Raw genomic sequence first — 72,089 nt, 5'->3', positions numbered from 1 at the left:
AATTTCAGCAAGTGCTGCAACAGCATTAGCTACAACCATTGGATTATTATCGGATATCAAATCCTTCAGAGAATCCAAAAATCCCCTGTCCTCAACTAATTCTGCATTTATGTCATAAAGCTTTGCAACGCAAATGGCTGCTGTCTTGCGAACATATGGATCATCATCCTGCCAATAAATATCATGCATAAGGGTTAAAGATGAGTAGCCTAAGAAAAACAGCCGCAGTTATCAACACAATCAGAAATCAAATTTCAGAGAACTATGTAAATACCTTTAGGCATCTTTGAAGGGGGTCACATAGATACTCAGTAATTTTATCAACTCGAATACAGCCCATTGTCCGCACAGCTAAGGCTCGAATTAAAGGATTTGGATCTTGTGAATCCTACACACCATTTTATATATTAAATAAAAATAATCGCATCAGTCAACACTCAACACCAGAAATTCAGAATCACTTACAACAGAGAGTGTACGGAAATGATTCCAAATCAATATGGCTTCAATCTTGAGATAAAATTTTCTGTTTTTCTTAATTAGAAAAATAAAATAAAAAACCACCCAGAACCAGGGGAGTAGTTTCTGAATGAATAACTCATGCTAAATATAAGGTGTGGTATAAATTGGCAACACACTATGGGGAGCATCAGAGTGAGCAGGGTATACATAATCAAGATAAACTACAAATCCAAGTAGTTAATGATCGCAAAGAGTACTAGGGGGCAGAAAACAAATGAACAAAATAATTGTCATTCTAGCTTTCTTACCTTAACAAATGTATTCACTGCAAGTATGGCAAGATCAGGCTGGCTCTTTGCATAATTTATGAGATATAAGTAGACCAACTTCTTCAGCTCCAAATTTTCAGTTTGCATGCAATTCACCACGTCTGTAAACAAGGATGAGACATCCTTCCCAACAGTCATTGCAGCAATCACCTTTTTCACAGCATCTTTTCTTTTATCCTACAAAACATGGGAGGAAAAAGTAAGAAAAAGAAGTAAGTTTCACATTTTTATTTAAAATTCAATGAAATTTTTATTCAACCAAGTGAACAAAAAGAAAGACCACCAAAAAGGAAGGGCAACGATGTCAAACACATAAATGTAGAGCGATTCAGCATCAAAAATAACAAAACAGCAATCACCATATGATCAGTTTTCAATCTGAACATACAAAAATTACATATGTAACCGACAAAATTGACAAAAGCAAATCAGGTACACAGCAGTGAGTTTCACAGTTTAAGGCACTAAATCTTCGGACTAATGTAAAACACAAATCAAAACAAGAAACTCAATCAACATTGGTATAAATCAGAATCTTCTCACTCATTCAATCGTTATCCTTTCCAGTTGCCAACTTCCGTGATGCTTATCCAGAGAACCAAGCTCTACCTACGACTTCGAAAAACCTAAGGGAAACCTAAATTGCGCGGGAAGCACACAAATGCACTAATATCAAGCATCCAACTCGGATCCAGAATCAATACAGGAATCTATAAATTCGAAGACATGGCAAAACTACAAATTGAAGGAAAATCCCTACAGATCTACGGCGCGCGTCGCAAGAAATGAAATTACGGTGAACGGAATAAGATCGGAAATGAAAGGATCGTAGAAAATGGAAGGAGTGAAGAGAAGACCTACCTTGTACTGAGAATTGAGCTCCTCTTTGAGCTCAGGGATCTCACCCTTCTTTGTTGTAGAGAAGTACTTGGAATCGTTCCGACTCATCCTCTTCTTCTTCTCCTTCTCCTCCTCCTCCTTCTTTCCTCAGCTTGCGTCTTCTTCCCCTTCGGAACAATGAAATGGAAGCAAAGGAAGAAAAGTAAAACGGATCCGATTTTTGTAAACGTTTTATTCAGCCGAGTCCAGCAGAGAGGGAGGTACCAGGAACGACGTCGTCTTAGCCATAGCACCCAGTGCATAAAAAGGATTGATGCTTTGTCTTGTCATTTGATTTATTTTGAAAAAACAAAATGATAGATGAAGATATTATGGTGCATAGTAATTTTAAAATAATTTTGTTAGAAACTAATTTTTTCTACTAAAAAAAAATGAATAAATAAGATTAAATGAGAAAGAGGAATTTAAAAGAAAAAAAATGAGGCCAAAAAATGACCGTTAGCTAATTGTTGGTTAAAAAATTTGTTCTTAATTTTTTCATTTAAAAAATATCTATGCTCAAGTGAATTAATTGTATTGAGAAAAGATAGGAGTTTCAATTTTAGTGGAAAAATAATAAACGGAGTAAATTTCTTTAAAAAAAATGAAAACTTATATTCAAATTTCACCAACTAAAACTATGTTAACATTTTAATCTAGTGATTTCTTAAATTTTCAAAGTAAATCACTAAATTGCATTTCGCGAATAATTTTTTCTATTAACTGACAAAGTGAACTTTAACATAACTCTCCTACATGTTCATATATCATCTTGCAGCCTACTTATATCAATTAATTCTTTATTCAAACTTTTCGATGCTTTAATATCTTTTTTCCCTCTAGCCAATGAAAATTGCTCAATTTTAATCAAATGCAAAAATGCTCTTATCATTGATTTCAGAAATTGTTATCTGTTATAAGTTGATCATATTAATTGATTCAATTCAAAATCAAGTATAACTAAACTAAATCAAATTATCTAAGGATAATAGGAAACATAAAATCAAGATTGCAAGTACGTCAAATATCAATGCATGCTACCATGCTAGGGCAGCCTACCTCTAACCACATAATGAATTAACAATATATATATATATATATATATATATATATTGGTCAGAGAATAAGCGATGAGACTACGAGTGAAATAGTGAATGATTATTAGTGGGCCTTTGGGCCCATTTCCTACCAAAGTTGGTCGACGCAATTCCCTCCAACCACAACTGGTATAACTTAAAAAAAGAAAAACCCAATGCATTATTCACTTTTAGATTCAACCCAAAAGAAATAATAAAAAGGGTTTGACCGTTTGAGATACACCTACCTTCCAGCCCAATGTGTTTTACTTTTTGCTTGTTAATTATACGATATATTTTTTGTCAAGATCAATAATGTTGAAAGTATATTCTTTATACATAATAGAGAAAAACAGGTGCCATTTTTTATCCTCATTTTTTAGTGTGTTCAAAATTAGTTGGTGAACAATACAATTCGCGAGTTCGTTAAAGACTTAGCTGTTATCTTAAAGGGGGTGAAGAAAACCCTGAAGTTTCTTTTTAAAAAAATTGCCAGGTGTAAGGTGTGAGTTTATTGAGTATTGGGCTGAAAAATTTTATACCGTATATACAATTTTCAACCATGTCATGTGTGTGTTAAAAATTAGTTATTAAATTATTTATTTGTATAATATATATTAAAATATAAAATATATTTAAAATTAGTTAATAATATATATTGAGTGATACTATTAGTATAAGTGTTTTTTTAGTTAAGTCTAATTGAGTTGACACAAGCCTAACAAGTAAAAAATATATGTACATACGATATTATTTTTCTTTTTCCATATTTGTTAATTATTGAAAAACACACAAACTTATTTGCATAGTACATAAATTTTTATGTATAACATAAAAATTTTGCACATAGTGAAACTTTTATTAATATAGTATAAAATTTTTTATACATAGCACATAAATTTTTGTATATAACATATAAATTTTTGGCGTGAATATAATTTGTTAGTTGAATAAGCCAATATTCTGACTTCTAATTTTGTTTGTTGTGTATCAAAATTTTATATGTTATACTTAAAAAAATTTTATGATATACACTAAAATTTTTATATTGTATGTATATTATTAGTCAGGTATCAATATTTTGAATATGTAGCTTTTCAAAAAAATTTGTGTTGTGTATCAAAATTTTGTTACTATATATATTTTGTTAGTTGAATATCAATATTCTGAATATGTGATTATTTAATAATTTTTGTATTATAAGTTAAAATTTTTGTGATGTAAATTAAAATTTATGTGCTCTAATTTTTTAAATGTATAAAAAAAAAAAAAGATGACTACAATAATAAAGAGAGAAGAAAAAAAAAGACAAAATAACAATATTATTATTGAAGAAGAAAAAACAACGTATATATATATAATATATGTTTAAAAAAGTGCGTTATGACTTAGTTGAAGAAGAAAAAACAACGTATATATATGTTTAAAAAAGTGCGTAATGACTTAGTTAAATATTTAATTTAAAAGATGCCTAATTTTATTGATATATTTATATAAATATACAATAACTTATTATATAACTAATTTTCAATGTGTATACCATTTTTATTCTTTAACATCTTTTTTAATCATTTACTAAATATCGAAATACATATAATATAACTATAATTCTCTATCTAGAACGTGAAAGTCCTATTCACAAAGATTCTTCATAGCTAAAAGAATGCTTGTTAGTTAATTGGTGTTTATAGATTAAAAATATATTTTTAAAAGGGTAAGGTGGTGGAGTTGTGGTACGGTGTGTGCGTTTCTAGCTTTTGTGCATCAGGGAGCACAGCAGAGCATTACAGTTGGACTTAGCGGGCGCCAGCTGGCATTGTCACTGTACGGATTCTAAAACGCAGCTACGGTCGCCGTTCCTGTCTTTTTCCTTGCCTTTTTCATTGGTAAAAATTTACATATATTTATCTTTATATAAAATTATTAATTAAAAATTATTAAATAATTTAATATATTTAATTAAATTATTATTTAATATCTATTAACTATTAAATTTATATGACAATAATTATATATAAATATCTATTTTTTAATTTATTTCCCATTAAATAGAAAATGAAAAAAAAAAAAAAACGCAACGTGATGTCTCTGAAAAATGGTACTCCTATTATATTATGAAACTAATTAATTATTCCGTCTTTTCCACTTTGGAAATAAATCATGAGGAGCCATATTAATAAGGGAGGAAAAATTGAAGTAACAAACTTGATTCCTTTGAAAGCTCTTTCATGTCACTGTCACCACTTTAGGTTAATCTTGCATTAGCAATGAGCAATTACAAATTAACAATTAATAATATGCAACAATAATAAAACCCATAATGTGCTCGAAAGTTGGTGACAACTGACAAGAGTGTGGTGAGTCTGGGACCAAAAGACCCTCGAAGGTATAATGAATTTGCGGTCTTGCCATTTGTCACTCTTTCACTTGTTTGGAACATTGGGTGGCGATCATTTTTTGATCTGAATCTTGGTCTGCGTGCATCTAAATCAGTCTAATAAGTGTGAGATTACTAAAATGCCTTCGTCGTTCGGTTGTGCACCTCTATGCCATCTAAGTAAATAGACCAAAATTCGTTGGATCAATTTGATTAACATTATTAAAAATTTAAATTATCCTACATCTACATTAAAATCAGTTATTAATTTAATTAGTTATTAGTATAAAATATATATTAAAATATAAATATAAATATTAAAAATAAATTAAATTATATATATATTTATTTATAAATATATTAGTGACTAATTTTAATAACTAAATTTAGTATATAAATAATATGTTTGTAAAAATTTAGACTGTCAAAACAAAATATTTTTTAAATCCTTTTCATCAGGGGTTGTTTGAATTTATGAAAAATAAGAGAAAAAATGAAAAGAAAAAAAAAGTCAAACAGTAAATTTTTTGTTATCTGGATAGAAAATAAAAATTAAGTGAAATAAAAAGATATAATGTGGGTTCTATGAAAAAAAATTTATAGATGAGATGAAAATAAATAAAAAATAGATAAAAATTAGTGAAATTATAAATTTATTTTTAATTAATAAAAAAAATTATTTTTTATCCAAATAATTCTATTTTTTTTTCTTATATCCAAATGAAATGTTAATGCACGGAATTCAATTCCATTAGGAATCAATTAGGGTGTAATCAACATAAAATTAGCTAATTAAAAAATAAATTTATTATAAAAGAAAATTTGTTACTATTTTAATTTTTTAAATTTAAAAATTAAAAATAAAAATTATTTTTTAATTAATTAGCTCTAAATTAATTATATCCTAATTAATTTCCTAAATTTTTTCCACGAAAATTTGATGACCGGAACAGGTTGTGATTGTCATTTTCTTTGAGAGGGGGATATAATATATATATATATATATATATATATAATTTTAGAGGCCATTAATTTTAGTATTTTTATTTATTATTTAATTGATATAAATATTAAATTATTTTTAATAAATAAATTGTGTTAATTTATATATATAAATTTTGAAAAATAATAATATAAATTATATTGATTAATATATACAAAATTTTCATAGATATATGTATAAATTATATATTTTTATATATAAAATTTTTATAAATATAAATATAAATTATTATTTGCTAAGTATTAATAAAAAATTATAATATATATATATGGTCATGTAGTATTGCTTATATATATATATATATATATATATATATATATATATTAGTTTTGGTTATCATTTAGTTAGTATAGTTATTAAATTGTTTTTAATAAATAAATTTTATTAGTTCATGTATGTAAATTCTAAAAAATATAGGTACAATTATATTAATTTATATGTACAAATTTTAATAAATATATGTATAAATTATATGTTTTTATATACAAACACATGCAAATATCGATTCAAATTATTATTGATCAAGTATTAGTCTAAAATAATAATATTTATTGATATTTGTTTTGGACTTTTGGTACGATTATTAATATATACATACTGGTATGATATAGAAAGTGGACAAATAAAAATTTTTCATATAGATTATATTTATCCACATTAACATTTATTTTATATTTATTTTTTAAAACATATTATGTTACTATATATACAAAAATATCTTCATTAATAGTTTATAAAAAGGTAAATATATTATTTTAATTATTTTTTTTAAATAACTAAATAATCGTTTTTATTTCTATCACAGAAATACTCTTTTTCAATAACAATTAAAATAAAAATTAAATTATTTTAAAAAAGAAAAAAATAAATTAATCTTAAAAATAATTTCAATTTCAAAAAAATATATTATTTGTGTTTATTCTTGTTCTTTACCTAATTCATTGTTCTTGTTCTTTACCCTACCCAACCCAAAAAGGGTATTGTTTGATTGTAATTTTTTTTTTTTGTTTTCCTAATAAGAATGCTTTTGCAAAAATATTTTCAATGTTAAAAGTGTTATCTTTTTTTAGGTTTGAACATTGCAAGACCCAAGCATAGAAAATATACTATTCTTATTAGAACAGAATCAACTCAGTACAAAATTTATAAGAACGTCATTAATGTGAAAGGTTTATCTTCCTATCACTTCTATATTCATTGATTTTCACAAACACAAAATTTAGATTTTGTGTTTACAAAGAAGTTAATATACCTCGTGAATCGATAACAAAAAAAACATAATATACCTTAGATGGCGCGAGGTAGGGGGCAACAACCCGACGGCATGAGGCAAGACAGCAAAAGCACAACAGTGCGATGCAGGACAGCGAAGACGGGATAAGGCGAGGCACAGGTGATAACAGAACGACGCGAAGTAGGAGAGCATGCAGTAGAGACAGGTTGGGAAGCAACAAGCGAGCAAGATGAGGGAGAAGAGGACTGGGAAAATTGATTTTTTTTAGGTAGCTAGGTTAGGGTAAAGAACAAGAATAATGGGTTAGGGTAAAGAACAAGAACAAACACAAATAATTTTTTTTAAATTAAAATTATTTTTAATGTTAATTGAATTTTTTTTAAATAATTTAATGATTTAATTTTTTATTTTAATTGTTATTGAAAAATGGTATTTCTGTGATAGAAATAAAAAAGATTATTTAGTAATTTAACAAAAATAATTAAAAGGATATATTTATCTTTTTATAATTATTTATGAGGATATTTTCGTATATAACTATATATACTAACATAATATATTTTAAAAAGTAAATAAAAAATAATAAATACTGACGTGGATAAATATACTTCACGTGAAAAATTTTTATTGATCTATTTTTTATATTGTACTGATATGTTTAAATTAGTAATCGTACTAAAATAATCACCATATTTATGAATTTTGTAGTAGTGCTCTTTTTATATACATATATAAAAGCTACAAATATTAAGTATTTTTATGACTTTGAAATTATTTTCTTTGTGAACTAATACTTTTATATTTTTTATGATTAATTAATTATTAAGTTATGAATTTTATTTTGTATTTTAATTCATTTGTTAATAATTATTTTTTCAAAATTTTATAAGATAAAAAAATAAAAAATTTTATTATGACAAGTTAGTCCCTCAAAAATGAATTGGAATAAAATTTTCAAATTGCTTTCTTACATAGATAGGTTTGGTATCATTTGTCAAGTTAAATTTTAAAGTAGTCTCTGAGATTCACGAATTACACTAATTTAATCCTTGACTTACCAATTATATTATTTACGTCTCCGAAATTGTAAAAAATGTATATAGTTGGTCCCTCACCTCATTTCCGACTATTTAATCTTGCCGCCGATAGTGACGCGACAACGTTGGAGCTTGCTTACCTCCACCGCTCCTGGGCTCTAAACCCGTTGGAGCTTGCCTCCGCCATTGCTCAAATAAGAGCCATCTTCGCCAAATGCAGGCCTTACCGCAGGTTGTGTTGAAGATGACATGCTCCTCTCGCAATTCATATACGTCTTTTAGGGGTGCACAAGATCCGGTCCGGCCCGAAGACCCGGACCGGACCCGATGACTTCGGGGCTAATTTGGTCCGGCTTCATTATGGCCCGGTCAGACCCGAAGTTTCAATAGATGGTTCCGGTTATTTATTAAATCGGGTCCGGGCCAAGCCTCGGGTCACCCGGCCCGGCCCGTTGGACCTGTGTAGTTGTTTGCTACTTAATATTTTGTTGTTATAGGTTGGTATGACACTATAAATTATTATTATTATTATGTTAATCTTGTGTTGGTTGTTAACTTTGTTTTAATTGTCTTTTTTGAATTTTGAATGTTTAATGTGTAATTGATATAATTATTATTATGAAACTTTAAATTATTATTATTAGATTCTAAATTATTATTATGCGAATGTTGCTTTGTTATGGAATAATTATTTTTCAAAATTTAGAGGTTCAAAAGATGTAGAATCTAATTTTTGGTGATGCCGTGATAAAGTTGATCAAGACCCGAGCTTCACCCGGTTTAGACCCGGCTTAAGTGTGGCCCGAAAGTAACACGATTTTATCGGGTTAGGGTCGGGTAAGGGTCTCATAGATAGACCCGGTCATTATTTAGGGTCGGGTTCGGGTCACAGCGAACCCGGCTTCACCCGACCCCATGTGCACCCGGTCGCCTCTGCATCACTTGATTTTTCCTCTTATGCCTACTCTGTATTTTTCATTACCCACACGCACTGCCCCAGCATCTTTGTCTAAAATAACATTATATAGGCTATCTCTTCCTCCAATCTCTCTCTTGGCCGGTGGAGCTCCTGAATCGGCCTTTTCGGCAGTGCCATCGATCTTCTAGAACTTCCTAGAATCAAGCCGGAGCCATCTCGATCCGGCTCTAATTCCTCATCGATAAACGCTGTGACGTCGAGCTCAAGCAAGGTGGTGCGGTTGTCGAGTTAGAAATTGCTAGAGGAGAAGGTTTAGGAGGCGTCGCCGCGAATTGCAGAGATGGTGAGACGGTGTCGTGTGAAGCGCGGTTGACGTTGAGAAGAGTCTGGAAGGGCTCCGGAGAGATACTGAAGGCGGAGGCAAGCTCTAACGGGATCAGGGCCCAAGAGTGGCGAAAGCTAACTAGCAGCATGGTACTCATTTTTCACGTCGTTGCCGGCGACATAGTTAAATGGTCAATAATAAGGTGAAGGACCAATTAAATGCATTTTTTATAATCTTAGATACGCAAATAATACAATTGATAAGTTAAAAACTAAATTAGTGTATTTTGTAAATCTCAAAAATCACTTTACAATTTAACTCATTATTTGCCACTCCAATTAATACAAATTAAAACTAGTTGATACGGACATCCTCAAAATTAAGAGTCAAAATTCCCTTAAGAGAAAATTCAAAACAAAAAGTCACAAATTTATTTGTGAGATGAAGCTTTATAGTTTTATGTATTTGTGTAATGTGCATAATTTAGAGCTTTTCCGGATAATAATTTAATTTGATTCTTTAGATTTTACCTATTAATCAATTTGGTTATTGAGCTTTTAAATTGGTTAATTTAGTTTCAGAATTTTATAATTATTAAACAAGATAGTTTTTTATCAATGAGTTATAATTTAAATAGTATAATCTCCCTATACTCACCTAAAAAATGTGGATTCGAATTTTCCTATATTTTGTAAAAAAAAAAAAAAATCTTTATTCGTATTCCGTTTTGATATTATTAGTGGAATGAGTATTCAGCATCATGTGACATATTAACTTCATGTAATAATTATACATTCTATATTTTGTTATTTTATACATTGTATAAAATTAAATTGGTTACGAAATTTTAATACATAAATTATTTTGGCCATTGTAATTAAAAAAATAATATGTTTATTTTATAAAGTACGGAGTAATTAATTTCTGATTTTCAGGTAATAAGATTGGAAAGAAAATGAAGTAACTCATAGATTAATATTATGATGCAAGATATTATGTCCTTATTTTGTTTCTCATACATTAAGTGGAAATAAATCTTTTGATAAATTTTACTAATAAGTATTATATATATACTATTGGAAACATTTCAAGTGCACCGGGAGTATTGGTGCTCCAATTGTTTTCACTGTTGATCTAAATTATAAAAAAATATATATAATATATATTAATTGAAATCAACAATTAAAATAACTGATGCACCGGTATTCTCTGGTACACTTAAAATGTTTCTTATATTATTTAAACATACAATACGTATAAATTTGAATGAAAAATATAAACTTATTTTTTAAATCTTTTACACATTGAATGTATTAGGAAAAGAAACTGGAACCTTTTACATACATTCTCTTAGCTAATGTGCTTATGATGTCTTTTACTACATCATATTTTTATTTAGATACATAACCTCTCTTATAAGGATCACATATTTTATTTAAAAATAAAAAGGTGCTTATCAATTTAATACCCGATATATAAGAAGTGTAAATAATATACAGACACACTAGTAGTTATATATAGATTAGACAGATAGTATCTTGGAACTTTATGACATGTTCCATCGTATAATTTGAACAAAGAAAACATCGGTTGAAAAGAGTGTTTCTTGATATTGACGTTTGCACTAAAATTATTTTTAAAATTTTAATAGTATTAATTATGTTTTTGAAATTAAAAAAAAAATCTGTCATGTTAGTTTTTATTATTATTTTTTGTTAATAGTATTAGAGATATAATCATTAATTGTTGTCTTTTTCTATCAGCTTAATTTTTTGCGATGAATGGTATTAGATATCTATGTCCAAAAGGTCAAAAGATATGTCACTTATCATAATACTATTTGGTATGTGTCAACTCATGTCACATGTTACAATATTATTCGTCTACATATATATCATCTAGGAGTGGAGTTAGGATAAAATTTAGGGAGAGGCCAAAGTTTAATTTTTTTAATATAGAAAGACTAAAATCAAAATTTCAAGGGGCTAAATCAAAATTTACACATAATTTATAAGAAAAAAAATTAAAATTTAGGGGGGCCACTACCCCTTTTTGTCTAAGTAGCTCCGCCCTTGATATCATCACTGTAAATACACCAAATTAATTTATAACTTTACATTAAATAACTCATTTTAGTCTTTAAAATTAAATGTTGCACACTAAATTAATTTTTTTACTAATTTTTTTTATGAATTTAAAATCTCAATATCTTTAAATGCATTTATTTTAGTTTTTTTTTATATATTTTTAAAATTTTAATTTTAATCATACAATTTTTTTCATAATAATTTTAAAAACATTTTATAAAGATATTAAGCTCTACGAGCTTCTGACGCGGCGGCGTCTTGGTTGTGGAAGTGCATTTCCATCCATCTCACCATGTCCATGTTTTTCCTGAAAGCTTCATCTGTTGACATTTTGCTTACGAATGAGGATTTAGATTAGCTTATAAATTTTAGAGAAAAGGACAAATAGGTCCCTGATTTTTTGCCCCGCGGATATTTTCATCTTTAACCATTGAAAAATACTTTTAAGTTCATGACCTTCACAAAACTTGGACGAATCAGTCCCTGACAGAGGCATTTGGACGGATCAATCCCTGACGGAGGCATTTGGACGGAGGGACTGATCCGTCCAAGTTTTGTGAAGGTCAGGGACTTAAAAGTATTTTTCAATGGTCAAGGACAAAAATATCCGCAGAACAAAATGTCAAGTATCTATTTATCTTTTTCTCTAAATTTTAACATTGTTGTGTTCGCATTACATCTCAAATCAATATCCTAAAACGAAAAGAATCATCGGAATAACATAAATCAATTACGATTATTAGCAACTATTTTAATTTTCGAACTCAAATTTAACTTCAATCTAGATTCTCTAAAAAATTTGAGACAACCTTTATCAAAATTTTGACCGACTTAAGCTTTTTTTATTTAATTTCTTATTCATTATTATAAATTACGGACTAAACACTGTCAAATAGGAAAGTAATACTCAAACTTTTACAGGATTCTGTTGAGTTGTGTGTTAAAGTGTTTTCATAAATACATTCATTCCTATTCCTTACATTGTTTATACCCTAGACAAACGAAAAGCGATTAATTCCTTCTCGGGTTCGTCTTTAAACCATGATTAAAATAAAATATGTGTATAAAATATCTATATTTTTGTTCATACCCTGACCCAACGATAAGACCCAGGCACAAATAAAAGGTCCAATCCGAAGGGTTGAGCCTCACCTAGCACCGACCTTTCTCCTGGGAAGTCGGTTCTTATTACGACTTACCCTAAAGAAGTCGAGACGAGGTTTAGCTGGCAGATAATCACTCGTTTAAATGAGTAACTGCCCCTAGAATCTCTCTAACCACTTCCAGGAGCCATATCTCAACCTTCCTAAGATAAAGGGACGGTTATCACCCTAAAAAAGTGGCACTACTTCAACGGTGGTTATTGGTTCACCACAATAAATACACTGACACCTCTCAGGTATCTCTAAGCTCCAATACTCTCTAGACCTGCCCACACCCTTGCTGACTTTGGCATCGGAGTGTCTTTGCAGGTACCACCCCCATTCGTTCATACTCACAAGTCGGACGGAGGCCTCCAAGGCGCAACCCGCTCGAAGGCTTCCTTCCTCAGACGATTGGGTCAACCCAGCGAGTCCAGCCCAACAATCTCCGGTTACCCATCGTAACATTGGCGCCATTGCCGGGGACCCGAGAGATCAACCAGTGATGGCGGACAGATCCCCTGAAGAGGGTCATGTGGAGTCGGATTCCGAACAAGAGAATCTGGACACCGGAAATAATGACGTGGACCTAACCCTCCACCAGGGAACCAACGATCAGCACAGAGAGGGTACCTCCGGAGTCAAAATTCCGAAGGTGAATTCCTCAGAAGGGCGCGAGTCGGAGAAGGACGGACAGTCCCATGCAACTGAACTTATGGGATTAGTCCATGTCCACCAAAGCTGCCTGGAACAATTGGAACAAGAACGGGAGCGACAAAAGGAGACCGAAAAGAACCTAAAAGAGGAGACGGAACGGCGAAAAGAGTTAGAAAGAAAACTCTTGAAGTTAGAATCCTCCCTCAAAGGTCGGAACTCCCGTGACGATCGAGAAGAGTCGCCCCTAGGAGGGGAGGACCCTTCAGCGAGGATATAATGAGGGCAAAAGTTCCGAGGAACTTCAAAAGCCCCGATATGGACCTCTATGACGGAACCACAGATCCGAAGCATCACCTAAGCAATTTCAAAAGTCGGATGTATCTGGCTGATGCCTCCAACGCTACGCGATGCAAAGCTTTCCCGACTACCCTGTCGAAAGCAGCGATGAAGTGGTTCGACAGCCTCCCCCCGAGGTCAGTCACCAGTTTTGAAGACCTCTCAAGGAAGTTCTTGATGAGGTTCTCTATCCAGAAGGACAAAGTAAAACATACGCCAAGCCTCCTGGGAATAAAGCAGGAGGTCGGAGAATCCTTACGAGCCTACATGGAAAGGTTCAACAAAGCATGTTTAGAAATCCAAGACCTGCCCACCGAGGCAGTCATTATGGGGTTAGTCAAGGGGCTTAGAGAAGGTCCCTTCTCACAGTCCATATCAAAAAGACACCCCACCTCCTTAAGTGATGTACAGGAAAGAGCTGAAAAGTACATCAACATGGAGGAGAATGCTAGGCTGAGAGATTCGAGTTGGCGACCTGGGCATCTACCCTCAACAAAAGAGAGGGAGAGGGAACCCAAGAAGAAGGAAGAACTCGGCCTCGATAGACCAAAAAAATATCACTCTTATACTCCTCTAAAGGTTTCTATAGTGGATGTATACAGAGAGATTTGCAATACTGAAAGGCTGCCTCCTCCCAGACCTATTAAAAATAAAAAAGGGGGGAGTCGCAGCGACTACTGTGAGTACCATAAAATATATGGTCACTCGACAAATGACTGTTACGACCTTAAAAATGTGATAGAAAACCTGGCTAGAGAAGGTCGGCTTGACAGATATCTCATAGAAAGGTCGAACAGTCATGGGAAGAGAAAGCGAGACGATGTGGATAGAAGAGACCCACCACCGCAGACCCCGGAGAGACATATCCATATGATCTCAGGAGGGTTCGCGGCAGGGGGACTCACCAAATCCTCTCGCAAAAGGCATCTCAAGCGAGTCTACCAGGTCGGAGGAGAATCATCCGACCTCCCAACCATTTCATTCACAAAAGAAGATGGACAAGGAATAATCCCTGGACACGACGATCCAGTATAACCATGATCCTAGCAAATGCCCATCTCCACAGAACCCTAGTAGACCAAGGAAGCTCAGCGGACATCCTTTTCAAGCCCGCTTTTGAAAAACTAGGGTTGGATGAAAAAGAATTAAGAGCCTACCCCGACACTTTGTACGGACTAGGCGACATGCCAATAAAGCCACTGGGATTTTTGCCCCTCCACACCACTTTTGGAAAAGGGGAAAAATCCAAGACTCTGAGTATAGACTTCATAGTCATCGACGTAGGGTCAGCATATAATGCTTTAATTGGCAGAGCTACCCTTAATCGACTCAGAGCAGTGGTGTCCACTCCCCACCTTTGCATGAAATTCCCGACCCCAGCGGGAATAGCAACGGTGAGAGGAGATCAGAAATTGGCAAGGAAATGCTACAATGAAAGCCTGAACCTGAGAGGAAAATGCAGAGAAGTTCACACAATAGAGCTCGGCGGTGCAAGGGCCCGAGAAGAGCTGCGACCACAGCCGGGAGGAAAAACCGAAGAAATACAGGTCGGCCAAGAGGAAGGAAAAAATACCAACATAGGAGCCAACCTAGGGGAAACCCTAAAACAAGGGTTGACTAAGCTCCTAAGAGACAATTCCGACCTCTTTGCCTGGAAAGCCTCCGACATGCCCGGGATAGATCCCGAGCTCATGTCCTACAAGCTCTCGGTATACCCAGGGTCTCGACCTGTACAGCAAAGAAGACGCAAGCTCGGCCCAGAACGAGCCCTAGTAGTAGAAGAACAAGTACATGCGCTCCTAGAAGCCGGCTTCATCAGAGAAGTCAAATATCCAACATGGCTAGCCAATGTAGTGCTAGTCAAAAAATAAAACGGCAAATGGAGAATGTGTGTCGACTATACCGACTTAAATAAGGCATGTCTCAAGGACCCTTATCCACTACCAAGTATTGATACCCTAGTAGACTCCAGCTCGGGATATCAATACTTGTCGTTCATGGATGCCTACTCGGGGTATAACCAAATCCCGGTGTATGAGCCAGACCAGGAGAAGACATCATTTATCACGCCCAGAGCTAATTTCTGCTATGTGGTCATGCCATTTGGGTTGAAAAATGCAGGGGCCACATATCAGAGGCTGATGAATAAGGTGTTCGCTTCTCACCTTGGGAGCTTAATGGAAGTCTACGTCGACGACATGCTAGTAAAAACCAAGGGAGAAATCGACCTCTTGACAGACCTCTCGCAAGTCTTTGACATCATAAGGTTACACAGGATGAGACTAAATCCCGCGAAGTGTGCCTTCGCGGTAGAAACCGGAAAATTCCTGGGTTTTATGCTAACACAGAGAGGAATTGAAGCAAATCCCGATAAGTGTAAAGCTATCCTGGAAATGAAGACCCCGACTTGCTTAAGAGAGGTTCAACAGTTGAATGGCCGACTTGCAGCCCTCTCCAGGTTCTTGGCAGGATCAGCATTCAAATCCCTTCCACTGTTTTCTTTATTAAGAAAGGGATGTCAGTTCGAATGGACACCTGAATTGCGAAGAGGCATTCCAAGAATTCAAAAGATTCTTGAGTCAGCCTCTGATACTGACCCGACCCATTGTTGGAGAAGACCTCGTCCTATATTTGTCAGTAGCAGACAAAGCTGTCGCGTCAGCTCTGATAAGAGAAGACGAGGTCGGACAACATCCAGTGTACTTCATCAGCAAAGTTCTACAAGGCCCTGAGCTAAGGTACCACAAACTAGAGAAGTTTGCCTACTCCTTAGTAATAGCCTCACGAAGGCTACGACCTTACTTTCAAGCGCATACAATAAGAGTCCGCACGAACCAACCCATGAAGCAAATCCTCAAAAAAATGGATGTTGCAGGGAGAATGGTTCAATGGGCAATAGAGCTCTCCGAGTTCGATTTGAAGTATGAAACTCGGACAGCAATCAAAGCTCAATGCCTCACCGACTTCATAGCTGAGTACGCGGGAGACCAAGAGGAAAAGCCAACTACATGGGAACTCTATGTAGATGGATCCTCAAATAAGACAGGAAGCGGCGCAGGCATAATATTGGTCGATGAAAGGGGAACCCAAATAGAGGTTTCCCTCAAATTTGAATTCCCAGCTTCAAATAATCAGGCAGAATATGAAGCCCTGATTGCTGGATTAAAGCTGGCAGAAGAAGTCGGTGCAACAAAAGTGATGATATATAGCGACTCCCAAGTGGTGACTTCCCAGATAAATGGAGAGTATCAGGCAAAAGATCCAAATATGAAGAGATACTTGGAAAAAAACTTTGGAATACCTTGGGCTCTTTGCGGAAACCGAGGTCAAACACATAACTCGGGATCTCAATAGTAGAGCAGACGCCCTCTCCAAGTTAGCAAGTACCAAGCCAGAAGGGAATAATAGAAGCCTGATCCAAGAAACTCTCCAGGAACCTTCCGTGGTAAAAACATAAGAAAGGCAAGTGGTCCTTGAGGTAACCGGATTAAACCTCGGATGGATGAACCCCTTGGTCGAATACCTGAAATTCGACATCCTCCCCAAGGAGGAAAAAGAGGCTAAGAAAATCCAGAGGAAAGCGCAACATTACACTCTGGTGAAAAATATCCTCTATAAGAGGGGAATATCAACACCATTGTTGAAGTGCGTACTGACTTTGAGAACCACCGAGGTACTAGAGAAAGTTCATAATGGGATCTGTGGAAATCATCTCGGAGCCAGGTCACTAGCCAGGAAAGTAATCCGAGCTGGATTCTACTGGCCGACCTTGCAGAAAGATGCCATAGAATTTGTGAAAAAATGTCAACCATGCCAAATGCATGCAAACTTCCACGTGGCTCCCCCCGAGGAGCTCATCAGTATAACTTCTCCATGGCCCTTCGCAAAGTGGGGAATGGATTTGTTAGGTCCCTTTCCCCAAGCGCCAGGGCAAGTTAAATATTTGATCGTGGGAATAGACTACTTCACAAAATGGATAGAAGCGGAACCACTGGCTACCATCACAGCCCAAAGAAGTCGGAGGTTCCTCTACAAAAATATCATCACGAGGTATGGGATCCCTTATTCCATCACTACAGATAATGGAACCCAGTTCACCGACTCTACCTTCAGAAGCCTAGTGACCAGTATGAAAATCAAACACCAGTTCACCTCGGTGGAACATCCACAGGCCAATGGACAAGCCGAGGCAGCCAACAAAGTCATATTGGCAGGACTAAAGAAAAGACTACAAGAAGCAAAGGGAGCCTGGACGGAAGAGCTCCCACAAGTGTTGTGAGCTTATCGGACGACGCCACAATCTGCTACTGGAGAAACACCGTTTCGACTAGTCTACGGCGTAGAAGCCATGATACCAGTAGAAATCAACGAACAAAGCCCAATGGTGACTCTCCATGACGAGATTGGAAACATACAGGGGCACAAAGAGGAGCTCGATTTGCTCCCCGAAGTCCGAGAACAAGCCCAGATAAGAGAAGCAGCGCTGAAGCAAAGGATGGCTACAAGATACAACAAAAAAGTCATTCGAAGGAGCTTTGCCTCAAACGATTTGATCTTGATCAGAAATAACATTGGAGTCAATAAATCGGGGGAAGGAAAGCTCGCTGCCAATTGGAAGGGACCCTACAAAGTTAGCGAGGTCTTAAGAAAATGTTATTATAAGGTGACCGACCTAAGTGGCACCGAGTTACCAAGGTCGTGGCATGCTTGTAACATGAAAAGGTACTATAGTTAAAAGCGAACTCTACTCTCTGATGTACTCTTTTCCCAACTTCATGATTTTTTCCCAGAGTCAAAGAGTTTTTTCTGGAGAAGGGTTTTTAACGAGGCATCATAGTAGAGGCTAAGGGAAAATAGGCTGTCAAAAGCCCTTAGTAGCAGTAAGGTACCTCCTCAATAAATAAAGATATTTTTTACAAATATCTCTTATAAATTCCTTTTTGCTTTTTTTCTCTCTCTACGAAACGCGCCGACTTAAGCTCGATAAAACGTGAAAATCCCATGAACCGACCTAGATGGTCGTCAGGATAAAACGACGAGGTACAAGTTGGTGTAAAGAGGTTATAAAAGATGATCACGAAGAACTTGGAAACGTTCAGACCCATAAGTCGAAATGAAAATTCGAGTAGAAAAAAATGCATCGCAAAAATAATCTAAGTCTTAGGAACTCAATAAATCACAAAGTTGAGTATAAAGAATAGCAAGAGAGATCGAAAAAACCTATTAAAGCGTAAGTACCGTCCTGAAGCCCTTAGAGAAAAGGAACCCAAAATGACAGACAGCCAGGAGAAAGGTTTTCAAAACTGAAAAGATCAAAAAGGGTTTTTTCAAAAAACTAAAGTCAGAAAAGCATACACGCAAAAGGTAACTAAAAACCCTTATCCAAAAAAGGGTATTTCTTTTTTCGAAACTTAAAACCCTTATCCAAAAAGGGTACTTATAAACATTTTGTTTACGGCCTTAAAAGGCCAGAGAAATGTTAAGTTATCATCACCACCAACAAACAATAAAGAGTTTAAAAAAGGGGGACCCACAGACCGGGCCCCCATATAGCCAATAAATCTTTAAAGAGGAGTAGACGGATCACCACCAGAGTCAGGAAGAGAAGTCGGAGCGCCATCAGGAGCAGGGAGAGAAGTGTCCATAGGAGTTGGAGAAGAGATACCGAGAGGTCGGGAGGAACTCGGAACATCCTTTTGACGAGGAGGTGACTCGATGATTCTCTGCCCCCGAGTCTTCAAATCTGACTCGGTGACGACCTCGGGAGCAGGGGGATAAACTATGGCACCATCAATAACGACCTTGTCAGGATCCAAAGGAGAGAGATCCAGGTCGGGAGCAAGGACTCCGACCTACTCCTTAAAAATCCTCCAGGCCTCCTCCGCCCCCTCAGCAATAGAGTCCTCCAACTCGGCATAGGCAGTCCGAGAGTTCAACAAATCCCTCCTCACAGCCACAAGGTCCTCAAATAAACTCTATAACTCTCCTGCGCCTTCTTTCTCAAGCCCTCCTCCATGTTACATAGGGCTTGTAACTTGCTCTCCTTCTCTCGGAGGCCATCCCTCTCCTCCTTCAATTTGGCGACCTCCTTCTTCAACTCCTTCTTATGTTCCTGATATATGAGAAGCCTTCCCTCCAACTCTTCAACCTTAGAGGTTGAACCCAGAGAGCTAAGAGGAGTCTTCTCAAAAATATCAAGGAACTTGGCACAAATTCCCACCGCCCTGATGCTCTCCTCAGCCAGAATAGTGAGGTGGTTTCGAATAGAAACATCATCCATACCTATACGGGTATGGGGATAGATGAACTTTCGGATAAATGCAGGAGCATCCACCTTAGCCTCACCTTCAAAAGAAGAGCCAGACTCTAAAGCCTTGTGCTTCTTCTTCTCTGGCTCAGGAGAAGGTCGGGGAGGAGGGGACGGCTGAGAAGAAGCCGAATCAGTAATAACAATGGGTTGAGAAGGAGTCTCCAAATTTCGGAAAGAATGGGGAGGAAGAGGAAGAGGAGAGCTAGTTACCCTGGCACCACCGGTTCTGGCCCGAGACCTCGTCTTGGCCTCCTGGACTCTCTGATAAGACTCATTGGAATTCTTCCTCGCCATCTCTGTAAAAGAAAACAATTAGTAAAACAAGTCGGTAAACTTCAAGTCAGTAGAAACAAGTCGGAAACAAAATAGATAAAGGCTACCTAGTTGTGCCTGGACAAAAGACGACGACCCCTGGAGAAATTTTTTGGTATCCAGATATGGGGCCCTCCCCCATACTTTTCGGAGGAACCCCATAATGGCTGCCTCCACTTCATCCAGATCCTCCAAATCATATTTCTCACAGGGTAGTCTCTAACCAATACAAGGGAAAGCGAGGGGAAGAACTCTCATCCAAGAAAAAGGGGTGGTGACCCTCTACGCCTTGAACTTTGAAAAAATAATTTTTGAAGTCATGAAAGGATTCGTCAAAAAGGGTGAAAACTCTCCGACCTTGTATAGCCCGGAAAGACACCCATTGTTGCTTATTATTTTGCCCACTGAAGGGCTTGGTCATATGGAAGAGATGAAAGAAAATTCTCAAAGAAGTCGGAAAGTCTAAAGCATGGCTGATAAACTGGTAGATTTTCAAAAAACCCCAAGAGTTGGGGTGAAGTTGAGTAGGGGCAACTCGGCAGTGACGTAACATAGACATTTTAAAATCTGAAAACGGAAGAAAAACACCCAAACGGGTGACCATGCTCTCATACATGAAGAAGAAATTAGGGGCCGCCTCAGTGGTCCTCCCGAAGCAAACCCGGTCCTCCGGACCCGGGACCACCAACTCATACTTCGGCTCATCCTCCTCAGAAGTACAAATTCGGTGATGAGTGCGAAAGTTGGTGATAAATTCGGTGTCAACCAAATGTTCCTCCCCCAGGACCATAACATCAACCCAATGAGCAAGACTTTCAACAGAAGACATTTTCTTTCTTTTAAAAAGAGGTTTGGTAAAACCTACAAAGGAAAAAAGAAAAGAAAATAAAAAACATGGTCTCTAAGGGAGAAGTACGGAATCAAACAGAAACCTACGACTCAACCTATCCATCCGAAAAATAAAAGCATGCAAACCGAAAGCATGTTGCAAAAGGAGAAGAAGAAAAATCTAACCTTTATCTGAAAAAGGTTGGAGGAAATGAAAGCCTTCAAACGCATGAATGCTGCACGAACAGGTGAAGAGGAAATTTGAAAAATCGCAGAAACGAAACAATGAAAGAGAAGGAAAGTATTTATAAACACGTTAGGGGCCTAATGGTAAAAATGGGGCAGTCATTAATGGATGCACTGTTACCAAGGTAATCAATACCTACGCGAACCTCTAACAGACGCGACGTTTGATTAGACGTAACTGTGAAAAATCAAAAGTCACGAAAGTCACGTCGGTTCCAAACAAACACGTCGGTTCCCTCCCAAATCGGCTACGTTCCCGAGTAGAATACTCGAACCTAAAATCTTAAAAGAAATTGGGCTCGAGTAGGGGCACTGTTCATACCCTGGCCCAACGATAAGGCCCAAGTACAAATAAAAGGCTCAATCCGAAGGGTTGAGCCTCACCTAGCACCGACCTTCCTCCTGGGAAGTCGGTTCTTATTACGACTTACCCTAAAGAAGTCGAGACGAGGTTTAGCTGGCAGATAATCACTCGTTTAAATGAGTAACTGCCCCTAGAATCTCTCTAACCACTTTCAGGAGCCATATCTCAACCTCCCTAAGATAAAGGGACGGTTATCACCCTAAAAAAGTGGCACTACTTCAACGGTGGTTATTGGTTCACCACTATAAATACGCTGACACCTTTCAGGTATCTCTAAGCTCCAATACTCTCTAGACCTGCCCACACCTTTGCTGACTTTGGCATCGGAGTGTCTTTGCAGGTACCACCCCCCATTCGTTCATACTCACAAGTCGGATGGAGACCCTCAAGGCGCAGACCCGCTCGAAGGCTTCCTTCTTCAGACGATTGGGCCAACCCAGCAAGTTCAGCCCAACAATCTCCGGTTACCCATCGTAACAATTTCTTTACCAATAATTAACGGAAGTCTCAGTCCAAAAGTTAGTATTTTATGTATGTTGCAGTATGTTTTTGGTTTAATATTTTTATCATACAAATTTATATTCTACTTCATTGAACGATATTTATGTGTGTGTGTGTTTTTTTTTCCTCATCAATGTTGATTATGTTTCAACTTTCAAGCATATATTATCTAGAAGTATCATTTGGATTTGCTTCTTTATTTGATTTAGAAATGGTTAAAAATTTATAATAATCTTTTTAGATTGGTATAAGTCTCAATCAAATAGGAGAATAAGTGTCCTTAATTTTTAGTCAATTTTTTTTGAGATTGTCATTAGGAGTGTACATGGGTCGAGTCACACTGTGTTTGATTTAATCTAAATCCGACTCGAAATATAGACCAAGTCTAATTTTTAGACCCTAACTCGATCTTAGACCTGATGAAACCTACGCACCTTCGGGGCTAATTTTTTTATATTGATTAAATATATGTGTAATACATTATTATTGGAAGATTAGGTGTTTTTTTTTGATATGGTATTTTATTCAAATCGGACGGTCCGATTTGTTTGAAGAGAAAAATAAACTACAAATCGGAGGGTCCGTTTTGTATTTTGTATTTTGTATTTTTTATTTTTTAAAATAAAAATCGGACGGTCCGATTTCAACATTAATTTTTTTTTTTTTTCGAAATCACAAATCTGACCGTTCGATTTGTACAACCCATACCAATGTGAAACACACCTCTACTCACTAAATTAGTGACCCGGGCTATGGCCCGAACCCGACCCGAAACAATGACCGGATCTATTTTTGAGACCCTTACCCGGCCCTAAACCCGATGAAATCTCACTAAATTAGTCCCTAAAGTGTTCGGAATCGGGCCAGATTTTCGAGTCGGACCGAATTATGTACACCCCTAATTGCCATTAAGAATTAATTATAAATGATATATTTTGTCATCTATACTAAATACACTTTAATTTAATTAAGAGACTAATCATAGTAAATAATATATAAATAAATAATATTACAACACATAGTACATTTATTCATGTCAAATATGTCACACATCACTGATTAATTCGTCATTATATTATTACATGTGACTAAACTATAAAATAACATGTGTTACTAATTATCTATATTATCAACAACTAACTAATGTAATACATTTTTATCGATTTCAAAAATATAATTAATGCAATTAAAATCTCATAAATGATTTTAACGCAGGAAGTAGATACTATTTTGGTACTTATTAACTCGAAAAAAGTAGCTATCGATTTAATATGACCCCCAAAAGCTGAAATCATAGAAGTAGCAAAGAGCAGAGCAATGTCATTGATCTGTTTCCTACTTTGGAATAGGTTCTCTATAGTCTACGGAGAGTTGGAGACAAAACAACACATGTTAACTTTCAATTCAACTAAGGTGAATGCGGTTTGTTCTCCTTTTTTTTCCTTTTGAAAATGTGACCGTGCCGGAGTATCCAACATTTTATTTCAAGCTTCAATAGTATATTTGAACAAACATTTAACCTTTTTGGCATGTGATATTCCTTTGCCCTTGAGAGAAAAAAACAAAATCAAAAAACAAAATAGAAAATTTAGCAAGTATTATCTGCTACATTTTAAGTGAATATACTATTAATAAACTAATATTCCATATAGCACAAATATAAATTCATGAATGCTCTTAGCAGTTTTAATTGGTCAAATCCAGTGCAAAATCGACTAAGTTACATAAATCTGCAATTGAAAAAGTTTAAGCCAGTTATTTTGAAGTTAAATTTTAGCCACACCTTATAACTATTAAATTATGATTATTGTTGTAATATTTTGTCATATATGTACATGAATATAATTTTGATGTACCGTATGTGTATTTAATTACGTAACGTGATATCAGTAAAAATAATTACTTTCATATTGACCACATGAATGATCATCCAAAAGAACGAATATGATTGCACGACTATATAAAACACTTTATACTATTAATGCATCAAAATTAAACTCATATATACATTATTTATTAAAATGAGATTAAATATCATTTATATATATTTAACTAAAATTTAAAACAAATTACTCAACTAATATAAAATTAATTTAGTAACTAAGATAGAATTATAGAAGCACAACTAACACAAGTCAAAGTACCGTCTAACCTAAAAAATCTAGTCATTACTCATTTGCAGGGTAAAAACTAAAAAGTGTAACGTGGAAGAAATCCGAAAATTTAGAAGATGTCGGGGACACAAGTGTCTTTTCACACACCTCATAAAAAGTTTCCCTATCGGTCCCTCCTTCCAATGCAGTCCCATTCCTTAAATAGTGTTCAGCCGCCGCGTCACTCTTCTCTTTTTCTCTTCTCTCTCACTCAACACGTTCCGGCATCTGTCGCCGGAGAACCACCGTCGAACTAGCCGGAACTTAAATGCTATTCGTCGAAGCTCGTTTACTCATTTTCTACTGCAGATAGTAATATCTATTCATTATTATTATTTATTACTACGTGCATGTCAAAACGACGACGTTTGGTGAACGATCGGAGGGAAGTGGAGAAACGGCGTCGTATGATGTAGTTTGATTAATTGATCGGTTGAGAAGTGGTGGTGGTGGTGGTGGTGGCGGGGGAGGTTATGGAGAGAAAAGTGGTGGTTGTTGTGGCGGTAAGCGTGGCGGCGGTGGCGTGTGGGATGGCGGCGGCGGCGGTGGGATGGAGGGTGAGGAAGAGGAGGGAGTGGAAGAAGGCGGTTAGGGTGGTGAGGGAGGTGGAGGAAGAGTGTGAGACGAGTGTGGAGAGGCTGAGGCAGGTGGTGGACGCCATGGCCGTTGAGATGCACGCTGGTTTGGCATCAGAAGGTGGCTCCAAGCTCAAAATGCTTCTCACACATGTTCATAATCTTCCTAATGGGTAAAAATCATTTCTTTTCTTCATTTATTTATTTATTTTTTCATTTTTTGGTTGATGGAACTTTGTTTTTGTTACTTATAGCTATTTGATTGGAGAATAATGTACCACTCTTCCTTCATTTTTTTTTCAATTCTTTATTTCGTGAACCCTTTGCTTGTTTTATTTTTATTTTTGATAAATGTATATTAATAATATTACTGAAACGAATTTACTTCTTGTTGCTCTTAATTAATACCGCCCTCAATTTTTTATTAGTCTTTTATGTATCCTTTTTTTATGCTTGTTTATGAGCTGTATTATATTTATAACTAGTTCATTTATTTTGTTCTTTGAGTTTCTTCTCATTGGTGTAGATGAAGTTCTTGCATTATTATTACGTCTTAGAACTGGTCAAGTAGGATTTTTTTTTTCTTTCTCTGGTGTACATATGATAGCATTTACTTTTTCAACAGAAGCATTTATGGTTTTGTACTATAGTTACACTGTTCTGAGAATTTTGACATGTGATGCACGGTTCTGAAATTTTTGAAAGCGTTTACAGCATCCATTATTATGTTTTAGTTGATGATACCTTTATAGTTATTTTGATCATTGCTGGGGAAATATGGGTAAAAGAATTCATCATGTGAAGTTTGGAGATGGTGCTATAAGCATACACAATGCACTTAGCAACTGTCATTTTCACTGTCAACATTTTATTTGCATCTTGTCCCTATGATGTTGCATGAGAGTTAAATACATAAGTAATATATAGTTATAATTTTTTGGATCAGGTCTGAAAGAGGAACATATTATGCACTAGATCTTGAAGGTACATATTTTAGGGTCTTGAGAGTTCATTTGAATGGTCAACAATCTGCTATCTTGGAACATGAAGTAGAACTACAAACTATTCCCCAACATCTATTGACCAGCACAAGCAAGGTGACATAGTTTATCCTCCATAATTTTGGTGTTCTATGCTTCTTTTATTATTATTATTATTATTATTATTATTTTAATATAGTAGTATCTAATTAACTGATTTTGCTTCTTGAAGGATTTCTTTGATTTCATTGCTTCTTCATTGAAAGAATTTGTTGAGAAAGAAGATGATTCAGAGCTTTCAGTGGCCAGAAGAAAAGAACTTGGCTTAACGTTTTCCTTTCCCATCAAACAAATATCTGTTTGCTCAGGCATTTTAATAACATGGACAAAAGGGTTTTCCATTGTAGATATGGTTAGTAAGTTGACATTTGAAGCATTTTGTGCATGGTTGTTGTTTCATTGTAATAGAACTTGATCACTATCTTCCACTAGTTATTTGTGCATGCTTAATGGTTTGTTTATGTTTTATCTTTTACGTATTCCCTCCTTAAGTTAGAAAATTGATGTGAAAAAGCTATTCAAATTGGATTGGCTTTTTATTTCTTTTATTTTTATAGTAGTGAAATAAAGATGAGTTTCATATATTTGAATGACATGCAATGCATTAAGTACCAAAAAATGTTTTGTTGTCAGGTAGGAAAAGATGTTCCTGCATGTTTGCAAGAAGCCTTGGTACGAAAAGGCCTAGATTTGCGGGTAGCTGCATTGGTAAGGAAGTAATTTCTTTGTCTAAGATTTCGATCCATTTTGCATTTTGTGTTGTTACCACTAGAATTTATTTATTTATTTTTATTTCTTTTTCGTATTATAATACTCAAATGAGATAAAGGATTGCACTTAACATGTTTAAATTTTGTGAAATGTGAACTGTTGCAATAATGTTTATCTTTACCCTTCCCTCTTCTGGAATCTTTGATGCCAAGCCCAGGCAATTGTATTATGTTGCATATCAACATTGCTGGCTATTGTGATTATGCATGTCATTCTATAGTTGCTTGCATTTTTCTTGGGAATGGACATAATGATTTTCAACATGCTAAGTGCTTTGTTGAAATTTAGAGTGAATGATTCATTTTTTTATGATTTATGTAAAACTAGCCTTTTTTATTAGGTTTGATTATTTACTTGAAATGTGATTGTGTTCATTTTAATCAGGTTAACGACACTGTTGGAACTTTAGCCCTCGGACATTATCATGATGCTGATACTGTGGCTGCTATAGTGATCGGGACTAGTACCAATGCTTGTTATTTGGAACGAACCGATGCTATTATTAAATGTCAAGGTCTTCTCACAACATCAAGATCCATGGTAATATATACATCATCATTCTTTTGTTATTTTCTTATTTGTTTTGAAACTTATTTCATTAACCTTTATGTTAATTAGGTTGTGAATATGGAATGGGGGAACTTTTGGTCCTCTCATTTACCAAGAACATCATATGACATTGATTTAAATGCTGAGAGTCCTAACCCAAATGATCAGGTTCATATTCTGTTTCTCCTGAATCAATCCTGTTGCCCAATTGATTTGTCACGACTCAAATTTTCAAGGTCTAATTGGATGCAGGGCTTTGAGAAGATGATATCAGGAATGTATCTTGGCGACATTGTGAGGAGAATCATTCTCAAGATGTCATTAGAGTCAGATATTCTTGGACATATTTCTTCAAAGTTTTCAATGCCTTTCATACTGAGGTTTGTCCTTTATATCATTCATACATTGATTATCTTAATCATTTTGTTCATATTGATAGTTATTTTATAACAGCGAGACTGTGAATTTATATAATTTCATTCAACTATGTCTTTGATGCAACTTTAGTACTCCTATGATCGCCGCTATGCACGAGGATGATTCTCCAAATTTGAGAGAAGTAGAAAGAATCCTGAAAGACATCCTTGAGGTAAAACAAGTTAGATACCATATATTCGCCCTTAAACAATTCGAATGTCTGTTACCCTTATCTAATCATTTTTGTGTTGTCTTAGATTCCTGATGTTCCTTTAAAGGTAAGAAAACTCATGATGAAAGTATGTGGGATTGTGACTCGCCGAGCCGCTCGGTTGGCAGCAGCCGGTATAATCGGTATCTTGAAGAAGATTGGTAGGGATGGGAGTGGTGGCATCACAGGTGGAAGGAGAAGTGATATGAAAATGAGAAGAACAGTTGTGGCAATTGAAGGAGGCTTGTATTCTAACTATACATTGTTTCGAGAGTACTTGCATGAAGCTTTGCATGAAATATTGGGTGAAGATATTGCTAAGCATGTAATTCTTAAGGTTACTGAAGATGGATCAGGTATTGGTACAGCATTGCTTGCTGCTTCACATTCATCCAATAATGTGGATAGAATATAGCTGCTATAATTATATATTCTTTATTTATACATATAGCCCCTGTAAATTAGATTATTCTTCTTCTTTTTTTATTAATTATTATTCTTATTTAATCTCTGTATAAAGGAAGATTCTGCCTATTCTTTGTTAAGGGATAACATTATTCTTGTCATTTATTTATTTCACTGAGAAGTGTTTAGGATGAACATTCTTAATCATTTGAGATGATTTGGATGAGTAGAGCATGTGGTAGAGAAGATTGAAGGGTATTTTTATCAATCATTTTCAAAGTTTTATATTTCCACCTAAAGTTTTATAAAGGTGCCCTTTATAATTATAAGTCACATTCACTTCAGTTATCGTTCTTTATTGGCTTATATAGCGGTCAATTAACACTTCATGATTCTTCAATTATCCATATATTAATGAATTTGGTATTTTGGGCAAAGTTGATATATAAAAGAGACATGCAATGATATATTAAAAAGAATTCAAAGAAGATATCCATGGAGCACCCAAAAATAAATATGGGTTCATCCTTCCTCTTCTACAAAGCAGACATACAAAAGGGCCTTCTCTAAACTAAGCTTCATAAGACTCCACCAATGTTGCTGTTAAAGCTAAGCACTTGTTGTTTTGTACAACTTCTGTACCATCTTCCTGTATTCTGTAGAACATATGCAAAAATAATTTTAATAACCCTTGCAACCCAATTGTAGTTAATCACTCATGTCATATAGATGAATTGGACCAATGCTTGTTACCTTCTTGATTGCTCCAAAGCTGTGCTGCTTGTGGATTTAGTGGTGAACTAATGTTTGGCTCTAAATTATGAAAAAAAAAAAAAAAAAGGACTTAAACAAGAGAATCATAAACAAAAAAGCACTCTTCAAAATATGAATCCAGTGTCATTATAACTTTGCCAATAATTACCTCCAAGCAGACTTTGTATGGATAGAAGAATTGTTCTAACATCGTAAGCAGATGACCATTTATCCTATGAAAAAAAAAAACAGACAAAAAGATGACATAAGTTTGTGTCCAACTACATTAATTTAACAATTAGTAATTAACCACAAAAGAATTTTTTATTTTGGTTTTCCCAACATGGTATCCTTTATCAAGCCACATCAATGACAAAAAGATGACATAAATTCGTTGTGGATTTGAGCATCATTTAAAGGTCTATTGCTAGTCAACGAGTTGCTGTATATACAATGTGAAATTCAGACTCCCGACACTTACTTAAGTGGACTATTGAACTGACTACTCGACAAACCAAATTATTTACTATAGAAGACAGTTATTTGAAACAAAAACACTTAAAAGTAGTATGAAGGGAAGGACCTATGTTATAAAGAGGTAGGGCTGTGAGAAATTTTGTTAGTACTTATGAGTAAAACTTATTTCATCCCCTTGGTCTTATTAAATATAGACCCTAAAATTCTTCTGCATTAGTGCATGAAAATTAAATTCATATAATATTATGGAGAAACATAAAATTAGTGCATGAAATCAACATTTGGATGATACCTGAAGTATGTCCAAGCAAATGTTGCCATGAAGATCAAGATTGGGATGGAAGCAGGTAGTTTCAAACTTGACTTTAGGAGGCTTGAAAGGATAATCATTGGGAAAAGAGAGTGACAACTTATACTCAGTTCCTTCAAACACTGTGTCCTTGCTTCCTTTAATTGTCCCTTTCCATAACATTATGTTGTCCTCTTCCGGAAATGCAGATATACCACAATCTCCACTCATCTGTCCCACAAAATTAAGACATTAATTAATTATAGAGTTCCTCGAATAAAGAGAATAATGGAACTTTGTGTTTGGTGGTTACCATCAAAGCCATCAATTCAGACTGCAACCTGTATGTTTGTTTGTTCATGATGAGTTCAATATACAAGGAATTAGGAGTTAGATAATAGAGAAGAGATTAGAAAGAAAAGTGGTTGATGGATTTGATGTGAGGAAGTGTACCTTCTAAGAACAGAGTGAGAATCAACGGTCTTTGTAGGAGTGATGTTGGGCTGTGCAGTTTCAGTGTGAGTGTGGACATTGATGATGGTGTTGGTAGCCATAGTAATGGAATTATAGAACTAGATTAATTAGTAAATGATAATGTTATTATTGTTGTTGATTGTTAATTATTGCTATGAGAGAGGAAGAAGTAGGAGGAGAATATGAGTGAGTGAATTGAAGTGAAAATGAAGAGTGAGTTGGGTTAAAGAAAGAAGAGAGTGGGTGGTAGCCGTTGTGGGTTTCAGGAACATCAAGTTACCAACATAACAGAGGCTAATTTGGGATAGCCATATATTCATTCAAAGAATAAGAACGTTATGCAACACACAAAAATAAAAGGCGCCGTTTGCGGAGCGTGTCGGATTGGATAACCCCCTCTCTGCCTTTTAAAGCAAAAGAGAAAAGAAAAAGCCCTGCCTTCCTATAGATAGGAGCCTCATTTTTTTTAAAGGATGATCCAATTAAATTTAGTTGAAAACTCACGTTTCTTTGATAATGTAGTAATACATATGTACGTAAAACTTTTTTACATGTTTATTTAAAAGTTTAATTTAATGTAAAGATTTTTACTAGTGTGATAATATATAATAAAATATAAAAATACTTATTTGATAAAAAAATATTTTTATGACATATCTAAACATAAATTATTTTTATTTTTTTTAAATTTTATAAAAAACATTAAAAAAAACTTTTTATAGAAGCTTATCCAAACCAACTAAAATATTTTGAATTCAAGAAATACCGCTCCACTCTAAAGGGACACAATAAAAATAAACAAGTAAACCAAATGCTAAAGCATTCCCATGGGGCCATGAAATCTGCTCAATGATTTACCATTATAAATATACTCCACCTTAGCCTCTCATCTTTTCATGTTATTATTCAGTTATTCACAATTATATAACTTAAGTTGTTAACTCGCAGCATAACTATATTTAAAAAAAAAAAAAGAAACCACAATAAGGTTAAAATGTAAAACACGTCAGTCCATCAAAATTATTCCTAGCAAATATGATTTGTTAAGAATGATATTCAATTAATAGGCATTTCACAAAACAATTTTAGATCGCCAAATTATTTTACTCCTTTCACCACATGGACTCAATACTGTTTAATAGATTAAATATCCTCTCATATCTGTTGGGACTTTGAACTTCGGGACATGACCATTTTTTTCCTTTAAAGCAAACACGAGAATACTGCAAATAGATTTTGGAACCCAACGGGAGGGTTAAGAAAAATCAAACCAAAGTGGTGACACCAACTTTCTCAGACAGGCATCACTGCAAGAAAAAAAAATCTATTACAGAGCAATATTCTATTTACTATCTGCTGTGATAATCATATTATGTGTTCTAAGATCTGCTATGATTTATATACTCCATTCCTAGTAGAAAGTTAACTCCAAGACACCATAAGAATTCCCAGTAAAGGAAAAAAAGACCTACACTAAAGAATGCCACTACAATGAATTCTAATGGGTTAGAACTTAGAATACCAATGATGAATGCAATTGGTGTAAGAACTCTATGGCGTCTCTGCATTACAGTTATCTTCAGCCTTTTTGGCACTAGCTTGTCATTTCGTTATTTTCATACCCTCCTCCAAGATTGTTGAAACTGAAGGCACAAAGTTGAACCATGATCACGAAATCATTCCTTCCACAGTGACCCTCTAATTAGAAACACTCTTCTATCCTTTTTTTACAAAAAATTATAAAATGTGGCACCTTATCTTGCAGGAAGAAAAACTCTACAAGAATGTGGCATCTCATCTCCAACCATGCAAAGCAAATCATCATACCTGGAATGAAGATAAACAATTGTAAGTATCTTACAGATAGCGAGAATTCATCACTTTTTTTCCCAGAAGCAATTTTCTTAGAATTGAAGAGAATATACAAAATAGACAAGTTAAATCTATCTCAGATCGGATATATTCACAATCATCAAAGCCATTCAAAACCAAAAGATTAATCATACTATCAAGCATGCGCAATATACATATTTTTTCACAAATAAATAAAAAGCATACATCCTGGAGTGTTTGTTCAAATATTTATCTCAGAAATATATTAGTGCTAGAAGTGAGTCCCGCCCTCTTGAATAGTTCCAGAAAACGAATACAACGCAACTAAATTGCCCAAACTCAGCAAAGTAATGCTTAAGTTATCAAAACTATAATCAAGTTACGCATCAAATCATCTAAAGTACAACTAATTCCAGAAGCATGTACAAATAGATTGAATAGCTAAAACATCTATTTAAATATTTAATGTTTCAAAACCTTTCAATGTGCAGTCACTAAGCCTAGACAAATTTTCAAACATTTCTTTGCTCAATTGAGCTTTTGTCATTCCACCTTCTACGTAACAAGGTCAATCAACAATTTGGGCTTAAATATGGCAAACATACCTCAGTTGGAAACTGGAGAGATACAGAATTTGATAGTTCCTCAGCACACTCTTTAGTGCTGTTTCCAGTGAGAGACAGTGCTTTACATGTCATATGGGGGCAGATCGGAGCATGCCTTTGAAGACAAACATGACACTTAAATCCAATTAATTGTCTGGAATTCTCTACAGTGAGCCCAACAGCATCCCCATGATACCAATCTGCATCATGACATGTGTTCAGAAGGCACGACAATATCATAACAAATGAACAACAGACAGGCGATATAATGCTTAACAACATAGTACAAATACACTTAAAAGATTTGTCCATAATTTGTAATAAGTCAGCCTCTTCTTTTCCAATTCAACCCTAAGCCCCAGAGGGAGAAATCAAACAGAAGAATAAAAATTACCTCCACATATGTCACAAGCAATATAATGTAATTCGGGTCCATCTCCAGAACAAATGCCACATTTAGGATTATCAGTGGCAGCAGAAAAACCCTCAGAGGAGAAAACATGCTTTTTTTCCCGAAACAACACTACCCGTTCATCATTTGGCTTTCTAGACAACCAAAGACCATTATGCCAGTAGCTGCTACTAACGTTTGTTCTTTTCTTACAAACAGTAGTTGGCATACACTTCTCTTGCTGAGCAGTAGTTTCTTTCGGCTTCTGATTATTTGCCTTCTTTGATTTATTTTGCTTCCCCTTTTTACGTCCAACTTTCTTTTTACTCTGAATTCCTTTTTTCCGCCCTCCATTCATTTGATTGTACATGTACAAGGATTTGGCCTTCCTAGTAGAACGACGAAGTGGTACACTTGGTGCGATCTTCTTATTAGTTTGAGATTTTGCCTTCCGTGCCTTACTCAAAGCCCTTTTATTGCCTTTAAGGCTCACCGACTTACTAACTGAGGGAGTATTTTTACATGTCTGTGATTCAACCTTCTGCTGTTTAGAGTCAACTCTCTTTCTTTTTGAATTAGTTTTAGTCTTTGCACGCATCCCACCCTCGCATCTGTGACATGAATATGTGCATTTAGTAGCCCTTGTGCCACTACATTTCCTTACATGCTTCTTATGAAAATATCCTACAAATTACAATACAATGATCAGATGTTTAAGTACTACAATAGTTCGTGAAAAATAATAAACCCAAAAGATGTAGAAAAAGCATCAGAAAGAGCATATGAAAACAAAAATCAGTCCTTGGTAACACACAAAATACAAACTATGCTCATGTTAATGAATTATCATTAGTTCAAAACTGAATAAAAAATAAATACTGATAACAATGAAATTTAATTTGTTCTCTTCAACTTCTTTTATTAGATATGGACCAAGACAAGTGTTGGCCTCTAAATATTACTAAGGTCAAGTAAAAGTTACCATAGTTTCCAAATTATATTAGAATTTAATATCTGAAACTTTCTATCTTAGTAAATCAAATTCCATGTTTAGGGCTTCCTGCTTATCTGTTTCACTTTCGATTTATATTCATTGCAGAAGATGACATTCATTAATTAAAAAAAAAAAAACATAGCACCACGAAAGGCAATTTTCCTCGCTCTGTGTGTTATGAGCTTTGTTTAGTCATTTTCCCCTTCTTTCTTTTAAAAGTATTCTGTGGCAAGTGTTGGGTGTGTCCTAGATCTTTGACTAGGTTTGTCAACTTTGTCCCGCTGGATGAGGATGGAAGCCAAATCTTCATGGTATTGTACAGTTTATTCCTTTTTTTTTTTTGTTGTTGTATTCGTTGGAACATAATTCTTATGTCTTTAAAGTAGATCTTGTGGGGTAGGATTAGGCACTGTGCTATTGGTTTCCTGTGCATAATCGTTTCAGTGATGTCATTTTTTGTTTGTTCTACATTTCGAGGATCCTTTGTCCTCCATGCATTTTACTTCTTTTATTTAAAATAAAATAACATAAAGGAAAACCCCTGTATGGAACATGTTTGAAATGTTATATGGCATGCATCCAGAGTTGCCATTATAAGAAACTAAATGAAGATAACCTATGACGTAGCACACATGAAAATATAATTTGAATTAATTACTTGAAGGTGGATAGCACAATTCTCATATCAATTTTTAGGGAACTTATGGGGAGATATTTCTTTTATTTCTTTAGATGAAGGTTGGTGTGTCCTAGATGTTCAGTTTTGAGGGCAGCTCTCATGGTTTCTGAAGGAGAGCCTAAACCCACAATATGGTGCTTTTGGCAAGAGCAGACTTTCTGCATCTTTAAGTAGATTTCTACCACATCAAATGGATTGGGTAAGACTCAATAACCTGTATCATTTGGTGCAAAGCTCACAATCTAAGAAGTTTCTCTAACTGAGCTTTATTTGGCCGGAAAACATCCTTACATTGATATTTATTGTTCCTCCTCGCTTTCTGTACTATCACTTCATCTCAATGAATTCATTCTATCAAAAAGTTAAGTGTTTTAATATTTATTCTTTGCAACATTTGTGTCACAAATATAAAACCAAACTTGGGACCTTCACCTAACAACTTAAACTTTTACAAGGGTAACAATTTTGGCTTTCATGTTACGAATTAAGCTTACAAAGAGTTGTTCATTGAAAATTTACATAACTCAGGATTTGCCATCCAAAGCAAATTTATGCACATTGTTAGACTTGGCAAAACCCAACCCTAAACTTTGGATAAAAAAGGAAAATATCGCTCTAGTTATAATGAAGGAAACTTTGCTGACATGCATAGTTGTGGTAGTCAAAATTGCAATTCAAGTCATACAATCATAGGATTCTACGTGTTTTCATTGTTTCTCCGATCTTGTTCCTAACTCTAAACTTGATCTATTGGATTTAAGGTAATCATGTACAAGCTTGTAGAGATTTTGATTTGTGCATTTTCACTGCATGTGACCCTTCTAATCGTATGCGACTTCTAGGTCTAGCAACTGAAAATTTATCCCCGTCGAACCTAGACATTCACCCAGCAGCCACCCACATTAATGTTCTCACTTCTTCTGAAGCCTATTCACTGTGACCTCACAATGTTTTTCTCACTTGAGTAGGCAATGGGACCATTTTTTGTGATGCTAGTGACAAAGCTGGGGGAGCAATTTTGTGAAGTTGTGGGTGGGTGTAACTTGTACAATTGTTGGTTCTATCAATTGTTTGTTTTTGTCTTACACTACCTGAGCTAAATGGTATTACATGTTTTTGGCTTCTAATGTAAGGTTTGTCTTATGCCCAGAGGTTTTTATTTTATTATAAGGCTTGTAAAGAATCATACAACCTCAAAAGACAACAATATATCACAATGTTCTATAATTTTATATTTTTTTTAATTATGTTCTTATTATGCTTATATATGTTACTATATAAGTATCTATATACTAGTGAATAAAACTACATGCAAAAGATAGAAGCTTCCATCTCGTGTTACGATTCCATGTTTGACATTTTTTAACTGTTATTGGGTCAGGTAAGGTTTATATAGTAAATTATGGACATATAGTCAACTATGCTCCAAATCTATCATTGACATATACTCGATATAGAAGCATGTATTTTATTCAGACCTTATAACTCCATAGAGACCAACGGCATCAGTTAATCTATATGGTCAATTCCACTTAGTGAAATATACGTAATTATCTCCATATAACTTGGCCATGTTTTAAACAATTTTAGGGTTGTCACTTTATTTTTGTCCATAAATTGAATCTTTTTATCACTATTGTCAAATTATTGAGCAGTCTTTTATATTTCTTTACGTTGAACATGAAATTATAAAAAAATGAACACCCCACTTTAGTTAAAAAGAGTATGTTGAGATGTCACTGAAAAAACATGACTAAACACTTCTGCTTCTCTATACTTTGTCAATAACATTGAAAAAAACTGTACAGCAGATTTGACAAGCATGTTTATGACTACATCCATATGCTAGGACATTGAATGATGACAATACAAGATTCGGTGAGATACCACTTAAAGCCACAGTAGTGGAGAATTAGATGGATAAATTAAAAGATATATGTGAAACAAATTAAAGCCTATGTGCATTTCAAAATCAAGAAAAATAAAAAGACCATATTGAAAGGACAAGAACACACCTTTGCAATATTGGCAGCTCACAGCATCCCTGCAATTTTGAGATAAGTACATACATAAGTAAGCAACAAATTAAGAAATTAATAAGGAAGAAACATTTCACTGCACTTATCAAGATGAGTGAATACTGCAAATACCTGATAGGAACATCTTTGTTGCAGTGCCCACACTGATGACAATCAGATCTTTCCAGTCTAGAAAACAAATATGGAAATCCTCTTTGTTGAGGAACCTTCCTATTAACTCTACCAATCTCAATAGTTTTCCCAAGTTTCTTTACATCGGACTTCCGAATGATTCTTTTTTCCTCAAAATTCTTTAAAAGATGCATGGGTAAATAAGATTCTTCCAGCCAATATTTTTTTCTCTCACTTGAGGGTTCTTCCAACACAGAACCATGTTTGGTAACAACATCAGGAATAGCCCTTCTCTTCCCAAAATCAATAAGGTACTTCACAGATTTCCCTTCAGTGGACTTCCTGCGTACAATTGCTTTCTTGAACAGTCTAACTGCTTTTCTAGATTCCTTGTCCAAGACATATTGAGGATGGCTATTTTCAATATCACGCCACTTTATGTTTGAATAAAGCTCTCTAACCTGAAAATATGGCAAAATCAACAGCGGATTACAACTCGTAATTATTTCATTACGTCAGAATTTCATCAGCTTCTACCAATTATAAAAGGCCAGTGTGTAACATTCAAGGGAAGGCCACAGCTGATACATGCACAGATTTTCCTGTTTCCAATATATTGGAATATAACGTTTACCCCTATCTATTTTTATCAGGTAACCAGAGTGGGAAATTCGTGCTTGGATTCCATGGGGTGAAACCAAGGTTGTCAAGTGTATAGTTCCTAGATGAGAATGGACAAGGGAGCTAGGAACGTACAATGTAGTGTCATAGCATGAAATGGGAGTTCCAATCTATTTTATAAATACATATGTACTTGCACAAAACAAAAATTCTAAATATAATCATAAATCCATTTGAAATGGATGATTAATGTCATAATATGAGTTTGTACAGAAACATCATAATAAAACAAAGGCCTCAATAGTCAATTTAACTAAAACAATAGCTTCTTGTACTTCTAAATGTAAATTCCAACCTAGCAAGTTGTACAACAACCCAGACTTATTGTAAGCCCGTCCAATAGTTTCTCAGCTTTCTCACTGGGGAGAGCCGCCTTCTTAATAGTTTACAAAACCCATTTGGAATCTAAGATATCCTCAACAACCAAGCACTTTGTTGAGACAATAATTAATTAGTGAACAACCAGTCTCCAAATCTATGAGTTCTGTGCTTTTCTAATTTGGAAACAAGAATCCAATAAACTATGTAAACATTCATTTTTCAAGAGTTTCAGTTATTTAATAGTTGAGCAAAAATAAACAGAAAAAACAAGTTGCTCATACCTGTACAGCAAGCTGCTCAACACTTGTTGACATCTCAACAGCAGCCCGCCATGCAATGCATTTGCTTCGCCTAGCAAAATCTGAATTTTCAGGATACAAAATGCCTGGAATCTTTGAGCAACCCCCTGCAAAAATTCCAAATAAATTTACGACAATCATTAAGATGACGAGACATCTTACACAACTACCATACATGAGAACAATTTGCTTACCTTGTCTAGCAGCCTTGGCAACCAATGAGCGGGGCAAACTCTTGCAATTAAACAACTGCCGGGAAAGCTTACCACCTCTCCACCAATACATTCCCAAACCGCTTGCATTGTTTGAAGATGGATTGGGTTCAGCATCAGAAAACCTAGCCCTTTTCTTCCCAATACCATGCCTTGTGCGTAAACTGGCCACAAAATGAATAGCTGATCCCATGGTACCAATAGAATCCACATGCTTTAACCAATCTGCTGCAAAAGCAAAAGGCCGCAAATTGGATTCCAACTGCAAATTTTTATATTAGACAGTGTTAGACAAAATATTGAGGACAACTGAATTCAGAGAACAGTATAAACTCGAAAGCTAGATGATGTTACCCAGCCAACCCAAAAAAAAAAAGATATGCTTCTTTTGTTGCAAGTATCATGACATCATATAAGAAGTAATCTGTGTGTGTGTGTGTGTCTAATAAACATAACAAAAGCCTGTATATTATTTTTATATAAAAGATAAATGACCAATTAGAGAAAGTTAGAGAAAATAGGTAGAAACAATGAGGATTATATTATGTGAAGTCATCATCATCATCAACAAAAAAAAAAAAAAGAGAAAACAGAGTAAAAGATAAACTGCTAAAAACTAGAGATTTTGGAAGAACAGTTCAAATATATGGACACCTTTCCCTTTTTCTTGCGCGCGCGTATATATATATAGCAACTAGAAAGAAACAGAATAAAACCCTTACCATGATCTGGGTTTAAAATTCCAATCACTCGTGTACTGTAAAAACAATATTTGAATTAACAGATATCCTTTTCCTTTACACTACCAGCAATGGCAAAAAGAGTATAGAATTTATCAACCCAAGGCTTTAGAATAAAAGACGAGGTGAACAATTATGTCAACCAAATGAGTTTCTACGTTGAAATCGGAGATGAAATGGAAAAGGTGCTGATGCCGGAGAGAAGGAATATCCTTACAATAAGCAATAACTTTTTAGCAGGACGAAGATCACCGGTCTTCATAAGCTCCTTATGCCAAAGATCAGTTTGTTGTAAATTCAACCATGGACCCAACAAAATCCCGCGTAATCGATCCTCAAGGGAGAGAATATGACAGATGATATCCCTGAGATGTTCATTCTGGATCTTGCTGGGCTGAAGTCCACCAAAAGTACTTTCAGACACTTCCCAAACAGGCTTCATGACAGAATTAAACAAGCAATCCCTGTCATCATTTGCAACTTTGCAAGAAAAGCACCACCCACAATTTTCCTTTTGGGCAGCTGCATGCAGGTTTTGAATACTTGGCCAGCAGAAGCTTGTAGATTTCTTCATAATGGCCTTGACTTGCTCTGAAATTATGTCGTCTTCAGTCAATACAATATTCTTATTTATCTTTTCAGGTGACTTACTCATCAACTCGTGTGCAATTAATGAGGCTGTTCGGGCAAAGCTATAATAGTTTACATAGTCTATTCCAAAAGGCACATCAGAGGTATCCTTATCTTCAGGCAATTGGGCACAACTAGCATCCACAGATCTTAATTTCCTCTTATGTTCCACATCTAAGCTAGATGATACCAAAGAACTGTCACCAACTGGATGATGTTTTTCTGGTATCCCTGACTGATTCAAGGACTCATCAGATCTATTGGAATCGTAAAGCCCATTCATTTGAACATTCTCGGTGCCTGGTCTAACTTGTGTGGTATCAGCTGATCCTTCTGAAACAGCACAAGGACTTTCTATAGTTGTTGCTGAATCCAAGCGATTCCCAGCTTTTGGAAACTCTTGGCCAGGATGATTACAACAGTCAATTGTAGATTTTTCATCTAACTTTCTTTCATCAACCACCCGATTATTCACCAAACATGCTTCTGAAAAAGTAATGGGAGCTAAAGATGTCTTCATTGCAGAAGATTCACCCTTGGCACGAAGGTTCTTGGTGGAGCTTTGGTTCAAGACGACCAAGTTACTAGTCTCCACACTTGGGTTAGCAGGGATATCCCAATGCTTGTAGATAGCCGTTAATAAGCCTCCAGACGAAGTATCCATAGACTTTAAAGCTTCAATCACTAAATGTAGATCATTTCTGTGGTAGTAATTGAACAAAGACCCCTCATCAGATGAGTCCGACCTGCAAAAATTTCAGCATGCAAATTAACTTTGATCAGGTACAAACAACATACAAAAGTATAGAGTGCAATGTACAATGACAAGAAAAAAAATGCACTTAATGGTTCAAGATCATTCATCAATGAAACTACACTTAGAGTAAGTTTGCGATAGAAATGCAAGTAATCAGAATGTCATCTAGTTAGATGCCAGGAATCAATCATGTCTGATAAGAAGGGAGAAACAGTAGACCAACCTAGCAAACAGCCTAAAATTACAGCTGAAATCCAAGCCTAATTCCTATAAAAGAACTTATGTCACTTGACAAAGAATATTTGATAACAAAGGCACTTAACAAGTGGTGGGGGCACTGATATGAAGATTACCTAGAAAAGGAAATAAATGAACACTTACACTAACAAGTAACCATAGCTGCTAAAATAAAGACGGCCATGAATATCACTCCCTATCAAATCTGCTCCTCGAAGTGACCTACGTGATTTCATCCATGCCCTGTGTGTGCCAATTGCACACTCAGGGCAATACCAGTCCCCTTCAGGCAGATTGTCACTTGCGATTCCAACACACTTGGAGTGGAATGCAGCAGGGCAACCATCACAGCATATTAAATTACCATCCATCTTGCAAAGGTAGCAGTCATCACTGTTCCAGTCAGTGTCATCTGCAATTTCCTCAGTCAAGCAGGAGCCACCAGACACATCTGTTCCAGCTCTCCGTTTCTTACAAGTGTCAAAATACATATTCTGATCAGAACCAACACTGTTCTCAGTTACCAACGATCTCCTGTTAAGCTCAGACCTTATTGCTTCTGCTTCGATCATATCATCACAGAGATACTGAAGAATCCCAACCTTCACATTCACAGGTTGTTTGTAGTAGTCAGCTGTGAAATTTGAGTAGTTAAGATTAAAGCTAGTTTTAAATCCTGAACCATGAATCAGAAGGTACTCGGCCATGAAAATAGGCCATGTGACAATGTCCAGAAAATCCCAATTAAGATTCCTACACAAAAAGTTAAAAATAGAAAAAATGAAGAACTTATGCAGAGAACACAATTAAACATACTGACAAGTATGACAACAGAAAAATTCAAATTAAATATACCTCAGACAATCAGATGCAGATTGGATACCCTCATTGGAAAGGTATTCCAAATGCTTTCTCAGAGTTTCCAAAATAGAAACATGAATGCTATCAAATAATATACTGGGGGTTTTGGACTTCAAAGCAGCTACAAGATCCTCCAACTCAAATGGACTCAAAAATAATAAAGTGCTGAATGACCTTAAACAAGCATAAATAGAAAAGACTTCAAGAACAGGAACATCATCTAAATTTAAATTTTGGGAAGATGGGGGTAATTGCAACTTCGCCTGACAAATTTTGGACTGTTCATGACCAGATATTACAGTTACAGGTTTCTCTTCTGCCATGGCACTGGTTTCCACGGACACCATAGGATCATCCATCTCCAGTGAGACTATGACGCTTGAAGCATGTTTTCTAGCTAATGCCCGGCGAGAGCTCCTCCTTAAACCTGTCTCTGGGGTGTTATTTAGTTCATCTGCTATTTTTCTTCTTTTCCTTCGACCTCTTCCTTGTTTGCTAAGACTTCCTGTCTCCTCTTGGTCTTCATGAGTTACGACTAAACCAGCTTCGCAAGGACTATCCATTTGCTGAGTCTCCAAAGAAACAACATCTGAAACCTGAAGAGAGCCAACAGCTGCTACATCGCCTCTGTTATCGTTGCCTTCCTCTCCTTCAATCGAACACAAAGAAGCATCTGTAGCTGCATGGTTGGCAGAAACATGATCTACCTCTGGTGTGAAATCATTGGAAACCTCATTCAAATCACTACGAACATCATCAACTTCCAAAGATCTCTGATTAAGATTTGTCATGTCTCCTTGGAGCTGACCCATCTTACCCAATATGGCATTTGCCTCATAAATACCATTGCCATTGGCAACTTCCCCGCGGGTTTCCTTGATATCTTCGCACACCTCGACATTCAAATCAAAATTACATTCCCGCTGCAACTTCCTGCCGCCCAAAGATCCCCCATTCATGCTGACATCATCGTCATTATTGACATCCAAATTCAAGTCAATACAATCTCTTCTCTTTAAACCAACCTCAGTGCCATCAAAAGTCAATAAACCACACCCATCATTAAGATTCAAATCCTCATTGAGATTAATCCCAGAATTCAAATCAAGCTCATCCCTAAGACAACTTCCATTTACGGCTACATCCTTATTCAAATTTAAATCCCCCTCAACCCCAATTTCCCTCCCAAGAGTTCCATCACCCACAATTGACTCCACACTCCCATTCGCATTAGCATTCCCATTTCCTAGCTTTTCCTCAATTCCAAGACCTAATTCACCATTCACTTCCGAATTATCCCTAATTTCACTAACTTCCAAAACCAAATTTCCATTGGCATTACCTGAACTGTCTCCAGCTCCGGCCTTCTTCTCAACACGGCGGCGCTTCTTGGGCTTCCGGCCAACCCGAGTCTTTGGCTTAGCGAGCTCCGGCTGAGCTTGTTGAAGAAGCAAAACCACTTCGTTTGATTCCAGCTCCTCAGAATCGCCGTTGTCGTAGAGGATCTCGACGAAACTTGAAGAAGGGTCGTAGGATTTGACGGTTCCGGTGACAAACCCAACACCTTTGACCTCTTTCTTCACGATTTTGCCCACAAACTCCATCATGAAGAAACTAGGATCATAGCAGGGGTTTTTTGAAAATTGGATGCAAAGGGAGAAGTGGGTAGAGAAGAAACCTTGCTTTCGAATTGGGCACGCACAGAGAGAGAAAAAGGAAGAGAGAGAGGGTTTTTGGGTGGCTTTTATGGTTTTTGGACAAAAAAAAATGTGAGTGTCGTTTGTTTAATGGAAACGAAAGGGAAGAGGGAGAGAAAGGATGCGGAAGGAAGTTACCAAAATCGAAAATGCCACTTCTTTCTCTCTCTTCTCTCTCTCCAAAGTGGGTCAAACCAAGTAGCAGTGCTGGGAGAGAAATCGAAAACAGAAATCAACAAGTGATTTTTTTCCCGGAAAATCAATTACATATATTAGATATCTTTAAAATGATTGTAGAAAAATACTCATTAGAACTTCCTGTTTTTAGTTATCAGCAATATTTTAAAAGTATGTAATTTTTTCTTTTGTCATGAGATTAAAAAAAAAAAGAGAAAAGGAGAACACCAAAAAAAAAAAACAACTCTTACAAATTTTAGATTTCTCCCACTTCAATTGATAAATATTATCAGCAATTTAATTAACATCTCTTTCAATAAAATTAATTTCACGTTTTTCAGGCTTTCAGTTTCAACTCAAGACTTCGATAACTTTAGACACACGTCATAATTAGTGCATAATAATTAGTCTTGGTTATAGAAGAATCGAGTCTCAAAAAAATATAATTTTTTTGTTATGCATGATGCTATGCTCATAGATGTATTTCTTGATCATAAAGTTTTGGGAAGTTCTGGTTTGTCCTCTGATATCACATTGAATCTAAATCTATTATTCATTATCTGAGTGTTTTAGAACCAAGACTACCTGACAGAAACGAAATTTAAAAATAAATGGGCATAATTTTAAAACATAGTTGGGAAAGGGTACGAATTCTAATGGTTTTTTCTTTTTGGCAATTATTTGGTGAATTTAAAAAGATCGTAATAATGATGTTTTCAACCTAATTGGCTTGTGGAACATTGATAAGGTTATAGGTCTTATTAACGCTTCTCACTCTGATTTTCACAAGATCTTTTGGGTATGTTTTACGTGATTCTAAGAGCATTTTAGTTGCGTGGTTGTGTTGGCTTTTTACTTTCTCCATTTATCCTTGGAAGTGAGTGTTTGCAATATGAAAAAGTTTACTTCTTGTGTGAAAATTTGGATTTAAAGATATTATCTGTGAGACAAATTACTTAGAGGTTCTTATTCTTAATAATAAAAGGATTAACAGGATTTAAAAATATGAGTTAAAATATTTTGTTCAATTATTAAATTAATGACTAAAATGATAGGCAAAAATAATAAATTCTGACTATATTCGAATATTTCTCATTATTGTATACCAATTTATTGGTAAGTGAAAGTCAATCAATGTATATATATAAGAAAGAAAAGTACAGGTAGACAATGAAAATACTAAATAATGTGAACGATAGATATATCGGATGTTTAATTCACTAGGTGTGCGGATGGTTATCCTAATATTAAGATTTAGATGGGTAATTTGGGAGTGTAGTGTATTTTTACTTTATTGGGTTAATTTTAAAATTGTTAACAAAAGCCATTGTCTACCTAATAAAGTCCATATAAGAAAACCAACTTGGGTTGGTGGTGGTCAGCTTACTCGTCCGCTTAAACAAGTGTTGGAAGTTCGAACCCCGCCTTGTGCATACAGCAACTCATTGGCCAGCGGCAGACCCTTAAATGGAGTTCAGATCCACGACGGATTAATCCTTAACCTGTCGGGTTGGGGGATACCATTTGGGTAAACCAAAAAACAAAAGTCCATATAAGAAATATGTTACATGTATTAAAAATATATATAAATACATAATATTTTATTTTGAGTTAATTATTCTAGTAGTTCTTATAGCTTTATTAAATTTATAATTAGGTCATTATATCGTTTTTTCTTTTCAATTGAATCTTTATATTGTTTTTAATTTTGTAATTAGATATTTTTGTGTCAAAAATATTAATATTAATGAAATATTCCTTCTAATAATATGTGTTCGAAGATTTAATTAGATTTTTAATTATAAATATCATTAATTTGTAAATAAATATTCTATTAACTATAATATTTTTTTATACTAACAAGAACATAATTATAAATTTAATAAAATTATAAAAATTAACCAAATAATTAAATTATTTTATTTTTAATATATATATATATATATATATATATATATATATATATATATATATATTCTTACATACACAAATACACATAAATGTATATTTTTTTATATATAATTAGTGTAAAAGGAAATTATACAGATTTCAATCATATATGAAATTGGTGTATATGCCTTTTGTTTGACCTCATTAATTATTAATATTTAGTGTTATTCAATTTTATTTGATTTAATTGTAACTAATTTGGTAAATTGAGAATCATCATCATGCTTGCTGTATACAATACTTTATTAATTAATGACAAATCTTTAAATAAAATTCAAATTCTCATAAGAATTAATCTTTTATGTGTCAAATTGAAAAATACTATACGAAATAAAAAAAAAAGGAAAATTGAGACTAAACTTTGACAAAGCATAATAGTAACAAATATTGTAAAACAGGTTAATATTGACCAAGTTATTTTTCATGATTTGTCTTCGTTAGTGTACATTGGGTTACAATTTGCAGAGTTGGTATTTTTTATTTTATTTTATTTTTTCTTTTCTTTACCTTCTTTCAGTTGCTCTTTGTTGAGCTCTCAGTAGTCAGTAGCTCATAGTTGGTTGGATGGAAAATGGAATGCCTTGTGTTTGTTGTTATTCTATTTAGTAGTATTTATTGCACCGCTATTTAGGAAACACCTCCCAATAAATATGTGTAACGTTGAAATAATATTATTGATAATAATAAATTGGTGGTATATGAACAATGCCGATCGGCAGCCATTCCAATATAATATTATAATATAGGGGAAGGAAAAAGGAGGGAATTTTGTTGTTTGAACAAGTGCTCAAGATAATCAGACTTATATTCTATTAATAATAAGGGTTGTATTTTGTAACTGCCTTTTTAACATTTTTATTTTTATCCTTTTTAATTATAGAATGAATAATAGCTTCTACTATGATTTCTTCCATAATTTTTTAAATTATATACTAAAAAGTATTATGTGCACACTAAAAAGTACTCATTATATATTTATGTTTAAATAATATATTATTTAATTTATTTTTAATATTTATATTATATTAATACAAATATTCTATACAAATGATAAATTTAGTGATTTTTTTTATGTTCATGTAGTATGGTCAAATTTATACTCCTGAATAAAATTTTCAATTTAGCTTAATTTTCTCTTTTTACTATTGTACCAAAATAAAAAAAAATTGCTCCAGCTTTTTTGTTTGTAGCCCATTTTATAAACATATCTCATGATATCTCATTTTATAATTTTTTGGATCAAGTTTTTTTTTAACTAAAAGAGTTGGTAAAATAATAAAATAAAATTTAATAAATTTAATAATGATTAATTTTTTATTTTATTGTGTTATTAATTTTTTCATTTTAAAAGATCCAAATTTAAACTCGGGCAATTTACTCATTTAAATAAACAGGTAACCAATATTACCAAATTACACATTATGCAAACTAGATACCGAAATGCATTTTTTTCTTAAATTATGTAAACCGCGACAGGGATATCGCGGTTTACAATATGAACGTAATCCGCTACAGGGATGTCGCGGATTACGTTGGCGATGAACCATCACATAAACCGCTACAGGGGTGTAGCGGTTTATGCTTTAGTGTGTACTTAGGTCATTTTTCATGGAGAATGAGTTTTTGGATGAAAGTTTAACTTTTGTATAGCGTAACATAGGTTGCTGATTTGATTTAATTGAACTTAGCCTGTGTACTCATAGAATTATCAAGAAAACTTGAACCCAAAGGGAATCATTAGTACAAAGAGAATCGATAAACAAATACAACTTCACTTAACAGTAAACACGACTAAAACAAAAGAAGAACACAAACAAGGAGAGAAAAATGCAACTTAATCCTGATGACCTAAAGACAACTATGCCTCGCACTGGGGGCGGATCCTCGCTGAAGGCAAGTCCTACAAGTGTGTCCTGTCTGTCTGTGTAACACCCTAATTACCCTAAGTCTTACCTCTAGCCATAAAGCAAATGTTACGACAATTCTAAGGCTTATATATCTTTATATATAGAAGGAGATAATATATTCTAGAAGCCCAATGAAAGATTAAGCTTAAAAACATAATTACAAAAGCGCGAAACATTCACACGAAGCTAACGCATAAGACACAAGGTATAGATGCAAAGGAATAGAATATATATATATACAGAGAGAGAGAGAGAGAGAGAGAGAGAGAGAGAGAGAGAGAGAGAGAGAGAGAGAGAGATATAAGAATATAATAATCATAAGGAACTAGTCGCAGCTTGCGGAGTTTAAGCCGACTAGTATATACAGACATACAGAGTTTTAGAGTTAAAAACAGCTTATACAACTATTCTCTCAATTAAGCCTCTAAGGTCATAAAGATAAATATACAAAGAGATGTGAGAGTAACTACAACAAAGTAAAATAGAAATAAATCAATGAGGAACCATACTCCGCTCTGTCACCATATCTGCAATCCCACCGAAGTGGATTTGTAACCTGCATCTGAAAAACGACAACAAAGTATGGAATGAGAACCGGAGATTCTCAGTATGGTAACAGTGCCCAATAATGTAAGATGTAAGGCTCTGGGATGCCATAGGCAATCCTAGAACTTCACATCGAATACGGATATTCAAGCTTAGAATAAATATAAATAAATAAAGAACTTAAACCATAAACCATAAGCAGGGTTATCTAACTTAGGGGATTTCTAACTAGAACTAGTCACACTGCTGTATCCCACAGCCTTCGCCACCCTAACCTTCGTGCGATCCCATCGTCACCACCTACCTAACCTCCTCAGCACCAGGCAAACACAATTAATGCAAACAAGTAATACACAAGTAATAATCATATATCACAATTAATTCAAGAAGCAAGTAAGCATATTATACAATTAGGCAAACTCAAGAAATCAAAGCAAACAAGCACATAAAAGATGCATATGATGAATGTCTGTCCTATTGCCTCGTGATATCACTTGTTGGTCTATAAATGCCAATCCGACACATCCTTTCGAATGTCGTCTTTCTGCCACGTCCGAGGATATAGCGCTTGTCACGCTTTTTGTTTCGAGGATATAGTGCCTGGCACACTTTTCACATCAAATAAGTCCATCCACCTCAAATCATCACCAGTAGTCATTAACATTTTTCATTTCAATCCACTTTCAATTATCAATTCTCAACATTCCAAGGATATAGTGCCTGTCACACTATCTTTCAATCATTATCATTCCAATGATATAGTGCTTGGCACACTCTCAACATTCATCAAGATCATTCATTCCTTTTTGAGTCCTCAACTCATCACATCCATCGTCAATTCATAATTTCCATTCCAAACTCATCAGTTCATCAGTTTCTCAATTCATTGTCGGTCATCACCCAGTTCACTACTCTTCCTTCTCTCTCAACCAAACTCTTTCTCAATACACCAGAAACCTAAACCTCCGTTCGCTAACTTTTCAAAGAATTACCCAATAAAATCCTCCTAGGACCTTTCCCATGTCTGATATCCGAAAATAAGCCCAAGAGTCTTAAAATGGTGTCACAGAAGCTTACAAGCTTGTTGAGAAGGTGAAATAGTTGAAAACAAAGTTTAAGTTTGAGAAACAGGGCGTGTGCGTACGCACAGGGGTGTGCGTGCGCACGCCCAAAGAGATTTTCAAAACGTGTGCATATGCATAGGGGTGTGCGTACGCACAAGTACCAAATTCTATAAATTTGTTCACTCGCACAAGGCGTGCTAGCGCCCCCAACAGACTGACCTTCCCAACTTGTGCGTGCGCACAGGTTGTAATACTCCAGTGGATATGTGCGCGCACAGGTCGTGCTAACGCTCTCACTAGCAAGCCTTTTCCTGCTTGTGCGTACGCACAAGGCTGTGTGCGCGCACAGGATTAAAATTTTACAGGGTTAGGCGTGCGCACATACCAGAAATCACAAAATTATGCAACTTTGTAGAATTTCAGATTTTGATACCAAACTTTGAATGATCATAACTTCATCTACAAAATTCTAAATTTTACAAACTTTATATCGATTCGAAGAGTTTTCAATAAAATTTAATTCTAAACCAGTTTCAACAAATTTTGAAAATCGAGGCATAAGTTATGATCAGACAAAATTCATCAAAAATCTGTTTTAACCAAAAACCTTAAAAACTTACTTTTAACAAAACCTTCACTTCAAAACCAAACTACTCACAATCCAATTAGTACCAAATTAACACAAAAGCTCATACCACTCATTCCTTAATCTCAACCATCAATAATCTCCCATTTACACTATCCCACACCATCAAAATCATTATTCTCCAACAATCAAAAATCATCACAAACAATTCTAATTCTCCTCATTCATCAATACCATTTCTACAACTCATAATCAATTATCAACAATACCAACAACTCTCAACAATATTACACATCAATAATAATCAACCAACCTTAACATAACATCAACCACAAGATTCAATATCCAAAAATCATCATCAACATACATCATCACACATCATAATCATCAATATCCTTTATTCCAAACCACCACAAACATTTTACATTAACTTATTACCTTAAATTCTCATAATCCTCATTTACCCAATTCCGACATCATACATCAACATCATCCTCATCATAATCATCACAATCATCCAAATCATCATATTTCATAATTTTCAACAATCAAAAGCATCATCAACATACATCTTAAATCTCAATATCCACTACCACAACATATTAATAATTAATATTATTTAACAACATCAACAATATTTCGCATCCAGAATCATCACAAATCATACCTCCAACACATACATTCTTCTCAATCTCATCATCATACATATATCACAAACAACCATACTTCCAATTCAATCCTATCCTGTGGGCCACTAGTCTAAGTGTCCAGAAACATTACATATTAGATAAAAAAACCGAAATCATACTTTGATCGATTCCTAAACGCACCAAACACCAAATGAAGCTACCAAACTTGATCCAAAGCCTCAACCAACTCCAACAAACACCCCAAAACTCAATCTAATATCAAACCTAAGGTTCACAAAATAACTAAACACAAGGATTTAGTGAAACATTACCTTATCCAACAAGATTAGGGGTAAAATCCAATAATTATCCGCTACTAGAGATCACCTAAACAAGCAAAACCATACAATCCACTCAAAAACCAAACCCCAAAAAATGCAGAAGTTAGGGCAGGAAACTGGAGATTGAATTTCAAGATCTTACCAGATTTTCTTAGATAGAAAGGAAGAGCTCGTCGAGAGCTTCGCGTAGCCCCAAACGGCTCATCAATCGGAGTTCCGTAGCTCAAAATATGGCTCCCAAAAGATGGAGGTGAATAGTGTCACCCACCCTCACCTCTCTTCTCTCTCAATCCGAGCTCTCTCTCATTTTGGGGGAGGAAATGAGCTGAAAAGCTCATTAAATGAGCTTATATATGTTGGGCCTTGGGCCCGATCCAACCCGTTAGCGTTTTTAGCCCGTTTGACCCACTTTGGGCCAAAACCTTTAAGATTAGTGCCCGGCTTTCAATTCCAAATTACTTTTTACCCTTTCAAAATAATAAATCACTTTTCAAAATCTTATTTTTTCCAAAATACGTGGTACTGGTCAGACTAAAGCCGGTACTGCCAGCTTAAGCGCCAGTACGCTTTTTTACAAGGACCCTTTCGAAAAAGATACATTTTTCAACACAGAAAAATTCACTGAAATCAAATTTTACTTTTATATTTTCAAATTAAAACTTCTAAATTTTAAATCAATTTCGGACACTAAAATTATTTTATTAAAACGGTTTTATGTGAAAAATTCTGGTTCTTACATTCTCCCATCCTAATAAAATTTTTACCCTCGAAAATTCGAATCACGCGATACACACACACACACACACACACACACATATATATATATCCTCCACGAAGCATTCTACAGCGTCGATGTCTCCTCTCGCCTTCCGCTGCGTCACTTTGATTATCGTCATTAAGCATCCAAAATTTTCTTTAAAACAAATACCGACTTTTGTAACATTTTTCCAAAACCTTCAAAACAAGTTCAATCTAAACAAGTTCAACGGAGCCAAAAATCATTTCTTTGTAAGTCAAATACTTGAAATCACAGTTTTCTCAAATAAAACTTTTCGATTTAAATCCGTATTCGACAAGATAATTTAGAAACTAAGTTCACAAATTGACAAAATCATAGAACTCTCTTTTCTTTTAAACCATATATTCGAGTTTCCATCTTGCGCAATAGCCAGAAGCAAAGTCCCACCATACTTTTCATACAAATGCGTTCTGTCAATGCTGACTAGTGGCTTGCAATGTTTAAAAGCCTCAACGCATGGAGGGAACGTCTAGAAAAGTCGATGAAAGTACTCAAAGACTCGTCAATCTCACCACCAACACGCACTGGAGAACACCTTCTTCACCGACTTGGCCCCAGCTAACCCTGCCTTCTGCAATATGTTCCTCTTCAGATCCGTCAAAGTATTAGTCGAACGGATAAAAATGCTCAGCGGTTCTTTATCCGGGAACTTAACACCATGCCTGTTACTTTTTTTAATTTTACCAGAACAGTGGACTAGAACCATCAAGCTTTCCTCTCTATCCATTTGTGAAAGTGTAAAAATAACTCTCTTTAAATAACTCACTCCCTATCTTGCTTGGTATTTATAGGCAAAGTTTACAAAGCATAAATCGCTACATTCCTGTACCGGTTTATGCACGTTTCACAAACACACATAAATCCCGACACCCCTGTAGCGGATTACGTTCATACTGTAAACTGCGATACCCCTACCGCGGTTTACATAGTTTAGGGAAAAAATACATTTCGGTATCCAATTTGCTTAATGTATATTCTAGTAATATTAGTTACCTGTTTATTTAAATGGATAAATTGCCCTTTAAACTCTTTAGATCAGAAAAGGAGGAAGAGAGGAGCAGAGACAAAAGGAAAAGAAGGTCGGAAGGCAAATTCAAGAAAAATAAAATATTATAAACTTGTTTAACAAAGAAACAAAGATAAAACTAAAACTATTTTATTTGTTCAGTGCATATTCATTACATCAAGATATTTTGCTATTTGAATAACAAAAATAAAACACTGACATGATTAAAAAAATAAATTTGGTTTTGCTAAATTTTAAATTTTATTTTAGAAGATAAAGTATGATCTATCATTATTTATTTTATAGGTGGGACTAAGAGAAAATATGAGAGAAAAAATATTCAATGGTGAGAGATCTCACTTTATCCTCTAAAATAAAAATTTAAAATTTAGCGGATCTAAATTAAAAAAAAAAGGCTGAATAGAAATGAGCAGCTATTAATTTATGGAGTGCTACACTTTTTTATTTATCATGTTAGATATATTTTAATGAGGTAAATACTAAATCAGTACCTGAAAGATTTTGGCGCGGACAAAATAGTACCTGACTTTTGTTATTGACAAAATAGTCCCTAAAAGATTTTAAAATTTGACAAGCGTATCCCTGAGCTCGCCAGAGCAAATATCCGGTAAGCACAATGCTGACATAGCCACCGTATTCTGGTGACATGGCAAACCATCCCCCAAACCCTAATCCCTTCCTCAAAACGCAGATTCCCCCTCCATCTCCCTCCCCATCACAGCCCCTTCCCCTCTCCCTCCCAACACACACTCTCCCCTCCCTTTCTCTCTCAATTGCAGTCCTTCCCCTACCCAATGCACACTCCCTCTCCATCACAGCCCCCTTCCCTTTCCCTTTCCATTGCAATCCCTCTCCCTAATGCACACTTTTCTTTCCCTCTACCTCCCTAATTGCAGCAGCAAAAGTAACAATAACAGCAAAAATAACACCATCAAAATCCCAAACAAAACCAACAGAAGAACCTGCACATTCAGAACCTAATCTTGCTTGTTCCTCCTTCTCTCTTTTTTCTCCTTCCTTCTCTTCTTGGAGGACTATAACAATAACAATAACAATATTTATTCACACACACACATTTACACAAATACGTAATATACATATATAAATATAAAGAGAGAAAGAGAGAAAGGTTGAGGAGCTGAGGGGATGCGACTATTTTAGATCTTGTTGAGGCTCCGATGGTGGTGGCGGTGGTCTTTGATGGTGCTCTTGCAGTTGAGGTTGTTGTTGCTGTTGTTGTTGAGATTGTTGCTGCGATGGAAAGAGAGAGCGAAGCGTGTGTTGGGGTTGTTGTTGTTGCTTGATGTTGATGTTGAGGTGATTGTTACTGTTAGTGGTGGTGTTGAGAGAGGGAGAGGGGAGTATGCTTTGGGGAGGGGGCTGTGATGGGGAGGGAGAAGGAGGGGGAATGTGCGTTGAGGAGGGAGAGGAAGGGGAGGCTGCGATGGGGAGGAAGAGGGAGGGGGTTGCGTTGGGTAGGGGGAGGGCTACGATTGGGAGGGAGATGGAGGGGGAGTCTGCGTTGGGAGGAAGGGATTAGGGTTTAGGGATGATTTGTCAGGTCACTAGAATATGGTGGCCATATCAGCATTGTACTTGCCGGAGATTTGCTTCAGCGAGCTCGAGGACACGCTTGTCAAATTTTAAAATCTTTTAGGGACTATTTTGTTAATAACAAAAGTCAAGTACTATTTTGTCAGTGCCAGAATCTTTCGAGTACCGATTTGATATTTACCTCTTTTAGATATGACACTAATCGATATTTATTTGATATGTATATCTTTTATATTCAATTGTGTCTTAATAAAAAATTATTTTTAGACACACTTAAATACTATTACGTGTTAGTATGTCAAACTTTATTCTTAATATGTATTTTTAAAATAAATTTAAAAATAATATATATTATTAACTATTAAAATAAAAAATATTTTAAATACTTTATATAATTAAAAATTTATTAAAAATAATTAAAAAAATTAATTTATAATATATATATATATATATATATATATATATATATATATATATATATATATATATATATATATATATATCGTGTCTCCGTATTTTATAAAAATTTAAAACTCGCATGTCTGTGTGTCTCGTATCCGTATATCATAGTTTTTAACGATAAATTATCTTTGAATATAGTTAAAGTAAGATTAGAGAAATATTAAAAGCCATCAAAATTTATTATTTTTAGTCATTACTTTAGTCATCAATTCAATTTATTTATTCTAGTAATTAATAATATATTTTATATTTTTAAATATTAATAACTAATTAATAATAAAAAATAATAAATTTTAATAATTTTTGTAAGGTTATTTAAGAAGATACATATATCTTAATTTTTTTAATTAGAAGTTTGAGTTAGAATCATATATATAAGAAAATTTTATGCTAAATCAAATTAGTCAACGTTTTATAATAAGAATCAAATTATTACCAAGAGAAGAAAGTGCTTATCAATTTATTGCATTGACCAGTCTCATTGCTAATACTTACTAATTCATTAGTGTTAATAACAAGAAACTTTTTTTCCGAAGATAGATATTGTTATTCTCAAATTGATCACGTAATTTCCAATTTGGAAAATAATACCTTCATTCATGGGTACAAAACTATTTATTTTGTTATTTTTTGGGCTGGCAAAACTATTTTTATTAAATTTTTTTTTTGGTGACTATATTTTTATTAAATTAGGAATAGCATTATCAATTTAAAACTTAAAAGTGATAATTTTCTTTTTGGAGATAGTGGGTTTTGGGGATCAATATTAAGAGTTTATTGTTTTCGGTCAATAGACGGAAAGAGTATTAACAAGCCTAGCATAGAAAGCTATTGGGCTTCGTAAGTTTTTTCCACAGTTTTTAAAAGGTACCAAAGAAGTACCAAAATCGAATAAAAAAAAAAAAAACCAAACCGCCATTCGAATTTTGAATATCTTGACAAAAACTTCTTCACTTTTGTTAACGACAAAATTATAGTACTATACTACTATTACTATCCAACCCTAAATTATAAACCTTAGTTTCCTAATTAATTAATGTAAAATAACTAAATTAACCTTCTCACCGGAAACCAACACCAAATCTCTCCCATCTGCTTTCTCTTATTCAAATCTCCATCATCATCTTTACAAGGTCTCTCTCTACTTGCATTCCACAAAATATTTTTGTTAGTTAAATATATTTTAATTTTGAATTTTTTAATTAGTCCAACCATGTAGTTAGTACTAACAATGATATTTTAGAGACTAATTAATTTGTTAGCAAAAGAATTCTTTGGAGATTGGTATTTCAAATATATTTTTTTTCGGTTAACAAGAAAAAAAACACACACTAAATATAAAAAGAGATGTTAGGCTTTTTGACCAATGAAAAACAGGTTAAAATCCGAAAAAAAAAAAAAGAGAGGTTGAGATAGATGCCGAAACATGTCTTGATCTTATTACAATTTTAAGGGTCTTAATTTTATAACTTCATAATATCTTAGCACGCAAAAAAAAAAAAAAAAGAGAGAGAGAGAGAATGAAATTCGAACTTTTTTTTCATGTTGCAATAATTAAAAGACAACCATCACATTACTATACTATATAGTTAATAAAAATCCTGGGGGCAAAGAAGAGATGCACAAATGAAGAATAGGCAAATGATAGATTAATTAAAAAAAAAAAAAAAGACTGAGGTGATGAAGGTGGAAGACAAAGAGAAATTGGGTGAATTGTGAATGAGTAAATATGTTTGTTTATACTAGTTCTGATCATAAAATGTATTTATTGAAAATTAGTATTTTTACCAGTAATAATATCACGAAAATATAAATATTTTAAGATTATATTAATTTTATTATGACATTATAGAGTATGATATAAAAAATTTATAAAATTAAATTACTTTTACAAAAAGGTCACAGGGGATAAAAGCGCCGGCTAAAAAAACTAAAGTCTCCGTAAATAAAAAAAATTAAATAATAAGATTTTTAGTTATTATTTTAATGTGAAAGAGTTTAATTTTTTACTAATAATTAATTTTAACATTTATTATTTAAAATTTAAAAGAATTTAATGTGTATACTTTTACATTTGATTAGATGTTAAGTCTATTACACAAATAAAAATAATTAATTTTTATGCTTACTATTTAAAAATAATATTTTTTCTTCCTATATATATAAAAAATATAATTAGATAATTATCATAAAAAATTTATATTGATAGTTATAAAATTAACTTAAAATTAACTTTTTTTAAACAATCAAATCTTGATACTAACTTTTAATCACAACATTAATATTATCTCCAAATTACATGTAGTAAATATTTGAATAAAGAGAAGTGAAGATATAGATTAGAAAGATAAGCAGTAAAAATTTACAATTAAATAAAAAATAATATTTTTAATTTGAATTATATTATTTTGTTAATTTTATTTTTTATAGAACAGAAAAGTAGAGAAAAATAGAGAACAAAAGAAACAAGAGAAAAAGATAAATAAGAAGAATGAGAGAGAATTTATTTTAATTGTAATGAAAAAATATCTAATAACATATTTTAGTTTGCCGAATTACTAATATAAAATATAAATTATAAATTATATATATAGTGAAAAGGGTAGATAGAAATAGAAAAAGGGAGAGAAGTGGATAAGAGAATATAGGAAGGAAGTTTATTAATTAATTTTGGAAGAAAATATTTCCTCTCAAGTTTAATAAGAGAGTGTCATGTGACACATTTTGGTTATTAAATTAGTTAGTAATATATAATATAATTATATTATATTTTAACTTTAACTTTAATATTTTAATTTTAATTTAATTTAAATATAATTAGAGAATGTTATGTTGTAACACCCTGCCACACTAAGCTTTACGCTTAAGTCGTAAAACAGAGGTGGTGTGGTATTACGACCTTTAAAATAAAATGAGTACATATAATAGCAGAAGAATTATAATATGCTAGGAGCCTTGAAGAATAGAGGAAACAAAAATCGCGAAATAAAAGCGCAACGCTCAAGGAACGAGTTAACTTGCGTGCTAAGAAAACCATAACTATTAAACATAAGATAACAGAAGTGGGAATAGAGTGCCAAAGATACAAAATAACAAGCTTCTAACTCAGCCTGCGAAGTCAAGACTGGCCGGAGAATATTTACACATATATACATACATATCCAAAACCCAAAAGTACATATACACAATCTTGCCTCTCCATAAACCTCTAAGAGGATAAAAAAGAATAAGTCATGCGGAGAGAAAGCTAAGTACATATATATACATCATAGCATAACAAAATATCCCAATAACCACTCCGCTTCAAGAGTCCAGACGCCTAACGAGATGCCTCTCGACCTGCATCTGAAAAACAACAACATAGTATGGAATGAGAACCGGGGGTTCTCAGTATGGTAAAGGTGCCACACACATAATATATAAGGTCCTGGAAATGTCAGAGGCAATCCTAGAACACCGACACTCAGATTATAGAGTTTAAAGTATTAAACAGAAGTCATAAAAGGTGGTTTTCTAAGAACATTTAAACCTAACTTAACTTAACCTTAAAATCTAAGTCTCATACTGCCATTCCTCCATACCTCCAATTTCATCATGCATTTTCACAAACAAATAAACAGATAAAAGCAAGCACAGGAAGGTTACAATTACTGCAGGTAACAAATACACATTTAACATGGCAAGAACATATAGGCACACCCAATTAATGTACAAGCAAGTAATTCAAGTAATATGCAGATGATGCATGCCTGTCCTATGGCTGATGAGGCTCATCTATCGGTTATCCAGCCAACCCAACAAGTTTGAATTGTACTTAGACTGTCCCCCGACGTGCATCCCCTTGAGTCTATGCATAGCTTTATCTCAAATAATCAATATTGCTCAATGGGGGTAACATTCCCGGGAATTTATATAGTGCCCGGTCACACTTACGTCGTAGGGTCAACAGAGTATCGAATTTTCTACCTGGTACACGTGGTGGCAAGCCACGGCACTTAATCCAGGGAATCTCGTATCTCAAATCATTCAAATTCATAAGCCATATAAATAATTCAATTATAATTCATCAACATCCATATCATTTTCAATTGCATCTCATTCATCATTATACGTCAATCATATTCAATCCTTATCCTTCATTATCACACATTTCACTCCGTCTATCAATAGTTCCAATTCAGAACATAATCCATGCTTTTCTAAATGAATCAAACTTAAAACATGCTCATTTTCTTAATAACTCAAAATCAAACCATATAACCTTTGAATCTAAATCTTTTTAAATAATCATATAAAAAAAATCTCTAATCTCTAATTTCTATAAAATTTCGCCAGCATCTCCTCTAAAACTCGGACTTTACCACCCTGTTCGGGTCCAAACCTGCATTCTTTTCAATTCAACATTCCCTTCCTCATTATCATAACAATCTCCACAAAAAATCTACCTCACATCAACAATTAAACTCATACAATATTCAAATCCAACAACCAAATATATATTCATCGACAAATTACTAAACATTAAACATACACCTGCATTCCAACTTATCATATGGTCATCTAGCCTAAGTTTTCACAGAACATTATATATTAAATGCAAGAAACCTAAACCATACCTTAGCCGATTCCCAAGTATTATTCCAAGAAAATTTTCCTAAAAGAACACAGCCCTCAAAACCTCAACTAATCCGCTTCCTCCAAGTTCCAGTATTCACAATTTCAAGCTCTAATTATTTATTTTCAACCTAATACACATTCATAACACATATATACCCAATTTAATACTCAAAACTCAAATTTAATGAAATTAAAATAAAATTATCGTATCCTCACCTTACCCAAGCTTCATATAAGCAAGAGTGAATGTTTTTCTCAAGCTAATTAGATCCTAAAACATCAAAAATCAAAGAAATTCAACCTTCCCATTAAAAATTCGAAAATTGGGAGAAAAGAGGGCTGAGAGTGATTAAACAAGTTACCAGTAAAATTATTCCAGTAGAAATGTATAGCTCGACACGATGGACACGTGGCCGCAAACGGTGCACACGTGGCCGCAAACGGTGCGGCAATCGGAGCTCGGACGGAGAAGTTACGGGGGTTAAAAGGTTACCGTAAGGGTTCGGGAGTATTTTCTTCTCCCTGTGGCTTTTCACGCTGCAGCTGGTGAAATGAAGAAGAAGGGGCTTTCGAGCTCATTTAAAGTGTGGGTCCGGTTGGACCGACAGCCCGGTTTGGGCCTGGTTCAACCGGTTCGGCCTGTTTAGTCTAATTTTGGACTGTTTTTTTTTAAATTTGTGTCAAAATTCTCGTTTCGATGAGCTCTATCCTAATTTAATATAATATTCACATTTCTAATCCTCTTTATTAAAAACTAATTATCTACTAATTTAACCGGGGTTTACATATGTTATATATTTTGATGGTTAAATTTATAATTAGTCTTTAATAATAATATATAAGAAAGATCGAGTGAGTGAAAAAATAAGAGAGATAGAGAAAGAGAGAGGAAGAAGAAAAGAACTTTTTAATTTTGAAAAAAAAAATGATTTTAATTGTAATGAAAAAATAATATATCATATATTTTAATTGTAAAATTAGTAATAGATTTAATAAATAATATGACTTGACTTTGTAGTAAATTAAATATACAATTTTGACTTCTATTTTCTTTTACTGTTTAAAATTTATTCTAACCATAAACGATGTAGAATATCATTTTTTTTATTTATTGTTGAAACTTTAAAATGGACTACAAAGATTATCTGAGTATATGTTTTTGAGTATGGATAAAAATATATTTACATCTCCTTGTCTTTTTTATTGTTTTAAACGACTGAAAAATTAAAATGAATACGTTTTTTTAATCTAAAAATAAAGGAAAATACAAGAGGGTTACTGGGTTAGTAAATTTTGTTGTCACTACCATTCTTTATCATCCAATTATTACCACAAAAATTTTCATATTATATTTTTCTAGTTATGTTTGTTTTTTTTTTAACAAAAAAAGGATGGATGGGTGTTTGTTATGTTTGGTTTTAGCCGCCTAAAAGCATAATTAGCGGGTAAACTATACGCCGTTTAATTCAAAGTGCAAAGCAATGTTAATGCACTTGCAAATACTACTTTACATCATAATAAAAAATGCCAACTGAACACGTCATCATAATTTTTTTAGATGAGACTTGATTCTACTTCTGTCCAATCTTTGTAACTTTGAATGTTCTTGTTGTCCTGCCGTACATAGAAACGACCGTTACATATAAATTTGATTTGGTAAAAATTTTTAAAAAGATGTTTGTGTTGTATTTTTGAAAAGCATCAATTCTTTATTTTGCGTTTAATAAATAAAAAAATTTATGTACTCGTACTTATATTTTCAAAAAATAAATATACTTTTAAAGGTATTTAAGATAAAATTTTTTAAATATAATTTTATTTATTAATTAATATCTAAATTTAATTTTTAAGTTAAAAAAATTTCTGTTGTTATTCTCTTAAAATATGTCTTTACAATACAACAGATAAGTTCTAAATTGTGTTACATAGTATATCTGAATAAGTAAAGATATTGTAAATTGTAATTGTCCATGGTTAATAATTATGCACAAGTGGACAAAAACAAAACATTGCAACAACAGATACAATTTATGCAAAGAAATCTCTTCCTTCCCCCTTCCCATTCCCTATATAAACCACACCAAACCTTGCATTTTATAGCAAATTAAAGCTACAATTTTTTTGTTTCAAATACATACAACATATCAAAACACACACACACACACACATTTATATATAAAAACATGAGAAATATTAGCACGTTGTTGAGCTTAGCAACCATAGTGGTTGCATGTTCCATAATATATAACACAGAAAAGGTTTCAGGTCAATGTGGAGGGAGTGTTCCAGCACTTATATCAGAATGTGGACAATATGTGCAGAAATCAGGGCCAAAAGTTCCACCATCAGCAGAGTGTTGTTCTGAGTTGTTAAAGCTTGATGTTCCATGTGCATGTAATTTTGTTACCAAAGATGTTGTCAACCTTATTAGTGTTCCTAAGGCTCTCTTTATTGCACACTATTGTGGCATGAAATTAACACCTGGAATGCAATGTGGAGGTAAATATAGGAAAATTTTTGGATATTCCAATAATATTGGTATTTTAGTATTTTTAGCTGTTAATTATAAAATATATATAATTTACTTCAACAGTTAAAATTATTGGAACACCACCACATCAAAAAAAGTAATTACCTTTTACATTGACCATTTAAATGATTATACAAAAACACGGATGTGGTTAGATGAAATTTTAGTGCATAAAAATTAAACTTTTTCTAAAATACTTGAAATTCTTCTTAATTAATACATATAATAGTAACATGAAAAACTAATTAGGACATATTTGGTAACTACTATATCTTAACATAGAAATATATATATATATATATATATATATATATATATATTTTATTTGTGTCTTTATTTTTTATTTTATTTTTATGCTTATCTTTATTTATACCAAAGGATAATTATTCAATTTTTTGGTGCAAGACATATAGGAATAACTAATTTTATTTTAAAATAGAGAAATTTTCTCTGATCTTTTATCTAATACTACTATGACAAAGATTTATTAGATTATGAGTTTAATTTTTATATATGTTCTAATACTTTCGATATCATTATTGTTTCAGCCATTAAGATACCACCCAACTACTAAAAGGTCATGAAGATATGAAGAGCCTATCACTTAGCTTGAACTGCCATGTGGATAATAAACAATAAAGTATCTTCTGGTTGTAAATTGGCAGTAATAATGATCTTCTTATTACTTAATTAGCAAAAAGTGTTCTTCTATGTTGGCGAAGAACAAGAACAATGTTTGAATAAAAGCATCCATTAAAACATGATATTTATCTTGGTATAAATTGATACATGCAAGTTCATGCATGATACATTAATATCATTAATTAGGTGTCTTTTTTCATCGACTAATTTTTTTTATATGAAAAAAACATTGGTGTTTTTATTAGAAATTGGATTATTATGTATAATTAAAGTGGGTGAATTTTGTAGGTAAGACGTCAACACGTGTCAACATCTTAGCCAACACGTGAGAAGACGTGTTGAATATTTTCACAATATTATAATATACTCTAAATGTTAATATTCAACCAAAACACCGTTTCCACTTTCATATTAAAAATAATTTCTATTTTCCATCCTTATGCTATGTTCAAACGAAGATTTTCTACTAAAGAAAATGTTGACAACAGAATCACATGGTTTATGATCATTTTAGATTGGCTTTTAAAAAAGTATTTATTTTTTTTAAAATATGTTTTTTATAGACAAAAATTATTTTATATTTGGATAGACTTTTTTAAAAAGAGTTTTCAAATATTAAAAACGTCTTTTACTTTTACTTTTTTTAAAAGTAAGGTATTGTTAACTTTTAAAAAAAGTAAAGAATTTTTTTTAATAAAAGTAATTTTTAAAAAGGACGTATAGTATATATTCAAATAAGTTTTAAATTGAATAAAAGTATTTTATTAAAAAAAGTACTTTTTTTTCACTAAGAAAAACGAATCTAAACTAGTACTTAGTCTTAAAGTATACGAAAGTATAGTGTTTATATCTTGACCCACTACTTAAACTAAGCTCAAAATAAATAAAGTTCAATCAAACAGATATCGGCTAGATCGATACCTACTTGACCTGCACGATGATGTTATACAAGCCATATTTGCCCCAATCAGTGACTAACTCCTCCTATCTTTTCTACTTATCTAGAAAGGAAACCTAAATAACTTCCTTAACAAAAGAAAACAGTTATGTACCATCAAAGATAAAATTACTCTAAAAGGTGATTATCGATTTTACATCTTTATAAATATCTTGACACTCTCAGATACTTTAAACCTAATCTAATAAAAATCTGCTTAAAATCTTTGCTAATTTTAGTATTGGAGTCCTTGCAGGTACCACCCTACACCTTTTCACGAAAAATTCTGACCGCGACACCTTGATACCAATAAACGTCGAATGCTACTTCAAAAGAAGTTTAGATCTCATGTTCAGACCCCAAAGCAATTCAATTTTAGGTAATCTTCAGAACTGATAGGTTCAACTATTTTGTATAAAGTAATTATTTATATAAAGACATTTTTAAGCAAAAATAATAATTAAGATGTGAATACGTAATATATTAAGTAGTTTTTATGTAAAAATTCTAATAATACTTTTCTCGTAATATTTTTTTTTAGTTTGGTTTTAGCCGGCTAAGAGCATAACTGGTTGGATGTATTTCGTTTAATTCAAAGTTCAAAGCATTGATCCGATCTATAATACAATTCAACTAGGTATAATAATTGTTACGTTTGTATTCTTGAAAGTTTTAAAATATTTGTTTCCTTTATAAAATTTAAATATATATTTTTTAATTTACTGATAATTATAATATAATTTAAATATATAATTTTTCTCTTCTTGTTCTTTATATTATTTTTTGTAATAATTATTGTTGTAAATCCGAAAACATAGAAACATGCAAGTACACAATTCGTTATCAATTTTTCATTAAAATATATATGTATGTATATAATTTTATTACGAATGAAATCGGCAAGTAACATTTCAATGGAAAACCTTAGCAAATGCTCCTTCCTTTAAACTAGCGTTCTTGGTTCAATCTCCAATTAAGGAAAAAAATGTTATTAAAACTTTAAAGAATCATACTAATAAAATCCCAAATACTCCATCAAGATTGTTTCCAATTGAGAGATGCTTGCAGTACAATGGAGAAAAAAAAAACTTTAATTGTTCCAGCCAAAATAAATTTCTTTCTAACTCCAAATGATGATAGAAATTATGGTGTGACTTGGTTTCCTCAATACACACCAATGGTGAGCATTGAAGTCATATTGATATTATAATGGAAACATGACATATAACAATTTTTGAGATAGTCAATAACTCAATATGATCAAAACAGCAAAAAGCTAAAAAAAAGTGCATATAATGGAAGTAATGAACCACCAAATATGTGTGGAGCACAAAACAAAGTACAATGCATCCAATTTGAGGCAATAATTATTCATGATTTGATCCAAGTCCACTAAGAAGTCAACTTGCTATATTTGCTGAAAAGAGAACTAACAGGTAAAATATTTGAGAATTTGAAAAACCAACTTGCATTAAACAAGGAAATAATTAAAACAAGTCCATGCTCAACTTACATAAACTACAGAACAGAACTTTATTTCATCCTTTTAATAGTCATCACTCATTATCAGATTGGCAAAACACTTTAATATAAACTAAAAAGGCAAAAGAAAAGTAAAAAAAAAAAAAAAACTAAAGATATAACTCTCATGCAGTTAGTTGTTTTTATGTGAAGTTGATATTCGAAAACCATTAAATGATTGAACAGATTTGACTAATCAACTTCACATGAAGACAACTGACAAAGACTATACTATCGATACTTCTTCCTTATTTTTTCCCTTTTCCTGGATTGTGTATTACTTCCTAGATCTCCAAGCTGATACTGAAAACAAGGGCCTATCTTGCCAACCAATTAATACACAACCATTTTCCTCTCTCATTCTATAACCGTCACAACTATAGCTCTGCAAGAACCTCTTTGCTTGCAGCGTACCAAAATAGCTTAAGGGCATGTTAACAAATCCAGCCAAATAAAATCTGTGGATCCACTTATCCAGCCTCTCGTGCCTTTCCCTTCGTTCCAATCCCTCGCACGCGACAATGTTCTTGATTTCCTCACCGAAAAGCATCTTCTCAAGCCTTAATCTCTCCAATGATGTCCTTGGCAGAGTGCACTCCAAGCAATCAAATAGTGCAGCATAAGAGTATAGAGCTTCTAGTAGCCTGTCCATAAGAGTCAAACCATTGTGATTGGAGTCCTGTTCGGTTACAACCATAACCTTTGGTGATAATCCGCATAATGCATTAAGAAAGCTCTCCGTATGCTTTGAATTTGAAGTAGTTAACGATGCTGGAGACGATGAGGATGAGTCAGGACTAGGCGTATTCTCAGGCAAATCACTGGATGAGCTTTGGAACATAGGCTGTTTTCTTTTCCGGTGAATTGCATTTGAGGTTCTAGCTAATTGAGGATTTCTTCTCTGTGCAGCTTCGTTGTCCCATGCCAAAAGTGAATGCAATTGGAGCATGGAAGTTATAGCGAGTGCCTCCCCACTTTTCACGCGAAATTTTTCAAAATCTAAGCTCTCTAATTTGCTGACTACAGGGTTAAACTGGAATGGAATATCCAACTTCTCTGCTTCTTCAACCAGTCTATAAGCTATTTGGTCTAGAATCTCTTTCTTTTGATGAACACCAGTGATTCTCAAATGAGGTGGACCTTCGGGACGTTTACTCAGAATTTGGAGGAGTGCAAGCCACTGAGCAGATTCAATAGCATTAAGATCAATTATATGAATCATTTTTTCGCCTTTCATCGCCTCAATGATAGCTTGATTTGTCAGAACAAATGCTATCTTCATAAAAGGAAAAATTTCATAAAAAAGCTTTCGAGTGAGAACTTCTTCAGAAACCATGACCATTCTAGTAGAGTTGAGGGCTCTATGGAGCCCGGGCCATGCCTTAAGTATCCGATCAGCAAGTGCTTCGGTAAAATAGGCCGCGATCCGCTGCATAGTATCGCCCTCTGGAGAGGCAAGCATGGAACTTTGCCCAAGTAAAACATTTGCAGTTTCAATATTACCAGCAGCTACATGATTTCCACAAGTGAGAAGCAAATGGATTAAGCACAAACCCCTTTCCTCAGATCTCAGTTCCTTAGGCATGGGGTGTGGAGATCCCAAGCTAGGTGAAAGTGACATGGTTGAAACGGATTGCAGGGGTGAGGAAGTTACAGAAGATGAACCTTCTTCTTGCATAGTAAATACCTTGTAGCAAAGAACATACCAGTAACAACAGTATAAGGAATTTGGAGATAATGAAATGGCAATGAATAAAAACTTGATTAAAAAATAATCAAACTTTAGGCTTGAATAATAAATGCGACCAGCTTCAAAGACCTAGCAAATGCATTATGATTATTATGACACAAAAACACACATATTAAAATCACAACTAGTGCATCTCGCATGAGAAGAATAGGATGAGACAAGAACAAAGCAACAAAGAGAAAAAAACATAAAACCTTTTGATTCTTATTCTTAAGAACCTGCCAGGGAACCCCAAATTCAGAATCTTGATCAGAAGCTTAAAGGTGAAGTCTTCTTAGCTCAGAAACTAATGAGTAAATCGTTTTCTCCGTACCCAATTCAGCACAAAATATATAAGAGAGAATTCCGAGAACGCGGAAGCAGTTGCGAGAAGAAGACGAAGAACCCTCACCAAAAACCATGTTAGTGGTGTCAGCAAAACAGAAGAAGCCAAAGTAACAATCAAACCAAACGCTTATCCTTTGTGGGTTTTGAAATTGAGAAATAGTAGAGACGAAACTCCGCAAAAAAACAAAACTTGCCTCTTCGAACTCTCTAAGAACACCAACCAGAAGGGTTGTTGTGTTGTTACTTGTTGCTATGGATTGTCGTATCCATAGGGGAAGGGGTAAATTTCGAAATTAGGAATTTTTGGCGTTAAGCCGGTGGCTTGAAGGTTAGTTCTTCTTCTTCGTGGATACAACAACGTTGTCAGACAAGCGTGAAGGCCACCACCTTTTTATCTTTTACTGTTTTGATTATGTCCTAAACACCACTTAGTGGAGTATGAAATTTGTTAGGAGGCTACGGTTTAATTTTGATATGTTGATGGAGTGTTTTTGTAGTCAATTAGTCAATTTTACAATTGTTTAATTATATTTGTTATTTTAATGATTATTCAAAAATAACATATTATGTTATATAGAAAAAATCAATCATTACATATTTGTATATAAATATATATTATTAATTTATTTTAAATATATATTTTATATTTTAATATATATTTTATATTGATAATTAATTTAGTGATTAATTTTTTATATGCACATAATATAGATGATTATTATTATGAGATTGATTTTCAGTAAGTGTGTAAGTCATAATATTTGTATCCATATTATTGGCTATTAAATCTTTTGATATTGACTCTGATACTAATTAAAAGTTTTTAATAGCTTAGAGAAAGAGATTAAATTTATGACATCTTTTAAATTTGAACATTTTAAGATTATGCAAGCGCTAATTTTATTTTGTCTCTTGACTATTGATCAGTAATAAAATAAACACATTACTTTTGAATACACTTTGTTGCTGTAATGTCTGCCAGATTAATTATGTAGGAGAAAATTTTATTTTGTCTTATATCAAATGATTTAAACAGAGCAGAGAAGAATAACGGATACAGTCAAATATCCTAGTTCAACCACTATGTATAATGTGGTGAAATTTTCACTATCTTTTTCAAATATTATAAACACCAATTCCTAATAATTATTCTATCAGGGACAAACCAAACTTCTACCAAAACTTGATTTGGCTAGGTTCATTCTTAGACTTTTAACCACTGAATACTCACCCAACTTAACAAGAAAATCTTCTCAAGATCGTGAATATAGAACAGAAATACATACAAAATAGATTGAAATAATTTTCTGGCTTTTCTCCATGATAATTCTCTTTGCCTTTTTTCTTAATTACTTTTACTTATACCTCTCAAATTTGTCTTTTGTTTTATTGATTTAAATAAAAAAAAGATAAAACTGAAAAATAAAAAATTCAATGTAAAACTATAAAAGAGAAGAATGTATAGCTAAAAAGCTATGAATATTTAAACTGTGTACTCGTTCTCCTTACTTCAATTTGTGGCCGTTTACCTTTTTCAAATAAAAGTTAAGCTTCCAAAATTTGAGTTTAGTTGAACACATTGACTTTGTTCTCTTTTTTCAAAATTCAGAGTAAAGACGCAGAAGAGAGATAACACGGTAGAAGTGATTCATGATTTATAGAGTTAGTTTGAATATTTACTTAACTATTTTTTTTTTCTTTATTTTCTTTGACTTCAAAAATCTGAACTATTAATCTATTATTTGACTCCAAATTTTAATTGTGACCTTTAATTTACAGAAAAAAAAACTTCCATTTTCTTCTTCTTATGCGAAAATGATCAGTAATAAAAAGTGTGACTTCAATAAATTAAAATGCTTGCACAAAAATAGAATCGTCTATTTTTCTTGTTCTACTTTTAACGTGGTTTTCCTCTTTGATTTGTGATCCACAACATTTTTTATGGGGCTGGAATGTTTATACTTAGTCTTGAACTTGATTGATTGCAATTTTATTAAATTTGGCCTACACAAAAATTACACACACTTTTAGAATTTCAACCCAAATTACTATATTTATCATCGTCAAATTATTATTATTATTATTATTCTTATTATTATAAATTGCATATAAGAACTTTAAAAAATATAATAACAAAATTTTAGAATAAACAAACAAATTAAATTTAACTAAAATAAATTAAATAAAAAATATAAAATAAAACAAAATTAAGATTATAAACTAAGATTTAAAACAAAACTTAAAAATAATTAATTTATTTGTTATAAAACAGTAAATAAAAAATTATATAAAATATAATATAATTTAATAAAACAAAACATGTTATGAATGAAGAGTTGGTTCATTAAAATAGAAACAATATAATAAATAGATTAGTACTAAATATTAATTAATTGATATTGTATATGATAAATTTAATTTATCTTTACATAAATGATATATGTAAACAAATAATAAAACTAATAATTATCTAAAAAAATTGTAAAACAAATGATTAATAGTATACACTATTTAAATAATATTATAAATCAACAATTTAATTTAATATTTTATAATATAATTTTTAAAAAATGGTAAAAATGTATGTCATGAATTTTTTATTTATATTTATTACAAAGTGAAACCAAATTATAAATCATAAGAGTACAGTACTCATCAAATATTAAATTATATAAAGTTGTAAACCAATATTTTTTTTTCTTTATCCTTGTTACCTTTTAAATTTTATAGATAATAAAATAATGTATTTTAGTCAAAGATTTACTAAAGTCTAAGGGTGAAGTCTTTTAGCTTAAAAACAGATAAGTAAGTCAGTTTTCTCCATACCCAATTCAGCATAAAATATATGAGAGAATACGGAAGCAGTTGTGAGAAGAAGACGAAGAACCATAGCCAAAACCCATGTTAGTGGTGTCAGCAAAATAGAAGAAACCAATGTAACAATCAAACGAAACGCTTATCCTTTGGGAGGTTTGGAATTCAGGAATAGTAGAGAGGAAGCCCACGAAAGAACAAAACTTGCCTCTTTGAACTCTCAAAGACCAACCATAAGGGTTGTTGTGCTGTTACTTGTTGTTTTGGATTGTGGTATCCACCAGGAATGGGGTAAACTTCGAAATTAGAAATTTTTGGCGTTAAGCTGGTGGCTTGAAGGTTAGTTCTTTTTCTTTGTGGATACAACAACATTGTCAGACAAGCAAGGAGAAACCGGGTCACCACCTTTTTATCTCTTACTATTTTGATTATATCCTAAACACTACTTAATGGAGTATGAAATTTATTAGGAGGTGACTGTTTAATTTTGATACGTTGATGAAGTGTTTTTTACACCACTAGTCAATTTGACAATTATTCAATTATATTATTTTAATAATTATTAAAAAATAACCTAATATATATAGAAAAAATTAATTATCATATATTTATGTATAAATATATGTTATTTAATTTATTTTAAACATATATTTTATATTTTAATATATATTTTATATTAAAAATTAATTTAATAATTAATTCTTTATATACATATATTATAGATGATGATTATTTATACTTGCGACTCAATAGTATCTGTTCAACCATTTTTTTTATTATTTAAAAAAATATATTTTTCTATAATTGTAAAAGACTTTTGTTAAGATTATATTTTATTTAAATATTAAAAATATTAAAGTAAAATTAAATTTAAAATTTAAAATTTAAAATATATATTTACTGAATTTATATTGATTGAGAGGTAAAATTTTTTTTATGGGTATTAATAATTTTTATTTTCTTTTTAAATTTATAAACATAATTCATAATATAAAATTTTACCAATCAATATAAATCATCTTTGAATTCTAGAACATACAACTCAAAAGGTTATTGCATCTATGTTTTTTTAGGATTTTAGAAAAATAAAAATTATTCGTATTTTTATAGTTAGTTAAATAGATAAATAATGGTGATAATATCATAATTTTAATGAATAAAATAAAATAATTTATCAATTCATATTAAATTATTAATTTACGATTACACTTAAAATTAAACAACACTTTAAAAATAATTAAAAGAAATTTATAAATATGATGTGAATCAACATGTATATAAAATATTATGGGTTTCTATTAAAAAATAATATCAATATAAACAAAAAAAACATTAGAATAACCAATAAGTAATTAGGAAAAAATAAAAACGAAAAAAAATAATTGTTAATAACAAGACCTTAAAATAAACAAATAAATAAAATTCAATTAAAAATAAATTAAATAAAAAATATAAATTTACACAAAATTAATACTGTAAACTAAAATTTAAAGCAAAATTTAAAAATAGTTAATTTATTTGTTGTCAATCACTGAACCGAGAATCATATAAAATAGAATATAATATAATAAAACAAAAAATGTTATGAATAAAGAGTTGGTTGATTAAAATAAAAATAATATAGTAAATAATTAGTATTAAATATTAACTAATTGAAATTGTATAAGACAAATTTAATTTATCTTTACAGAAATGATATATAAAAACAAACCGTAAAATTAATGTTTATCTAAAAAATAATTACAAAACAAATGATTAATGATATATACCATTTAAATAATATCATAAATAAAAAATTTAATTTAAATAATATTATAAGTAAAAAATTTAATTTATTATTTTATAATATAATTTAAAAAAAATATAAATATACATGTAATGACTTTTTTATTTATATTTGTTACTAAAAGTTAGACTAAATTATAAACGAGAGTACAGTACTCTCAGAGTACTAAACTATATAAATTTTTTTTTTTATTTAATAAATGAGAGTAAGATATTGAGAGGCAAGAGGAGAATATAAGAAGAGTAGATAAAGACCTGAAAGAAGAGAATAAAATAAAAAGCATATAATGTGGATGAAAAATAATCGTAATATGAATAAATAAAACTTAACTTATAATTATATTTTTTATATCTTTTAATGGTAGTTATATCAATTACTCTTTATTAATAGGATTAAGATGGAAAAGTAAAAATTAAACCCTAAATTTCTTATATTCTCCTCGTATATTGTTATAGATGAGTAGATATGTTTTGATTTGGCAATATTTAATTAAAAAAA

The 72,089-nt window shown here is 33.1% G+C and overlaps 5 protein-coding genes and 1 pseudogene across 8 annotated transcripts in view; 2 read left to right on the top strand and 4 right to left on the bottom strand.

Moving 5' to 3' along the window:
• The window catches only part of LOC107629570 (beta-adaptin-like protein C), a 7,081-nt gene extending 5,088 nt beyond the window's left edge, over positions 1–1,993 (bottom strand). Inside the window, exons 1-4 of the mRNA XM_016332385.3 lie at positions 1,653–1,993; positions 771–968; positions 275–388; positions 1–168 (exon numbers count right to left, since the gene is read on the bottom strand). The exon at positions 1–168 is cut by the window's left edge and continues 83 nt beyond it. Of these exons, the coding sequence (XP_016187871.1) occupies positions 1–168; positions 275–388; positions 771–968; positions 1,653–1,739 (567 nt within the window). The 5' untranslated portion in view covers positions 1,740–1,993. The remainder of the gene's footprint in view (positions 169–274; positions 389–770; positions 969–1,652) is intronic.
• A 21,084-nt stretch (positions 1,994–23,077) lies between these two features.
• Positions 23,078–67,429, bottom strand: LOC107629572 (scarecrow-like protein 3 pseudogene; annotated as a pseudogene). 2 transcript variants are annotated; one of them, XR_015907198.1, is made up of 2 exons: positions 64,916–67,373; positions 23,078–23,104 (listed from the first exon to the last, which is right to left on the bottom strand). The product of XR_015907198.1 is annotated as a scarecrow-like protein 3 pseudogene, transcript variant X2 (transcript). The 2 variants fall into 2 exon arrangements; XR_015907197.1 differs by lacking the exon at positions 23,078–23,104 and having other exon boundaries at positions 64,910–66,601; positions 66,859–67,429.
• Positions 24,918–28,813, top strand: LOC107632476 (hexokinase-3). Its single transcript, XM_021118122.2, has 9 exons — positions 24,918–25,325; positions 26,099–26,249; positions 26,365–26,544; positions 26,826–26,900; positions 27,348–27,503; positions 27,582–27,680; positions 27,765–27,892; positions 28,020–28,101; positions 28,187–28,813. Exons 1-9 carry the CDS (start codon positions 25,051–25,053, stop codon positions 28,553–28,555), a joined length of 1,515 nt encoding a protein of 504 aa, XP_020973781.2. The 5' UTR covers positions 24,918–25,050; the 3' UTR covers positions 28,556–28,813.
• On the bottom strand, positions 28,984–30,828 carry LOC107634167 (ubiquitin-conjugating enzyme E2 20). Its single transcript, XM_016337742.3, has 6 exons — positions 30,518–30,828; positions 30,378–30,405; positions 30,068–30,295; positions 29,468–29,531; positions 29,299–29,358; positions 28,984–29,201 (listed from the first exon to the last, which is right to left on the bottom strand). Exons 1-6 carry the CDS (start codon positions 30,616–30,618, stop codon positions 29,155–29,157), a joined length of 528 nt encoding a protein of 175 aa, XP_016193228.2. The 5' UTR covers positions 30,619–30,828; the 3' UTR covers positions 28,984–29,154.
• On the bottom strand, positions 31,760–44,033 carry LOC107629571 (PHD-finger and DNA binding domain-containing protein). Of its 2 annotated transcripts, XR_002358819.2 has the most exons (11): positions 41,923–44,033; positions 41,212–41,820; positions 39,661–40,819; positions 38,686–38,965; positions 38,474–38,598; positions 37,191–37,651; positions 37,056–37,084; positions 33,371–34,051; positions 32,977–33,176; positions 32,292–32,365; positions 31,794–32,181 (listed from the first exon to the last, which is right to left on the bottom strand). XR_002358819.2 is itself a non-coding variant. In XM_016332388.3 (10 exons), exons 1-10 carry the CDS (start codon positions 43,533–43,535, stop codon positions 32,360–32,362), a joined length of 5,163 nt encoding a protein of 1,720 aa, XP_016187874.1. In that variant the 5' UTR covers positions 43,536–44,033; the 3' UTR covers positions 31,760–32,359. The 2 variants fall into 2 exon arrangements, 1 of the variants encoding a protein (XP_016187874.1); XM_016332388.3 differs by having other exon boundaries at positions 31,760–32,365.
• LOC107634169 (uncharacterized) lies at positions 61,405–62,496 on the top strand. The gene is made up of 2 exons (XM_016337743.3): positions 61,405–61,783; positions 62,363–62,496. The coding sequence occupies exons 1-2, from the start codon at positions 61,468–61,470 to the stop codon at positions 62,386–62,388; spliced, it is 342 nt and encodes a 113-aa protein (XP_016193229.1). The 5' UTR covers positions 61,405–61,467; the 3' UTR covers positions 62,389–62,496.
• Positions 67,430–72,089: the final 4,660 nt, after the last annotated feature.

The sequence above is a fragment of the Arachis ipaensis genome, chromosome B3 (genome assembly GCF_059453495.1).
Source record: "Arachis ipaensis isolate K30076 ecotype BB chromosome B3, ASM5945349v1, whole genome shotgun sequence".
In the NCBI taxonomy this organism is placed as follows: domain Eukaryota; kingdom Viridiplantae; phylum Streptophyta; class Magnoliopsida; order Fabales; family Fabaceae; genus Arachis; species Arachis ipaensis.
This window is presented reverse-complemented; position numbering and strand designations above follow the sequence as displayed.

Excerpts from the sequence above, each read along its gene's own strand:
- LOC107634169 (XM_016337743.3), top strand. The coding sequence starts at position 61,468 with ATGAGAAATATTAGCACGTTGTTGAGCTTAGCAACCATAGTGGTTGCA. Across the intron at positions 61,784-62,362 it reads ACCTGGAATGCAATGTGGAG|CCATTAAGATACCACCCAAC; the intron begins GTAAATATAGGA and ends TTATTGTTTCAG.
- LOC107634167 (XM_016337742.3), bottom strand. The coding sequence starts at position 30,618 with ATGGCTACCAACACCATCATCAATGTCCACACTCACACTGAAACTGCA. Across the intron at positions 29,532-30,067 it reads TTTGCTTGGACATACTTCAG|GATAAATGGTCATCTGCTTA; the intron begins GTATCATCCAAA and ends TTTTTTTCATAG. Across the intron at positions 29,202-29,298 it reads GCTTTGGAGCAATCAAGAAG|AATACAGGAAGATGGTACAG; the intron begins GTAACAAGCATT and ends TATGTTCTACAG.
- LOC107632476 (XM_021118122.2), top strand. The coding sequence starts at position 25,051 with ATGGAGAGAAAAGTGGTGGTTGTTGTGGCGGTAAGCGTGGCGGCGGTG. Across the intron at positions 26,545-26,825 it reads GGTTTTCCATTGTAGATATG|GTAGGAAAAGATGTTCCTGC; the intron begins GTTAGTAAGTTG and ends TTTTGTTGTCAG. Across the intron at positions 27,893-28,019 it reads TCAATGCCTTTCATACTGAG|TACTCCTATGATCGCCGCTA; the intron begins GTTTGTCCTTTA and ends ATGCAACTTTAG.
- LOC107629571 (XM_016332388.3), bottom strand. The coding sequence starts at position 43,535 with ATGATGGAGTTTGTGGGCAAAATCGTGAAGAAAGAGGTCAAAGGTGTT. Across the intron at positions 38,599-38,685 it reads TGCCAAGGCTGCTAGACAAG|GGGGTTGCTCAAAGATTCCA; the intron begins GTAAGCAAATTG and ends GAATTTTTGCAG. Across the intron at positions 37,652-38,473 it reads TTGAGCAGCTTGCTGTACAG|GTTAGAGAGCTTTATTCAAA; the intron begins GTATGAGCAACT and ends CCATATTTTCAG.